The sequence below is a fragment of the Squalius cephalus genome (genome assembly GCF_949319135.1).
Source record: "Squalius cephalus genome assembly, chromosome: 12".
NCBI classification, from domain to species: domain Eukaryota; kingdom Metazoa; phylum Chordata; class Actinopteri; order Cypriniformes; family Leuciscidae; genus Squalius; species Squalius cephalus.
In genome coordinates, this window is record NC_137133.1 from 17,030,666 (window position 1) to 17,102,754 (window position 72,089).

At 38.6% G+C, this 72,089-nt stretch overlaps 3 protein-coding genes across 4 annotated transcripts; all 3 read left to right on the top strand.

Annotated features, from left to right (window-relative positions):
* The first annotated feature begins 25,399 nt into the window (after positions 1-25,399).
* znf770 (zinc finger protein 770) lies at positions 25,400-26,191 on the top strand. Its single transcript, XM_079888676.1, is given in 2 exon segments — positions 25,400-25,733; positions 25,737-26,191. Coding segments are annotated over 2 exon segments (681 nt in total). The 5' UTR covers positions 25,400-25,427; the 3' UTR covers positions 26,112-26,191.
* A 13,387-nt stretch (positions 26,192-39,578) lies between these two features.
* Positions 39,579-42,921, top strand: actc2 (actin, alpha, cardiac muscle 2). Its single transcript, XM_079889475.1, has 8 exons — positions 39,579-39,640; positions 40,250-40,394; positions 40,524-40,763; positions 40,894-40,978; positions 41,067-41,228; positions 41,502-41,693; positions 42,297-42,478; positions 42,563-42,921. Exons 2-8 carry the CDS (start codon positions 40,266-40,268, stop codon positions 42,704-42,706), a joined length of 1,134 nt encoding a protein of 377 aa, XP_079745601.1. The 5' UTR covers positions 39,579-39,640; positions 40,250-40,265; the 3' UTR covers positions 42,707-42,921.
* Positions 42,922-44,282: 1,361 nt separating this feature from the next.
* gjd2b (gap junction protein delta 2b) lies at positions 44,283-48,776 on the top strand. 2 transcript variants are annotated; one of them, XR_013822875.1, is made up of 3 exons: positions 44,579-44,837; positions 45,803-46,782; positions 46,924-48,042. XR_013822875.1 is itself a non-coding variant. In XM_079887217.1 (2 exons), the coding sequence occupies exons 1-2, from the start codon at positions 44,767-44,769 to the stop codon at positions 46,644-46,646; spliced, it is 915 nt and encodes a 304-aa protein (XP_079743343.1). In that variant the 5' UTR covers positions 44,283-44,766; the 3' UTR covers positions 46,647-48,776. The 2 variants fall into 2 exon arrangements, 1 of the variants encoding a protein (XP_079743343.1); XM_079887217.1 differs by having other exon boundaries at positions 44,283-44,837; positions 45,803-48,776.
* The last annotated feature ends 23,313 nt before the right edge of the window (positions 48,777-72,089 follow it).

Here is a 72,089-nt window from a genome sequence, read left to right on the forward strand (position 1 = left end):
CACATGTGTGGGGCTGCTTAGATTGGGCATGTGTTGATAAATTAGATATCGTATATCGGTCGGGAATGAGATGATGAATTGTGGGTGAAAGGGTGAACCGAGATGCATGACTCAAATGTGACTTTGATTATAAAACCAATACGGCTACAGCTCACCCAAACACAATGCAGTCAAAACATGCACTATGATCAACAAAATGAATATTAGATATGTTCACGTTGTGATTAGGAATGTAGTGCCTTGTTGAAACTAAATGGAATGAGAACTAAACAAAAATCAAAACTTTTTTTGTGTGTGTGGCTGTACTGTGAAGTTCTTCTTGTACAGGATCAAACATACAACAAAATACACAATCAGTGCCGAAGCAATAAACACAACCTTCAAAAGTAATCTACACTCACTTAGAGGCCAGGCTAAAGTTTGACCTCCCCCCCCCCTCCACACACACACACACACACACACACACACACACACACACACACGCACACACCTTTCAGGTTAAGATGTCAGTGGGAAGAGAATGTTTCAGGACTCAGCCAGCACATCTGGTTCTGCATTCGGGCCTCAGTGGAGCGGGTTTAGCTGACGGACAGAGGGGCAGGCAGAGGTAAAGTGGGCCCTGGGTGGGGGCTGGGGAGGGGACGACTACGGTTTGGCCAGGGGACATGACTCCAGTTGACACCTGAGTCAGATTTCTTAGTGAGAAGGACCTGTCCTCCAGGAATTGTCTTCCCGCCGGAAAACTCTGCTGTTCCTACCCTTTACACTAACCCCAGAAATCCCAGTGGAAAACATGGAGTAGAAACAGTAGCAATGGATGACATTTTAAGATTACATATTTAATTGCTCTGAAGGGGTATTTGACAAATTAAATATGTAAATTTTCACATTTTTCCCCCACCATTAAGGGTTTAGTTAAAAATGTACATTATATGAAAGTGTAAATTTTAAGTACTGTAACTGGTAACTATTATTTATATTATTTTATTGTTTTATTATTTTATTTTATCTATCTTTTTAGCATATTTCATTTTACTTTTTATTTTATTTTCATCTGTAAATCCTTTAACATGTCACTAATTTTTTATTTATTTATTTATTTTTCTACTTTCTTGTTCACTTAAATAGCCCAGCATTGTGACAAATGCATTTATTTTATTTTATTTTAAGTACTGTAACTGGTCACCATTTGATTACATTTTATTCTATTTTAATTTTATTTAATCTTTTCTTGCAGTTTATTCATACAGCCCAGCGCTGTGACAAATACATTTTTTAAAAGTCCAAATATTCAAAGTATCCTCAAAAATGAGGTCATAATAATAATTACACTATCAGAAATTATAAATAAATTAGATATTGTATCGGTCAGAATGAGATGAATTGTGGGTGAAAGGGTGAACCGAGCTGCATGACACAAATGTGACTTTGATTATAAAACCAATACGGCTACAGCTCACCCAAACACAATCCTCAAAAAAACAGGGCATTATAATAAATCCACATCAGAAAATTATGTTTAAAAACTCTTTAGATGAACTATAGTCTGTCACATTACGTTGCATATAATTTTATGTCAACTAAGACAACCCTCTACATACATTATTACTTATACTAATTAAAAACATCCAAATCATTTTTGTCCCATGGTTCATGGCAAATAATGTTTTTACATCAGCCAACATACAAATGGTATGCCCATGCATCCATATTATGTTAAAGCAGATGAAAGCCTGTGGTGAGAATCTCACACGGATGACAAATGTTTTTGCCCTCTGTCTGCAACCAGATCTGACAAGGCCAGAGAAGGGAGGAAGTGCACACAGACCAGTCTCATCACATAAATCTCACGTGCTGACCCCTACAAAACCAAGAAAAAGAGAGATCTTTTATAGAACCTGCCATGACAAAACAGGCATTTTTTCAGACGGCATGGATCTTCTTCTGAATATTCTGCATGAATTTATCATTGCTCTTTTCATCTTTGGTTTTGGTCAAACGAGAGGCTGCTGATTTACATCTCGAGAGTTTCCCCAGAAAACTTGCAAAGACATTTTTTAGAGAAATGAAAGCTGAAAATGTTACATTGTGAGAAGAAAAAAATGTGACAGTGTCATCAAATGAAGTTTAAAACCAGCCAGTGGCTATGTGAAGTTATTTTAAACAAAACACTTCTGACTGTTTACATAGTAGGCCAAGACAGATATATGAGATACACTTTAAATGTATTAATGATGTAAACAAGTTCTTCTGAAAGTGAGCCATAAGAAGAGTGAACTCTTCACTATATTTGTTTTTACAGTGATGAGTGGTTTTAAAATAACATTACAGATCCAAAGCACTCTGAGATGAATATTTTATTGCTTAGATTTTGCTTAATGCTTATTGCTTTAATTAATTAATAAATTAACTTTGTCTCAGATGCTACTCTTGAAATGTATTGAATATGTATTAAATAAATGAAAAAGAAACAAATTACACAAATATTGACATACATAAAATGTTATAACATTAACTTAGCTGATAGACAGACAGAGATTTTCTGTCCCTCCATTGACAGCCCAAAAAAGTAGTAAAGACATCATTAAAGTAATTCATGTGACTCCAGTGGTTCCAGTGATTAGAGATTGGAGATTAATATTTGGTAAATTATGTTGTTTTTTTTTTTGTTTTTTTCTGGGTCTTGAAAGTGGTAGTAGCATAGGTTGTCAATGGAGGGACAGAAAACTCTCAGATTTCACTAAAAAAAGATCTTCATTTGTGTTCCGAAGATAAAATAAAGTTGTACGGGTATGTTACAACATAAGGGCGAGTAATTAATCACATAGTTTTCATTTTTGGGTGAATAAACCCTTTAATTTGACATTATTGCAATATGCAATAAAAGTTGCATGTGTTAAGATGAAATTTGACTCTATTTAAAGGTGCTCTAAGCGATGTCACACGTTTTTTAGGCCAAAATATTTTTTGTCACATCCAGCAAACATCTCCTCACTATCCGCTAGCTGCATGTCCCCTGAAGAGACTGTAAAAAAACACGGTCTCTGTAGACAGCCCAGGCTCCACAAACGGCAAGAAAAACAAACTGGCCCAGCCTGGACCACGAAACATAACAAACAGTGTTCCAGCCAATAACCGACAAGAATGATTTGGGGGTGGGAGTTGGAGGGTTAGTGCGCGTGCACATGAAGGGGGTTGTGGGGAGTGGAGGAGAGAGAAGCATGAAGAGCGAAGTTAGCTAGAGGAGAGATGTCCTAACAAAGACTAACGTTAAAATTGTATATTCTTGAGAATTTTGATATGGCTGACACACGACCAAAGAGACGACGTTCCGATTAACAAATAACAAAGAATAGGGAAAAGGAGAAGGAACGCAAAGTCCCGAATTTACATCGGAAAAGCGTTCAAAGGGTGGCAAGAACTCCACCGGCAGAAGAGCTCCCAATCTGACATTCAGGTGGCTCTGTTTTTGCTGGACAGGTGGGTAAATCCAGTTTGTTTTTTCTAAATGGTTCATGACTGTTTCAGGAAGCACGGAAGGGAGGGGGAGGGGACAGGATGAGGAGGATGGAGGGTCGAGCTAGCCTCCGTTTTGTTTGACAATACTTCGAACGTCAACAAGAAGTGACATCACCCAACATCGCTTAGAGCACCTTTAATTAATATTATATTATCTGTAAGTACAGTTAAAAAAAATATAGGGATAAGTGTACGATATGTACATAAGTACACTACATCTGCATATTTAATACAATCAAGACCACAACACAAGGTAAATAGATAATTTGGTCTAGGAATAGTCTGACTAGAAATATTCATCATACACTCATGACAACTCACAATAATAACTCAATAAAGTGAAATTGTAAGATCTGGCTCATACAAAAAGGATTTTATGACTTTTTTTTTTTTTCCTATTAAAATTCATGGTTATGTTTAGATGTTGGTTGTATATTTTTGTACCACTCAACTAACACAATTCCTTCAGATTTTAGCGCAGTGTGAGATATTAAGATCTCTACTACAACTCAAGACGAATGGGATCTTTATCTCAGGGGGAAAATCTAATAAGCAAGAGACCTACGCAAAAAGTCTAATTTGTTCTCTATTTAATCTCATTACAGTCTGTGAAAAAAAGAGTAATCATTTTCCTTTCCCATGGGTATCTCTGTAAAACCGTGGTTTTGAGGCCAGCTTCGGCGATGATTTCATCGGACCTCACATCTCGAAACTGTCGGCGGCCATGTTAGCGTTAGCAACAACAAATACGGTCCTCTCAGCAAATCTCTTTTTCAGGCCAAAGCGTGTGCGAAGACCCTCCGCAGTCGCTGAGTGAGGTAAGAAAACAAACCATTGGGAGTTAATGGGCGAGAGCCACAGTCCCCATGACTGTGTATTTACTTATGTCAACTTCAGACACTGGACACTGATTACATCTATCACAAAGATCTGTCGCAATTACTCCGCCTAATAAACACGGTCACGGGTTCACGACTCGCGTCGACCAATCAGAATCGTCAGCCGAAATTGTGAATTTGTTAATGGTGAAAAATCAGCTGACCGATCCCACACACTGCTTTTCCAGTCTTGCCTGAGCAAAGCATTTCTTAATGAAAAAGTAATCTTGAAAAAATCACACTGCCTAATTTTTTCAGTGCCACACAAACAAGTCAGAGGGGGGTGATGAACGAGCGCGCTCTGCGCAGGGTCATCCATCACCTTCGCTGTCCGTTTGCCAGCAGGAACGTGACAGGAACGGTCAAATAACGTTTAGCACACGGGACCCGGTGTTGGGGGGGAGATTACTACTGTCAGGGCCATAATGGATTAGCCTAGGCCAGCCAAGCAGCAGCCAATCAGAAGCCAGCGCCTGCATTAGCATAGCTATCAGAGGGCCAGCCAGTCGGCAACGGGGCAAACTTTGATTGACAGATGGAGGTGGCCGCCCGGCAGACACGGCAAGCCAGACTGAGGCCAAACAGAGAGAAGCCAATTATGGAAGGATGCAAGGACATTCATCATTCAGTTAGACACCTGTCCGGCCCTCACAAAGGAGAGAACCTCCATCCCTGCGCACAGAAGATGCTCATTAGATTGGACTGGAGGAAATAAAGGAAACCGGTGGTTCATTGTCAGAGCACAGTGCAGTAAGACAAATGGAGGGCTGGTCTGAACACTGACGGCTGGCGATCCACAGATGTGAGAATGTATAAATGTAAGACCCTCCCGTTTCACATTTACTCTTCTCACTTTCATTCATCTGCATCCCCTTTCTCTCTCTCTCTCTCTCTCTCTCTCTCTCTTAACATCCTGCTCTCAACAAAAGAGTTCAAACTGTTTTTATCAGGGGAGATATTTTGAGGGTACTCCATGTAGGTCGAACCATCAGCAAGCCCGTCAGTTGTTTGTGGAACGCTGTGAGTTCACACCTAACGTCAAATGCCTCGACACAGGGTGATCATACAATTTAAGCTGAGGTGAGTTTGAATGACGGGTGGAGGTTGCAAAAAAAAACTGCATGTAATTCAACATCCCCACAAATGTGTAGCTCCCTTAGTATGAGCCTCCAAAAAATCTAATAAGCCAGATTAATACAGCTACTTTTCTGTTAGTTTGTGATGAACAATGAAAAGTGATGTTTTTTGTTTTGTTTTGTTTTTTTGGATCTAAAATCATATATGCAATTATTTAATCTGATAATAATGTGTTTACTTTATTAATTTATATTAAAGGTAAGGTAGGCAATTTCGGAGAGGCTAGCAATAGCGAGCTAGCTTTGAAAGCATAAGATCCCACCCTCCCTTCAGAGTGTCTCCAAAGCCACGCCTCCTTCAAAACACATGAACACACACAGTTAACTCATGTCCCAAAGCGCATAACATTACAATAATAATGAACATAAACAACTTAAAGAGCTCTACTTGTACCACCTGACTGCTGCAGATTCATTTCGGCGTTAATTGTGTTGACATAGAAACACATAAATCCGATTCTAAGGACGCTGTTTTGGTTCAGGAGGAACTATAAAAGGTGGTTGCTGTTTGTTTGTGGTGCTCAGTGACTGTCTGTCTATAACTCTGCATAGCCTAATGAAATGAGGATGACTGCGTGAGCTGGTGCGCAGAGGTATGAAAATACACATGTTGACAGGCAGGTAGGACAACCTATCATTGCATTTGGACCGAATGCAATGATTGGACAAACTTTGTTTTTGTCCTGAGACTTCAACAGAAGCATGGGTATATTTGTGGCAATAGCCAAAAATACATTTTATGGGTCAAAATTATCGATTTTTCTTTTATGCCAAAAAACATTAGGATATTAAGTAAAGATCATGTTCCATGAAGATATTTTGTAAATTTCCTACCGTAAATATATAAAACATTTATTTTTGTGAGTGAATGCAGCACAATCGCAAACATAAATTGACAACTTTAGAGGCGATTTTCTCAATGTTTCGATTTATTTGCACCCTCAGATTCCAGATTTTCAATAGTTGTATCTCGGCCAAATATTGTCCTATCCTAACAAACCATACATCAATGGAAATCTTATTTATTCAGCTTTCATGTGATGTATAAATCTCAATTTCAAAAAATTGACCCATGTTTTGTGGTCCAGGGTCACATATGTATATGTATGTTTTAATATTTACACTACTTTTATTATTGATTGCTATCCGGATGTGAAGAGAGTTTCAACCAGTATAACAAAAAGTGTTGCCTACACTACCTTTAATTGTAATATTTATAGCATAAAGTCAAAAATGGTGAAAAAAATAAGAGGGTGATAAAGTAGTTTGCCATGATCTTTTCATTATTGTTATTATTATTATTGTTAGCCTATTTCTTAGAAAAAAAAAGAAAAAAAAAAAAAACAGTGAATGAGTTTTGTTAAAAATATTATTTAAAAAAAAAAATCTTCATAAATTTTCACCACATGGTGCAACCAACAATGTCTTGTGGTGCAACTAAACCTGATAACTACAAATACATGCAAAAACATGATTATTTCATGATGAAAATGTATTTAATTTGGTCTTTGGTTATAATGAAGAAACTAGATTTATTAAAAGAATGACATTCTTCAAGGGAAACTATTGGCAAAATCTTTTATCATTATTTATTAAAAAAAATATTATTCATATTTGAAAAAAAATGTCTGCCAAATCACTGTCATGTACATGTACAAGTATGCAAAAATAAGTCAATAAGTCTAAAATATAATTTTTTTAGATAATTCAACCTTTTAATAATAGGGCAAAGTTAGTTCAGGCTGTAACACTTAAAGATATTTATGATTCATGATATTTGTGTATAAAACTTGAAAATATATATTTAAAACCTTTTTTAAATAATGCTCAATATGTGTACACTCACAGTATATAAAGGTGTAAAGAAAATATGTTTTTACTTTCTACTTGATTGTTACACCACATTACATTTTTAGAGTCGTCATATTTAAACTTTTATTAAAAATGGTTATGAAAAAAAGTGGGGAAAAGTTACCATATAAAACCAAGAATACAAAAAGTACATAAGATTCTATAAGTGATATATAAGAACTTCCCCTTCTCTTTATCTCCCATTTCTCCTTTTCTGGAGAATAGCATAGTTTGTTTAATTTATTATGTATGGACAGCTCATAAGTATTACTCTGCAATTTGGATGAATGTATCTACCAACAACTACTACAAAGAAACACTTACCGCCCGCTGCACATGCGTATACGCCGACAAGAAACATTGTTCTTTCCTCAAAATTGATTCTAGAAGATTGATCTTGTCTAGCTGGCCAATCGGTTTCTCATTGGGGTCATGCCTCATTGGTGTGGGTTCCACCCCCTCCACTGATAAGTCCTCCGCTGCAGAGAAATTAACAAACGTTTGACATTTGTTCCACGTCCCATTGCTCAATAGCCAAGGCTGAGCACATGTTTAATCAACATTCATGTCCCCCAGGGAGCTCTGAGCTGCTTGCATCATCACCCTCTGCCACATTACCAGCCTGTTCCCGGTGCACCCTGGGATTCCGGGGCAGACAGTTGGCACACACGAACCGGCCGAGGGTGAATCCACATGGGATTTCCGTGTGGGGGTAAATATTGTCTTTTCACTCCATACTGTATTGAAGAACAAACTACACCCAGGACCCATGTGGTTTGATTGAAACTCCAATGCTCTGCTGGAGCAAAATGTCACTCACGCATGAGCGCCTTGGTCGGAGCCCCTGCTGAGAACGAGCTAGCATCAGGAGGATGATGGGATATGGTGTCCGGGGCAGTGATGTTCGGAATTGCGAGAGGTGCATAAGCAAACAGGGAAGGGGGTTAGAGCTGTTGTCCCTCGATGCAGACAGACGTGGGCAGGTCGATCCCCAACATTTGGGCGATGCGAGCTTCTGTCATTTCAGAACAGCTCTGAGGATTGAATGACAATGCTAGTTCATAGATGACAGGAGACCTGGCTCAAAGCTGTTCAAATTTAAATAAGCACCAAGGGATGTGCTCATTAAGAACTTAGGGCCCTATCATTCACCCGGCGCAATGCGGCGCGACGCAAGTGTTTTTTGCTAGTTTCAGCCTGACGCAGTTCTCATTTTCACGTCCTGCGCCATGTTGTTTAAATAGCAAATGCATTTGCACTTCCATGGTTGTGCTGGTCTGAAAACGAGGTGTGTTCAGGCGCATTGTTGGCGCGTTGCTATTTTGAGGCAACTGAAATAGACCGCGCCAACTGAAACCTGGTCTAAAGTCAACGGCGCAGTATATATATATATATTGATATTTAGAGGGTGCCTATAGGCGGGTGGCCTATACACTCTGCTATTACATAAACAGGGATGCCAGCAGCACTCAAACTAGTCAAATATTAAAAATGAAATATTACAATGTAAAAGAATAATATTGTGAACATAAAGATATGGTGGAATCCGGCTTGTCCCCTAGATGGTCTTGCTTGTGTGCTTTAACCTCGCACATGACAAGATCCGTTTGCTCTCTGGAGAAGCGTTCAGTTTTTCCGCTTGGATATTCCGCCATGTAAATAGCAATCCGCCATGGCACGAGCACAACTGGCTTTTAAAAGGGAATTGGAGATAAGACTCTGGTTGGTTTATTGCACATTATGCCCAAAACACACACATCACTCTTTAAGAGAATAGGGACAACCCCTTAAGACCATGCGCCGGGCATGCCAACCATTTTTCCGTCATTAAACTAGCAAAAGTGGATTCAGACACGCCCTAAGTGCACTTGCGCCGTGCGCTTTAGACCATGAGCTTAGATCGTTAAAATAGGGCCCTTAGAGTTTCCGGTGGTTGCCTATATACACAAAAATAAAATCATGGCCATTGAATCAATTTACACCACTTGATACACATGGAACAACAAAAAACATTTTTCATATAACTAACAAATGTATGCTCTAAAAATGGTGTGGGAACTGGGATTTGCAGTTTCTAAAACATTGAAATGTCCAGTTTTCTTGTTGTGATTAGAACGTTATTTTAATAATGTTATTACAACATTCTTATTTTTACTCCCAATATAACATTCTTTGAACGTTTATGTAATATTCCAAAGACTAACATTAACATTCATCAATTACAAATAGCATCATATTTGTTCCAAAAATGTGATTCTCTCAAGTAAAAACAACATCATAAAGACCAAGAACGAATCTGCCAACATCAAATCGAATTTTAATAATGTTACAAGTATGTTCTATTAATGTTATTTAATTAACCTTTTATCTTAACCTTTACAAAACATTAGTGAAAGTAGTGGGAACGTTTCATTAGCTGGGTTTATGAGGTGGCGATTGTTTGTTTGTTGTGATTAGTATAGAATTGTACGATTATTAAAAAAAGTAAGCATGAAGCTCCACTCATAAACCTAAACATCAGTTGATCGTAAGCAAATCAAACAAAAACGTATGAATGAGATTAGGGATGCATATATGTTCATTTTTAAAGTTATCGTTATCGGCCTAATAAAAAAAAATTGGCAGATATATTAAAGCCGATAAATAATGGATTATTTCCTTCTGCTGAGACACTTCAGATATGCACCGTTAGCCATGATGGTTTTGAATTGCTTGAAGTATGATTGGAATCACTTCAAAAAAGGAAAATAAAAGTGCAACGTGCAGAGCAAGTCTGTCATATAGGCTACATCAAATTATAATGATTCCATCATTATAATTGTGTGCTTGGGACATGGATTTTAATGGTAAGACTTTGTTTTTGTAATCAGGCTCTCAAACCTTATATAAAACTTGGAATTAGATTTATCGGGCAATATATCGGTTATCAGCTTACAAATATAAAGAATTATCGGGTTTCGTTATCGGCCATATCAGTGCATCTCTAAACGAGATCATATGAATTCATCCAAATTACCCCCCATTTTACCAAAACGTTAAATAATTGCCATTAGAGAGTGTGTTGCTACCGTTTGATGTTCACAGATACATAAAAGCGCACAAGCGCACATCCAGAAAATTGTTCCACGGCACGCTTCACAATAACACATCCTTACACACACATACTGAGGACAGGCTATGGTAATTCAGCTCTCCATGTGGAGAATTACATCAGTATGGGTGTGCGGTGCAGATCCTGTATAAGTGGATGTGCCAGAGGATGATGAATGACTGAGTAAATACCCAGCATCCCAAGAGCCCTGATACAACCAGCCCAAACCCCCATCCATCTGAGCCTGGTCCGCATCACCTCATTTGTCAAGGAAAACCATTTTCTGTGCAGCCGAGCAGCCAGTTTGGGGTTACCGCTCTCTCCCTTATTACAACCGAGGGGATACGTGGAGGTCTCGTACACTTCTTAGGAATTCCTTTCATGATTCGACGCAGCGTTTTTGTAAGAGATTCCAAGAATTGCATTTTTGTTTAATCGGTAGACATCCCTCGGTCCCTATTTATCAGTTTGCTTTTGCCACTTTGAAAATGATATAGGTCTGCAGGTGCTATTATGCTCCTAGTGTATGTGTGTTCAGGTTAGAGAAAAAAAAACAATGTGGAAAAGCTATGCAAATTAATAATAATGATACTATTTTTTGAAGTAAATGTTGTGCAATGTTGAACAATGTTGTGGTGCTTGGAATGGCTGTCAGTACGTTGCTTTGTGGTTAAGGGTGTTCTTGGTGGTTTCTAGTTTGGTTACTGACCCTTCTCAAAGTTTCTATGATATTCAGGTCCTTATCCTGGATCCCTTGGATTATTTTACTCATTTTATTATGGACCATTTTCACATTTTGGTTTGGAACACAGAAGTGATGAGTACACTGTAAACAATTATTTTCATGATTTGTTATCACAACTTTTTAGCTTTAGTCAAATCAACTATTAATTAATGTGGTTAACATAACACAATATTTTCCATTAAATCTCCTTTGTTGTATTAACTCAAATTTTTTAATTTCAATGAACTAAAAATGAAGGCAACAAGGTAGCCTAACTTACTTTTTTTAAGTGAAGCCAGTTTTACAGTGTAGATTTCTAGGTACGTGGCAAAAATATATATTTTTTTATATTCCCATTTGCTCCAACAATGGAAAAAAAATAATACCCTATTACGAAAATTAACCATGATTTTACTACAAATTGAAAAAAGCATGGTTATTGTAGCTAAACCATTAAAACTGTGGTTATGCAAATGGTAATCAGTCTGACAAAAAAAAAAAAAAAAAAAAAAAAAAAAAAAATGGTTACTACACTTTTACCAAAATAAAAACCATGGTTAATTTCCGTGCTTTTTTTCCTCTTTCCAAAAGAGGAAAAAATAGACAGTGTCACAATTCACAAAAGTCACAGAAGCTGCAGTACAATTGCAGCAGTGTTGACTAGTTTTCTGTAATATAATGGCAGAATGATAACATAAATTAGTTGTATAAATGTACATTCAATTAAAAAAGCAAGAATTCACGATAGGCCTATACATTTTTGCAGAAATGCGTCATCGCTGCCTGTGAATAGGGTCCATCTTATAAAAGTAGGCTAGCACACATTTTGAAAAATCCCCAAACGTAAATATGGTGTTGGTTTCCTTAGAGAGCACCACTAATGGCATGGCTGGAATTTGCATTAATAAATGAAATAGGCCTACACTGTATGTTAGTGTAATTACCTGGAGATAGGCCTAATGACGCACGGTTTCAATGGTTCTTGTACAGTATGTCTGTATGTATAAGGTCTTCTCGTGAAGTCCGGGTTTGTTTGAATGGTATTTAGGCTCGAGCTCGACACAAGCACAGAGAGAAACAAAGACTGAGAGCCGTCGTCATTAATCTTAGTCAGTGGCCGGTGCTGGCGCAATCTGCATGACCGGGGCAGTGACAAATGCCACTATGTGACTGCAGCGTCCAATCTCCCCAGCTTCATCTCCCGTTAATGTCACATCCATCAGGCCCGAGCCGCTCGCGCCATGTCGCAGAAAATTAAACTGCTTACAGATAAGGGCTAATTGCATGGACAAGCGCGCGGTGATGGGGTGGTTGCACAAACTGTGCTCCTCTTGCGCGTGACTTCTTTGAAATATGTAGGCCTACTCCCTGTTATTTTGGGGGTGGTTTAAAATAAATAAATAAATAAATAAATATATACACACACACACACACACACACACACACACACACACACACACACACACACACATTAAGCAATATTTCTTTATAAGATTCTGAGCTTTAAAAAAAATACATGCCTTTAGAATTAAGGATTTACATTTAGGGCAAACCACAGAAATTACACAATGCATTGTTGTGCCCACAAATAATCATTTTTACTTAAAAAAATAATAATAATGCTTTAAATTGTATTCCGTTTGAGATGCATATACAACTGTAGCCTATTTATTTAACCAGCTGAACTGAACACATGCTTTCACGTTTGCGCCTTCACCCTGCCATACAGCTTAACACTGCCATCTAGTGCTAAAGCTCTGTTTGTACGAATTAGTTGTCTATAATATTAAGGTTGTAAAATGAAATAGACCTAAACTCACATTTGAGAGCAGTGATGGAAAACACTACCTTAAGACAAAGCCTTCTCGAGCAAAGTGTGGTGTAAACTGCAAATGTAAAAGTTTATTAATATGATATGGGGTACAATAGTGAATCTGATTTTCATATTTAGTTATTAATGTATGCATGTGTTTATATTGATAAAAGAGCCGATAGGAACAAGCGCGAGGACGGAACCATTGCAAATGGATTGTTTCCTGACGTCTGTATTTATGTAACGGAAAGAAGCTTGTGATTTCGAACAGAAACGTGACAGGTGTCAAGATGAGCGGTTTTCTCTCGTTTTAACATCACGAAACCCTTGCAGGTAGGCTACGGTGAAGTTGTTGTTAATTGTTGCTTAGCCTAATTCATAATTCAGTTTTCACCCGTTTCCACTTGTGTGTGTGTGTGTGTGTGTGTGTGTGTGTGTGTGTGTGTGTGTATGCGTCTGTGTCTGTGTGTGTGTGTGTGTATGCGTGTGTGTGTGTGTGTGTGTGTGTGTGTGAGAGAGAAAGAGTGAGTGAGTGTGAGAGAGCACACATACATTATATATTGTTAAAGAAATTTATGTTTACAGTATTGCCGACTAATTTAATCAGTATATAGCTTTTTATCTCATAATTACTGAAGAATAAGACAGTTTCTGAACAATACACTCATTAGTTTCCATGATGTAATGGCTATATAAAGATGTTTATAAATTATTTGAGTATCTGCACTCACAGAATTAATTTCTGAGGCAACCTTGAAAAAAAATGCACACCATGTTTCTTGTCACTAATCGAGAAAAACAAAACCTACATGTGATGCAAAGGCTTTCCTTGTGAACAAGATGTCCCCCGCACCTGGACATCAAAATTGATAAATACAAGGCTGACAAAAAAATACAAATGGCTTTGTACCTTTGAAAACAATTTAGAATAATTATATGTTCTTAAGAAACGGTGCATAACATTGATCTGTCTTTGCAGTGCGTGAAGGGAATGCCTAACTTTCCAAGCCAGATGCCAACTCCAATGCAAGCTTCCCTTCTAAATGAGTGAGGAATGGATCTTCACACTGCAACGAGTTTTGCGTATTCTTCCAAAACTTCAGAGGGTCAATGGATGGAGGAAAACCAAGAATTTGAGGAGAAACAAGAACCCAGTGTCACAACACAAAGTGAGGACAAGGATATAAGTGCAAAGAAAAGAGTTTGCCCCATGTGTCATAAACGATTTGGTGCTCCATCCAAACTAAAAAGGCATTGCCTTATTCACACAGATCAGAGGCCTTTTCAATGCTCCATATGCTGCCATGCCTTCAGGGATCTCTCTCATGTCAAAGCACACATCAGAACTCACACTAACTCACACTGTGAAGCAGAGGTTAAAACACTCAGTGTGTAATGGCCTTGGTGAAATAGTTAGATATTACTCTCCAAAACATCTAACTGCCTAAAGCAATACCAGTTCAACAGAGAAACAAAAGTCAGCCACAGTAGACTTAATCGAAACAAATTCAGGTACCACAGGTGTTGAGATTCGCAAAAATGTTTCCGACAGTAGAAAAGGACATTGGTGCCCTGTATGTTTAAAATACTTTAAAGCCCCATCAAAGCTCAGGCATCAAATTCTGATTCATACAAAGCAAAAGGCTTTCAAATGTTATGTGTGCTTTAAAGATTTCCAACAAAGACACCACTTGAAAGGTCACAAGTGTATGGAAGAATTTAGACTGGAAAGCAACTCTGTTTTGAGTGATATGCAGGTAAGAAAGAAAACAGTCCAGCAGAATGCTGAGGGGGGTGTCGTAACTGCCAGGGTTGATGCCTTGAGTGATATTCAAGGTAGGTGTTTTAAACCACGGTTGAGATCTTCATCACCAGATGTAGTCACAGTATCCAGTATCCACGGCTTCTGATCCCATGTCCAGAGGTGGGTAGAGTATCCAAAAACTGTACTCAAGTAAAAGTACAAGTACTTATAGAAATATTTACTCAAAGTAAAAGTAAAAGTAATAATCTTAATAGTTACTTGAGTAAGAGTAAAAAAGTATCCAATGAAAAAACTACTCAAGTAGCGAGTAACTAGTTACTTCGGATCATATAGGCCTATATATATATATATATATATATATATATATATATATATATATATATATATATATATATATATATATGAAGACTTCATGATGCAAAAGCCTCAGAGTGCCATCTGAAATTTTCTTCTAAAACAATCATTTTTATCAAGCTCGTATATTTAAGTTCAGTAATTTCACTTTAATGACAATTAATAGGTAGGCTACTTTTCATTGCCATTTAAGTGTGAACATAAACATGCAAGCTTGATAAAAATGCTCTTTTAGAAGAAAATTTAAGATGGTACTTAGAGGCTTTTGCCTCTGAAGTCGTCATATATATAAAATGATATTATTTAGATTTTGTTTATTTAAATGACTATTATTATCAGCTATCTTTGCAACAAAAACAGAAGAGAGACGTAAGCATTATTTCTGCCATCTGTATAGCTCGAAAATCATTGCCTGTCCTCTGGTTTGTAGTAACTTATACAACTACATTTGGATTATTAGACAATGTCGAAATAAAGTGAATCTGCAGAGTGTTGCATTCAAAGGCATGTATTGACAGAGAAGAGTTAAAAACTCTTCACATGTGCTCGCGCTCATGACTGCTACTGAACATCTGAACAAAAAACAAACAAACAAAAAAATACATCGACAGATCTTCTTCTGACTGTTCTCCAAAATATAATCAAATGTATATTTCTGCAAGCATGTTTAAACTGATTAACTGTCTACGGCAGGCAAAGGCATTCATTTTCAAGTCGAGTTCGCACGCCACTGCGCAACAGTACACACAATACAGCGGGATGGCGGGTGTTCATAAACTGTGAACAATAGTAGCTTTATTTAATGTAAATTAATGTATATGTCCAAAAAACGGGTAATGTCATACTTTCTAGTATCGTGGCGTAATAATCTGTTTGGTTGTAAAATGTATTAGGCCTACCTGAGTGAAATGAAATCGAATATATCGTCCTGACTCCTGTGGAATCATTCATTCACAGACAGTGTTGGAAAGGCGGAGCTTAGCGGACCTGTCAATCATCGTCCTGAGGTAAAATGAAGCTAAAGAGAGACTCGCACGGGACCGGGAGAAATAACCTTTATTTTGTGTGCTAAAGTGTGCGTCTATGACTGATTGTGAGTATCCGTTTTGGTCAGCAGACAATCATTATTAATCATATAGTATTTCATTTTGAGGCAATTTGGTATTTGTCCGCTGTTATAGAGGTAGTCAGAGTGAACAGTGTGAGAACTAAATCAGCGCATTCACGAGCTGTGTTTACAATATAATAACACAGTTGATGATATCGTCAGCCTGTTCTGTACCTGTTTATTCATGTCATTATAATACTATACTTAATTATTTGTTAGTTCTTTTGGGGAGTTGTGTATAGTGCGCTGTGTGATATTCATTGTCAGTTTATGGGCACTTTCGGTTTCAACGTGCCGATTATGTTTACTTAAACAATAACAGCGCCAAATTACGTTATATTGGTCAACGGAAAGTTATGTATATTATAACATTGTATAAAGTAATGCAATGTGATGTATAGTGTGATTTATTTTGATATAACAGTCAAGTCATGTTATGCTGATTATTTCTTTATTTATGTTTTATTGTAGAACCACACATACATGCCTCACACAGACAAATGAATCCTCATTGTTCAATAAACCACTTTGATCGAATCAGACTGTCCTGATCCATTCCTGTGTTCTGATCGACGCACCAAGAGGAAGGCTAGAGACATTAGAACCACCCCAGAACACAATCCTAATTTAACTATTTAACAAAATTGGTCCTTCGAGCCGGATATTGGCCATTGCTCTTGGATAAAGTGGATCTATCAGCTCTAATATGCAACCAGAAGGGGCAAATGCAGATGGTGGCAGACCTCAACGCCATGTTCGCCCTCCCGCCTATCTCGAGGACTATGATCTCACAGCTGCACGACGTAGACCGATCAGTCAGCCAATGATGCCTTATGCTGCAGAGGAGCTACAGAGAGGTGATACATCAGATGCTGCCAGAATTTCTCCTTCCCTCTCTGACAGAGCCTCTAGTCCCGTGAGTCAGTATTCCTGGAACGTGGTGGACGAGTGGTCACCGGCTGCTTATAACAGAGAGCATTCTTATGGAAGACAACAGGTGAGAGCTCCCATGCCCTTTAATCAACCTCAGTTTTCACCATATCATCGGCCTTGGGAAGAGACTGAGGTTCAGTCATCTCCACAAACTGTCTTTAACACAGCACGTAGGCCTTCGCAACCCATCTTGCGCTCTGAGTCTCTTTCAACACCACTTCCCTACTCATTTACTAACCGGCAGCCAATGCGGTTGGCCAGCACAGTTGCTGCACCAGTAAACTCAGATTCATCTGCCTTTAGAGGGAATTACAGCTCAGTTCCGACCTTAAAGCAGACAGTGGACTATAGAGATCGTTCGGTTCTGTCTAATCACCAAGAGAAGAATGCTGAGGAGCCATTAAGGGAACATGTGATGGTAGATTTCCTGGGTAAGATGCTTAGTGAGCTTCAAGTAATGAGAGATCATATACAAACTGGATTGCCTGCCAAAAAAGAAGTCACACAGTCAGTTAGGCCCTCTAATTATTATGACTTCACTCCTGTCAGCTATCCAGATGAATCGGTCTCACCGACTCCTCGCGGATTACCTCCACCACTTAATGAGTACAGTACCTACCACCATGATCCAAGTTGGTATCCAGAGCAGAGGTTTGAGCCTGTTAGGGCTGCCTACCTGCCTCAACCTAATGAAAGTTACAAGCCAAGGAGACCTAGGTGTCAGACACCTATGCCCAGAGCTTCCACCTTGCATCCAGATGAGAGAGAGAAGACCTACCGTGGGCCTACACCAACCATTCCAGACTTCATTACGGGAGATCCTAGTGAGTTCACCAGACTAAAGCTTGCTCTGGAAAACCTTTTACCTCCTGATGCTACTGAGCTCTTCCGCTATCAGATCTTGATGGATCATTTGAGATTAGATGAAGCCCGCCTGGTAGCAGACTCCTATTTGAACTCACCGTTCCCGTATAGTGATACCATGGCAGCTCTGACTGAGAGGTTCGGACAACCTTACAAGCTAGCCCTCAGAAGGATAGCTAAAGTGATGGACGCTCCTGATATACGGCGAGGTGATACAGGAGCCTTTGACAAGTTCGCCTTGCAAATCAGATCCCTTGTTGGTATGCTGGAGACTTTGGGCTATGAAGGTCAGGCGGAATTGAGGTGTGGTTCGCATGTGGAGAGGCTGCTTAGCAAATTACCTCCTGAAATGAGGTCGGAGTTCAGAAGACACATGTTTCGTCGTCCTGGTGCAGTGTATAACCTCTTAGACTTCTCTGAATGGTTACAGTATGAAGCGTGGTGTCAGGGCAGTGAGAGTCAAACTTCGGACCGCCGACGGAGGGTAGAGCAGAAGATGGACCGGGGGAGAGCGACAAACCCTGCCGGACGTTCAGTTACTGTACTTCATGGATCTGATGATAGCCCTGCCAAATTACCTATCGGACCAGCTCTGGTTCCAATAACCAGTTCAGGGATCACCAAAGCACAGCCCAAAGCCTTCTGTCCGTATTGTGACAAAAATGACCATTACCTCAGTCAGTGTGATACCTTCAAGTCCTTCAACAAACAGCAGATCAAAGATTGGATCCAGACAAATCACCGTTGTTGGCGCTGTGGGCGTGCACACCCAGCGGCTAAATGTACTCTCAAAAAGCCATGTAGTATCTGCAAAGGCAGACATCTACAAATCCTTCATGAAGTGAATTCCAAATCAGTGACTGAAGGATCTTGTCTGGTTAATTCAACGGCTGAGACCCTGTATCTGGATAAACCTACAGGATGTAGGAAAGTTCTCCTCAAGGTTGTTAGAGTTCTACTCCGTCACAACGACAATACTCTGGATACTTATGCCGTCCTGGATGATGGTTCGGAGAGGACGATTCTTCTATCCCCTGCAGCCACCAAACTCGGAATCCATGGTCCCATGGAGAGCTTAGCACTGCGTACTATCCGCCAGGATGTTCAAACTGTCAATGGTGCCGTAGTCTCCTTCCAGATTTCTCCGGTGACTCAGCCACAGAAAGTATTTCGAATCTCAGCTGCCTTCACTGCCGAGTGCCTTGGTCTAGCGGACCATTCTTACCCTCTGAGTGTCCTGGAGAAGTATCAGCATCTGAAGAACCTTCCACTGCAGTCTTTCGATGGAGTACGCCCACTATTACTGATTGGAGCTGATAATACGCACCTCATTACTCCCATATCACCTGTTCGTCTGGGCCCCTCTGATGGACCTGCAGCTGTTCAAACAAGGCTCGGATGGACCTTGCAGGGACCTGCAAGATTCTTGAAGGATCAGCTGTCACCACAACAGTGCTTCTTCTTATCCCTCACCCCTGCTGAATTAGAGTTGAAGAAGGATGTTGAAAGGCTGTGGCAGATTGATGTCTTACCTTACCGCTGTGAGAGGCAGGCCACCCGATCCAAAGAGGACCAAGAGGCTATCAGTCTCTTGGAGACTAAGACGACTCGGGTTGAAGTTAACGGCATCCTCCGCTATGCGACACCTTTATTGCGCAGGAAGGACTTCCCCTTCTTCTGTGCTCCTAAGGAAGCAGTGATGCCTAGTCTCAGAGGCATGGAGCGTCGGCTCGTTCGGTCACCAGAGAAGGCGGAGGTGTATAAGTCTGAGATAAAGAAGCTGGAGTTGACTGGTGCTGCCATCAAACTGCAGAATGAGGTAGAGGAAGCCACAGGAGAGAAGTGGTATATCCCACACCATATGGTCACTCACAATGGTAAGAACCGCCTAGTGTTCAACTGTTCTTTCGAGTATGAGGGGCTAAACCTTAATACCTCCTTACTACCGGGTCCAGTCTTGAGCCCTTCTCTTCTGGGTGTTCTCCTGCGGTTCAGGGAGCATAGTGTGGCCATAAGTGGGGATATACGTGGGATGTTTCATCAGGTCCTGCTACTGCCTGAGGACAGACCGCTCCTACGTTTTTTGTGGCGTGACCTGCGTAAGGATGACCCTCCAGATACCTATGAGTGGTAAGTACTTCCTTTCGGGACTACGTGTAGCCCTTGCTGTGCATCCTTCGCTCTGCAGCGACACGTGGCACTGCACAGTACGCCTGACGAGGATGTAAGATTCTCTGTAGACAGATGCTTCTATGTGGACAATTGTCTACAAAGTTTGAGTTCTGTTCAAGAAGCACGACTGTTAGTGGATAAGTTACGTGCACTCTTATCCTCTGGTGGTTTTGACATCCGGCAGTGGGCCAGTAATGCAGCGGAAGTTGTCAGTCATCTACCTCCAGAAGCCAGGTCCCCTAAGCTGGAGTTGTGGCTTTCTCAAGACAGAGCCGACCCACGAGAGTCAACCTTGGGTCTGAGTTGGCACTGCGAGCTGGACCAGCTTGGGTTTAAACACCGACCTGTCACATACAATGCCTTGACAATGCGGAGCATATACCGGGTGCTGGCGAGTCAGTACGACCCCCTTGGCGTCATCCTTCCCTATACTACCAGAGCCAAGGTGATTGTGCAGCAGCTTTGGCTAAATCACCGGGACTGGGATGATCCACAGCTCCCAGGTGAGCTCAGGCAAGCATGGACAGACTGGGAAGAGGAGCTTAAATTCTTATCGCAGGTAACAGTCCCTAGGTGTTATAACCCCTCTTATATGGATACATCAGATGTACGCCGGGAGATTCACGTCTTCAGTGATGCCTCTGAGAAGGCATATGGGGCTGTTGCTTATCTGCGTTCGGAAGGTTGCCAAGGGGAGCCCCACCTTGCTTTTCTTCTAGCCCGGTCTAAAGTGGCCCCACGAAAGCGGCAGTCAATACCGAGGCTTGAGCTCTGCGCCGCCTTGGTAGGTGCCCAGTTGGCAAAGTTGCTCACAACTGAGCTCACTCTGAAGTGGGACAAGGTCACCTATTGGACTGACTCCACTATTGTCCTCCACTGGCTTCTTTCTGAGTCCTGCCGGTACAAAGTCTTCGTGGGCACCCGGGTGGCGGAGATTCAGGAGTTGACCGACCGGACAGAGTGGCGATACATAAATTCCGAAGGAAACCCTGCTGATGACCTGACTCGGGGCAAGAGACTGCAAGACTTTATCGGCCCCAACAGATGGCTTCAAGGTCCGAAGTTCTTACTGCAAACTCAGGAGGAGTGGCCCTCTCACCCTACCTCACACTTTCCAAACTCTGAAGATGCAGCTGAACTTAAAGGAGGAATCTTCTGTGGGATCACTAACACTGTGCCGTTAACTTTAAATGAGAGGAAATATAACCACTGGGAAGATTTGGTGGACGCAGTTGCACAGGAGCTGCATGGGGCGGCTGCCCAGGATAAATCTCCTCCAGCAAATATCTACAGAGAGGCAGAGACTGCTGCCCTGAGAAAGATACAGATAGATAGTTTCCCTGAGGATTTCCAGCTGCTAAAATCCAACAAGCCAGTTCGATCCAATAGTCGATTACTATGTCTTTCTCCGGAATTTGACTCCGAAAACCAACTTATCAGAGTCGGAGGACGACTGAGGAGAGTGGAAGCCCTTGACCCAGCTACCGTGCACCCTGTCGTACTCGACTCTCATCATCCTAACACTCAGCTACTGATTAAGGATTATGACACTCGACTCCACCACCCAGGACCTGAGCGAGTGTTTGCTGAGCTCCGCAGGAGGGTGTGGATTCTGAGAGGCAGGGAGGCAATTAGGAAGCACCAAAGGGTATGTCTCGACTGTTGCAAGTGGAGGTCAAAGCCAGCAACGCAGCAGATGGCTGATCTCCCTCCGCCAAGACTCAGATTGTTTAAGCCGGCATTTTATTCAGCCGGAATGGACTGTTTTGGGCCATTTGTGGTGAAATTGGGACGCCGGACAGAGAAGAGGTGGGGTCTCTTATTCAAGTGTCTCACCACCCGTGCTGTGCACATAGAAGTGTTGGCCTCAATGAACAGTGATGCCTTCCTAATGGCACTGAGAAGGTTCATTGGTCGACGTGGCCAGCCTGCAGAACTGTATTCTGACCAGGGCACCAACTTCCGAGGTGGAGAGACAGAACTCCGGGAATCTTTCAGCCAACTCCGTCCAGACTTACAACAGCTGTTAGCCAAACAAAGGATCAGTTTCCACTTCAATCCTCCGGCCTCTCCGCACTTTGGAGGTGTATGGGAGAGGGAGATCCGGTCTGTAAAGGCTGCCCTTCGTGCAACCCTAGGTTCAGAAATGGTGTCCGAAGAAGTGCTTCAGACAGTTTTGATCGAGATCGAAGCCATCCTAAATTCTAAGCCTTTAGGGTATGTTTCGGCAGATCTGGCGGATCTGGACGCAGTTACTCCAAATTGCCTGCTGATGGGGCGGCCAGATGGTTCCTTACCCCAAGTGGTGTATCCGGAGTCTGAACTTCTCACGAAGCGGAGATGGAGACACTCCCAGGTATTAGCTGACAGATTCTGGACTGCATTTATAAGGCACTATCTACCGGCAATGCAGACGAGAGGAAAGTGGCAAAGACCATCACCTGACATCGAGCCTGGCACTGTAGCCATGTTAGTTGACCCCCAGCTACCTCGGTCCCTATGGCAAATAGGAAGTATTCTGAAAGTCTTCCCAGGAGCCGATGGCCGTGTCAGAACGGTGGAGATACAGATAAAAGGCAGAACGTATACTCGGCCTATAGCTCGTCTGATAGTGCTTCCTGAAATCCCTGAAGGGGATGAGGATCCTGGAAGTCAAAGCAACCAACAGAAAACCTGAATTAATTTTCAACGGAGCAAATTTCCAAATAAATTTGGGGGCGGCAATGTTGGAAAGGCGGAGCTTAGCGGACCTGTCAATCATCGTCCTGAGGTAAAATGAAGCTAAAGAGAGACTCGCACGGGACCGGGAGAAATAACCTTTATTTTGTGTGCTAAAGTGTGCGTCTATGACTGATTGTGAGTATCCGTTTTGGTCAGCAGACAATCATTATTAATCATATAGTATTTCATTTTGAGGCAATTTGGTATTTGTCCGCTGTTATAGAGGTAGTCAGAGTGAACAGTGTGAGAACTAAATCAGCGCATTCACGAGCTGTGTTTACAATATAATAACACAGTTGATGATATCGTCAGCCTGTTCTGTACCTGTTTATTCATGTCATTATAATACTATACTTAATTATTTGTTAGTTCTTTTGGGGAGTTGTGTATAGTGCGCTGTGTGATATTCATTGTCAGTTTATGGGCACTTTCGGTTTCAACGTGCCGATTATGTTTACTTAAACAATAACAGCGCCAAATTACGTTATATTGGTCAACGGAAAGTTATGTATATTATAACATTGTATAAAGTAATGCAATGTGATGTATAGTGTGATTTATTTTGATATAACAGTCAAGTCATGTTATGCTGATTATTTCTTTATTTATGTTTTATTGTAGAACCACACATACATGCCTCACACAGACAAATGAATCCTCATTGTTCAATAAACCACTTTGATCGAATCAGACTGTCCTGATCCATTCCTGTGTTCTGATCGACGCACCAAGAGGAAGGCTAGAGACATTAGAACCACCCCAGAACACAATCCTAATTTACATGTTCAACTAATGAAGATCTTCATCGCTGGCAAAAATATGATGCATTTGAAGATTTGCTCTCACTTGACTGTACTGTAGGTCCACTGCCACTTCATCTAACGCTCTTGATGTGCTTAAATCTTCCTGTTACGACTCCGAGTCCAGTGTGAATTGAAATCGCTTCAGATGATTCAGTGCGTGCGGAACTGAACAGAATCAGGAACTGAATCATTCAAACTGATTCGCGAACCGACTTAGACAGATCTGCCAACTTGTTTGATTAAGTCTTTGAACAGAATCGACTCAAAAGAGTGATTCATTTGTGAATTGAGCATCGCTCAAGTCCAGAAAAAAAAGATACAGCGCGCTTGGAATAAACTACGCATTTAACAACACATTGCATTAAAATAAAGTAACGAGAGGAACGTCGCCCAATGTAACTAAGTAAAAGTACAGTTTCATTTCATTAGAAATGTACTCGAGTTAAAGTAAAAAAGTCCACATTCAAATCTACTCTTAAAAGTAGGCTACAATTTTTCTAAAAAAGTACTCAAGTAAATGTAACGAAGTAAATGTACTTCGTTACTACCCACCTCTGCCCATGTCTCCAATTCCACTCAAAAAGGGAAGTGGATGTCAGTGTAAAATATGCTTGAAGATATTCAGTTTCCCCTCTAAACTAACTCGACATCTGTCCGTTCATTTGGACGGCAAGCCTTATACTTGCACGATATGCAGAAAGTCATTCAAGCAGGCCTGTGATCTCAATAAACACCTCAAGATATATGCAGAAAAAAGAAACAACCCTTTTAGGTTGCATGGAGTCCTGCAGAAGCACAGGACCAAATCTTCAGCACATGGAGCTTTAACACCAGATGGCGGTAATGTGTCTTTAACTCAGATATTAGAATCTGTGGACACCAAAAAGAATGAAATGCTTGAATGTAAAAGTAAGCTTAACCAAAACGTCCCCTTGACAGAGTCAAAGTCAAGTACTGTAGAGATTGAGAGCTCTGACACATTGATAAATAATTATAATAATAATTTGTTATATTTATATAGCACTTTTCTAGGTACTCAAAGCGCTTTACATGGAAGGGGGGAATCTCCTCAACCACCACCTATGTACAGCATCCACCTGGATGATGCGACGGCAGCCATATTGCGCCAGAACGCCCACCACACACCAGCTTATTGGTGGAGAGGATACAGCGATGAAGCCAATCAGTATATGGGGATGATTAGGAGGCCATGATGGACAGAGGCCAAGGGGCATCCTGGGATTTTTAATGACCACAGAGAGTCAGGACCTCGGTTTAACGTCTCATCCGAAGGACGGATGGCGCTGAGGCGCAGACCGCATCCTCCAGCGTACCTTAAGCGCCAACATAAAGATGTGCATCAGTGCTGCATCTGTCAGAAAACTTTCCGTATCCTTCTAAGCTCTCCAGACATAAGTTGAGCCACACAGATTTCAGATGTTTAATTGCCAAGTGTGCTCGAAATCATTTAGAGAGATGTCTTATTTGGAGTGCCACCAGAGGATCCACAAAAAAAAAAAAAAAGTAAGGGCAAAATTGCTGGTCATTTGGAACAAGACCATATGCTTTCTTTTGGTAATACTCCAATATTTAAAGCTCAAGATGTGCAAAATCTCCTCACAAGTTGGAGCTGAAGACTTTGCTCCAGCACACAAACATCAAAATATGGTCACAAAAAATATGCCATCTCAAACAATGAATGGTGACTGTAGGGATTCAGGTGTGTTTTTCTCAAACGGTACTAGTCTTCTAGAGGATGTTCAGATTAAGTCTGAGGTTGTTTTCCAGTGCAACAACAAATCAGTTTGGGATCTGACACATAAAACGGACATCTCAGTGCTTGTTGAGAAAAAAGCATCTGACATTGTGCCTTTCGGCAGGGTGAGTGACTGTCCACCCAAAACTGACTCATCTCTCTGTCATTATGCTACCGAATCAAGAACTGAGGAAACTGAGGATGATTTTGAAGATTGTGCCTTTGTGGACTTGGACGCTGTTAAATAAGTCCCTGATTCTTACGTGCTCCGTTCCCATGAGTATCGACAGAGAGCCGATGTTCCCAGACTGAAAGAAGAAGTTGTTGTGGGGCATTTGGACTTTCAGGATCCAGGTAAACGCTTTACCAAACGCTGTAGTCAGTGCTTCTCCACGTTAACCAAATTAAATGAGCATAAATGTGCAAACAGATGCCCTGAAGAGAAAATAAAGAAATCCCACCAGTGTGACATATGCTTCAAAGTCTTTAATGCGCCATCCAAACTGAAGAGACACAGTGTTACACACACCGTCCAGAGGCCGTTCCAGTGCACACAGTGTCAGAAGACCTTCATGCTGCCCCATCATCTGAAAACACATGCTGACCCACAGGTAGAAGGGTAACCTCAAGGTATGCCCCAAGATATGACCCAACCTATAGGGAATTCACTGTGAATCAGTTTTGTTCTGCGTAGTTTCTTGCAGTACCGTTGTTTTGATGTGTCTTTACAGAGACCAAGAATTATTGTTAACAATGTTCAATGACATGTTATGTTCTTTATTTTATTTCATTGCTAAATTCATTTTACAGCTTGTCATGAAACCATATAATTTATATAATGATAATGTGTTAAAAAAGTTTAAATAAGGAAGAAATTAAAATAAAACATTGAAATTTAGATAATTTTGTGCCAACTCATTGTATGGCTGTTCCATTTGCCTTTTTTTAATTTAACAATAAATAGAGTGAATGCCATTTGCAAACACAACACGCCAAAGCATTATGACATTTCACCATCTATTTTTATTCAGTAATTGCAGAATGGTGATCATAGTGTGAGGTTATTTCAGTAGTTCCATCTTTATCCACTAGATGGTGTAGTGTGCTTTCTCACTCTTAACAATTTATAAAAACTAATTGGCATGTAATGGTGGCCCGCAAATGCCTATAGCAGGGAAATTATACCGTACGTCCTTGTGGCTTTTTCTTAGCATAGTATGGCTAAAATTAATGTATATCCTATATAATAGCCATAGGCCTATAATCACATTTTATACATGACTTATAATGAATCATTTATTTGTTTGTAAACTTTTCTTGAGTCCATAGTTTCCTTCAGTAGCCTACAGGTCATATGAGTTTAGAGTTCCAAGTAGGAAACTGGGTGGAAAAAAATATCCTATGATTCATTAAATTTTCGCAATCTAACCAAATATTTCCTGGAATGAGGGATGTTTATTTATTTATTTGACCTCCGCAACCCAAAGTCCAATCAAAAAAATAATGTCTGGTTGGTAACAGGAAATCACTCCGTGTACCGGTTGGCTTTATTCAAGTTTAATATGTGTCTGCTCTACCTGGGAACAATTTCCCCTTACTGGACACACTGACCTCTCTGTAATGCCACGTTTTAATGGTAGGCCTATACAAATCTCTGATTGGTTTTGCCATGCTTTTTTTTCTAATAATATTAAATAATTGTATTTCTGTAAGGGTTGAGATGAGGGTCTGAGATGAGTTTTTGCATAGCCAGAATTTTTGTGTTGTTCTTTGTCTGTTTTCCCCGCTCACTCATGATGAGACATTAGTTTCTTCATTCAACAATCACCCAACCTAATCCTTCTCAAGATACTTTCTATATCACATGACATGTCATAAATCTGTTGTGGGCTAGTTCACACTTATCAGTATTCAAGTTACATTCTAGGTCACCCTCAGATTAAGCTTTGTTCTCATCATTTACATTTCTCTTTAACACAAAGTCTAATCCAATGAAAAGTCATATCTGCCATGACTACTCTGATAGGATCATCGAGTCATTTAGGTCAAATACATTGTTAAATGTCGGCTAATGATGTTTTGTGGCGAGACAAAGGGATTTTGTTTATACAGTCAAATATATCCACAAATGCTAGTCAAGCGACATCATTTCAGTTATATTGCTTTTCTGCTCTTTAATGCATGACCCAGGCCAACGAGTGGATATTGTCCTGCCAAGCGGATGAACATTTAACATGCAACTCCCAACTGGCAGGTCATTAGTGCAACAACAAATGGCTTCACTAATACCCACTATGCTGATTCAGAATTTGGTATTTCCCATGTGTTTTTGTTTTTAAACCTAAAGGTCATTCTTGTAACAATTTTCGTGTTCAACTCCACTGTAAAAAATGATAAGTTGACTTAACTTAAAAAAGTGAGGAAACCCGTAAAAGGTTTATGAAGTAAAAAAAACTTGCATAACTTAATTTTTTCAATTATGCATGAAGTGTATTACTTAATCATTTTAAGGGAATGGATTTCCTCACTTTTTTTAAGTTACAATAAGTCCACTGATCACTTTTAATAGTATCTGAACAGTTTTGTGCATGTCTGATATAGCCTTATACACTGTAAAAAGTGAACAGTTGGATCAACTTAAAAAAATTACTTCAATTGGTAACACCTAAAGAAATTAAGTTTTCTCAACTTAAATTATCACGTTTTTCATGATAAAACATGATAATTTAAGTTGAGAAAACTTAATTTCTTTAGGTGTTACCAATTGAAGTAATTTTTTTTAAGTTGATCCAACTATTCACTTTTTACAGTGTATGTTAAAGCTAAAATGTGTAAATTAAAATATCTTCTTGTATCCCACTTGAATAGGTGAAGGCAACCAAAAGTAAACCATTTCTCCGTTTGATTGTAGCAATGTCCAATTCGTGAATTACTCTTTTACTCCAAACCGTATGGAATCAGCCTGAATCCAAGCAGTTCTGGAATTAACAACTATCATTTTAATGTAAATGCAAATTATGTAGGTTTTAAAAGGCTTTTTATTTTGTGAGCTACAACAAACTGAACTAGGACTCATAAACACCCTTATTATTAATAATAAACAAAACAGAATCCCAGCCAGGGACAACATGATGACAAAAGAATCATTGAATCGATTTCTGAAACTTTTCTTTAAGTAAGAAATTAATCGGTTTGAAAGAACCGATTCACAGAAATTAGTCACTTTAGTTGATTCTGCCAACAGAGCAACAATATAGCTTAACCAATTGTGAGAGTTTGGGGTGTGGCTATCTGTTTATCTGACCAATGATGAAGCAGATGAAGAGAGAGCTTAAGAAACCTGTTAGAAACAGTCTGGTAGGTGTGTTCATCTTCATGCTCCACTGCACAGATGATATGACTTGAAGCAGTGTAAAAAATGTTGTCTGACTTGAGACACCGTCAACAAAGTGACACTGTAACATATGCAACACATTCTCATACCCAAGACGTCACTTTTTGTCACTTTCAACCATGCTTCAATATCTGACGCTCAAAGCACCCTTTAGCGTCCATATGTGACGCTTCGGTTATGGGTAGGTTTAGGCGTCATGTAACTGACGCTTTCGAAAGCGTCAATATCTGACGCACAAAGCACCCTTAGCGTCAATATGAGACGCTTCGGTTGGGTAGGTTTAGGTCTGTGGTAGGGTTATGCGTCTCATATGGACGCTAAAGGGTGCTTTGAGCGTCAGATATTGAAGCATGGTTGAAAGTGACGTCTTGGGTATGAGAAAAATAGTTCTGTGTATTACAGGGTATAACCTATTCAGTGAAAACTGTTTCTTATTGCTATACATCTAAAATTCAAACATCTGTTTATCTGACAAATATTACATCTTTACTCTTCATCTAAAGAAATCAAACACAATGGGAAGCAGAAAGTGTCCCATTTGACAGCTCCGTTTTTTTTTTAGCTTGTCCCCCGACTGCAAGAGGCAAATCTCAGTAAAACAAAAAAACTATTCCAAGACCATTTTGCTAATGTTCAAATTAAGTTATGAAAACGTTATTTCTAAATGTTCCCTGAACGTTCAAAACGTCCAGTTTTTAAAAGTGTTTTTTCTTGGTTACACAAACAGTAAGGGGACATTCCATTTCAGGTTTTTTTTTTTTTTTTTTTTTTCATATACATAATGGGAATGTAACTTTTGAATGTTCTCTGAACATTCTAATACAATTTGTAACCTTTAAAAAAGGGCAGACAAACATCCAAATAAAATGTTTAAGATAAAAATGTTTCTTGATTGATGTATAAATTATGTTTTTTGTGCTAATGTTTTTGAAAACATTATTATATACCAGATAACTGAATAAACATTCTACTAATGTTACTGGAAGAACGTTTGTTTATAATTTTGAGAGAACGTTCCTTGTTAGCTGAGATCTTGTCGATTAGTAACGTGAGGCACAGTCGAAGTCAAACGTGTGTTATTTTTGCAATTCACGTTGACACCTATTGGGTGTCTTGTCTCATATGACCATTTGTGCATGAGTGAAAGGTTAGGATCCATTTAAGATGAAACAACAAGTGATAGCCAACGGGGTCTTTTGTGCTCTTCTGTGATTGAAGTCAGCAGCTGAATATGGTGAACCTCTTTTGTTGAGAGCAGTTGGTACCCTGCTAACTTGACCAAGCACTGCCTGTGGTATGGACTAAAAAAAACATTAAATTCAGAGTTAATGTCTTCAGCAGTATCACATCAAATCATGAGGACTGAGACTCTATTAAGTGGTTTGAACTAATGTCTGTAACATAGTACTATATCTGAGCACTGTGGACGGGCTGTCCAAAACCTTAAAAATGTGACCTTAGGCAGTGTCTGGAGGTATGATGCTTTGATGCAGATCCCTATGTCTGCAGTGAAAGATGAACAAGCTGTACATTTTGAACCTTTTCAAAGAAAGTTTTTAGACAAGGTTCAATGTTGATAACTTCAGAGCTTCTTAATTCAAGAAAAAGAGAAAAAAATTCCTTGCGTTAAATCTGAGTTTTGTTAAATTCTCTATTCAGCTAAAATCCCTTGAGCTCAGACGTTCTCGTTTTCCTGTAGTGTTTGCCCATTTGTGCTTGCAAGTTCAACCGCTCTCTCCGTGATATGAGGATCTCCTTTCAAATCCCTCTATCCCTTTTTTCATTCCAACAATGGCAGCTCAGTGTCAATAGACTGTTCCAAAATAACCTCAGACGGTGAGGCAGAGTGCTGTGTGTTTTTATTATGAGCCTGTAAAAGATGTCAGCCGAGCACACCTCTCAGCAGGGCTCTGCCACACTCGGTTTAAGAAGCAGTGACGATGTCAAACTCCCTGCAGGCGACAGGATTCCAGCGGTTTAATTTTCTTTAAGTAGGCCCAGTCATGCAAGGACGCTCACAGATCAGAGGCTCTTCTTTGATATAAAAAAAAAAAAAAAAAAAAAAAAAAAAATTGTCTGTAAATTGTGCTACCACAAAGCTAAGATATTGTGGGTAGTTTTCATGTTTTGAGTTGTTGTTTTTTTTTAGAATGTTACTAGCATGTTCGGTGTGATTGCTATAGGGTGTTGCTATACCCTATGGATTTGCTAATGTGTTCTAAATGTATTTAAAATGTGTGTTTAGAATATAGTAAGCAACTGGGCCAAGTCAAAAAATCCAACCCAATCTCACGGCAATTCGTACGAATTTTACGAGGTGGCTAATTCGTACAAATTTATACGACCTCACACGTTGAATTGAATTTGTACGAATGACCTACCCCTGACCCCACCCCTAAACCTACCCATCACATGGGGTTTAGAGAAATCGTACAAATTCGTACGAGTGAGGTTGTACGAATTAGCCACCTTTTACTCACCCTTACGAATTTGTACGAATTGGTTGTGAGATTAGGTTAGAAAAATCCCACCCCTTATTTATGATTCTATGACCCCTAGAATGGCTCAGATCTTCTATTATCTGCCATTTGAAAACCATTAGAGAAGATGTAATAACAAACTACTTTTGAGGCAATTTGAGGCATCAATCATGTCCATGGCGCTATTGGTGCAAATCTTTATTTGTCAATTCCTGATCCAGTTATTACGAAGCCAGTAAGAAATGAGTGACAAGCATCCCATTAGTCATGTTTTAATACCTTCATTGTGCTGCCAGCCAAAGAGACTTATCTCCGCTCTAGATTGGCACCATATAAAGGTGTTCTTCCCATAACCCCACTCCACATCCTGTGACCTTGTCCCTATCCTGAAGATTCCCCCATCAGCCAAGCCTGGGATGAAGTTACACTCATAGGCATTCCAGTGGTCTGAAGCCACAAGGGTCTCTCTCAGCTGTAGCCCCCCCTCCAGGGTCTGTCTGCTGGCACTCAGCTGTGTGTTTGTGTTAGTGGTAATAATAGAAGGTTGAGTGTGTGATGATGCGGGATCCCATCTTTGGAGCTGAGGTGAGAATGAGAGGCATCTCTGAGGGTAGGAAGCCAAGATATTTTGGACAGGCCAGGCCACGGTCTTTCACTTCAGAAGCAGAGTTTCTGGTTTCAAGGCCGCCCCCTCCTCATACACAGAAACCTTACACCACAAGAATGGCTTAATGTGACTCAGCTCCTCAACTTCACGGACGACCATAGTGGGTCAGGTATTCAAGACTGGGAGGTCATTCTGTTGTTTGGATCTATGAGCGTTGTTGTTAGGTTGGTTGTTTTATTAATGGATCTCATATAGTACTTGAGGCATTTGATATTAAAGGAGAACTCCGGTCAATTTTAACATTGAGCTCATTTTTTTGTACATTTGGAGTGCTGTCAATAGAGAGAACAACGACAAAAATCGGTGTTGCCTATACCGTGTTATCCTCTTTTTAAAATTTGCACCCTGTTGACTTCAATGGGGCAAGTTTTAAACCTGCTTTTAGCCTCTTAACATCCTTGATGTGTCATTACAAGTGCACAGGTCATGTGAGTGATTCCTTCGGAGTGAACGCGGGTCAATCTGACTGCAGTAGATGTGAAAGATATGAATAAAAATGATGTTTATTCAGCCAGCGCACATACCTGTATTTACATCCTGTTTTCGGTCGAAGTCCATAGTAATCGATTGTCGAGTTCACGCGCATGATCATAGGTACTAAACCAATCAAGGATGTTAAGAGGCTAAAAGCAGGTTTAAAACTTGCCCCATTGAAGTCAACAGGGTGCAAATTTTAAAAAGAGGATAACACGGTGTAGGCAACACCGATTTTTGTCGTTGTTCTCTGTATTGACAGCACTCCAAATGTACAAAAAAATGAGCTCAATGTTAAAATTGACCAGAGTTCTCCTTTAACTGCTGCTTGCTAAAGGAAGCACTATTACTATTGTTTATATGGAATAAATAATGAATACACATTGCTAAATCAATAACTATTTGGCAAATGTTGGCCCAAACTGTTGGTGATATGGACATGAATAAGCCATATTTCAAATAATAGGCTTGATGAGAGCTATTATTATTTTTTCTGAATGACCATATGTTTGCCTTGTGGATGATAAAATGAGTAACAAATGTCCATTGACTTACTTAAAGACTAATGTCATAGAGACGTTGTGGTGGCTTTGTACTTTAAATACAGATATAACAACCACACAGAATGCCCTGAAGCCACTAAGCAATGCCATAGCAACTACCCAGAACATTCTAAGGACCACAGACCAATGTACTCACTGTACAACCACTCAGAACATGACAGAAACGTCACTGAAACCACCCAGAACAACCTAACAATCATTCAGAATATGTTAGGTGGAGATAGTTATGTCTATAGACCTTATACGCCAGAGAAACAAGAATGCAGTCATCTTTCGAATTTTGTCTTTGAACATCTGTTTTTGCAGTAGCTCTGTATATTTCTACAGTATGACATCAATGTTGAAGAGTAATCAGCTGCTAGCTGTTGTAGAGTTAACAAAAGTTATAATGGCCATTGTAATGTTTAATGCGAATGTCAAAACAAATGTCAGTAGACCAGGAAGATTTTAAAACGAGTGGTCATTCATAAATCTGTAAGATCTTACCTTCATGCTGTGGAAAAACAAACCAGAAGACAGAACACAACAAGCGCATGACAAGCTACATGCTACATGCTAACAACAACTGAATATTTGAGCAAAACGGTTATACCCTTATGAAAAGGAAATATATTTCCCATGTATTAATGGTCAATATATCAAATATTTTAACAGTATATTTGAAAACATACAGAATAAAATATTGTGTTAATACATTATAATATATTGAATAATACATAAGGAATTGCCGCTTTTCATATATTAAAACATATGTGACAATATATTTACTAATATATCATAATGTATGTAATTTTATATTCAGTAATACACTTCACAATATGTGATCAGATATGGTACTGCATGCATATAAAAATATTTCAGATATATTTACTCCTGCAACATTAACACACATAATATAGTGAAATATATAAGGTTGTATTCTTATATTTTTTAATTATTTACTTATAAATGTTTCATATTTTCAAGCTAGTTAACAAAAGCACAAACATACATGCATGCATTAAAGTATTTAGCCAAGAGACTGTCACTGTGCTGAAGAAGGAACAGCCATTACTTTTAAAAAATAGTAATTATAGTATTGATGATCAACTGAACCACAGGCTTTACTCTTCAACACAATGGTGACCCCAAAAACTCACACATACCAGAAAACCTTTTACATTCCAAAATAATAGAACATTATAACAGTTTCCCATATATGGAAATGTATTATGTTATATATTGCATTATATTTTGCAGTATATTCCCATATATTTTTGTTCCATAAGGGTAACCATCAAGAACACCCTAAGAAGTGCATTGAAATCACTCAGAACATGTTAGCTAATGTGTCACAACCCCTTGTAACTTCACTGAAACATGCTCATAAGCACTCAATGTTTGCAAACCACATGCTTAGGACTAAAGGTCATTTATTAACATTGATGGTTCTTCACACTAACAACAAAAAATGGTTATTTTAAGAACTGTTTATTGAAAGGTTCTTTGAAAAAACAAAAATTGTTCTTCTATGGCATCACTGCAAAAAACTCTTTTGAAACCTTTATTTTTAGGAACAACTAACAACTACTCAAAATGATAGCAAGTTACTTCAACCAGAACACCCAACTGCAGAGCAACGTGCTAACAAATTAGCAAAGTCGTTGCAACAACATAATGTGTCAGCGATCATTTTAGATGAATCAAACACTGTTCACATTTACTTCAGAAAATGTAAAAATCTAGTTTATCGTGTTATCTTCAGTCATATGCAAAGGTTGGCATGGTTGTGAATTAACTGCCTTTCAAGGGGGCACAACACAACCATTGTCTGTGTGGTCTAAACACTTCCTATAGGGAAAATGTGTCACCATTTTGCTGACCTGTAAACAAACAGTAATCTTGAGACCTCTTAAGTCTTAGGTTGTACAGTGCATGGTACTCTATGCTCTAGTGTGTGTGTGTGTGTGTGTGTGTGTGTGTGTGTGTGTGTGTGTGTGTGTGTGTGTGTGTGTGTGTGTGTTAAGGAGGGGAGTGTGAGCTGTCAAACACCCAAGCAGCTGTTCCACAAGCGATTCCCCCCCTAAACACACACATACAAACCTTCTCAAACTGAAAGCAACAGGAAGCACCAGGGAGCCAATGTCTACAAAACAGTTGTTCCATCCTTTTTTTAAGTCCTTCACAAATGACAGCAGATGAATCAACAAGAAAAGATTTTATTCACAAGGGTTTTTTTCAAAACAATCCACTGGACCACACACAAAAAAGAAAACTGGAGACTCCAAACCTACAAGGACAAGCATATAGTGTAGATCTTCCATGCATTGATATGTTTATTCTCATAAGGTGCGTTCATACTAGTGACATTTTGGCAAAATGTCATGGGCATAAAGGCCCACAGCTCACACAGAAGTCACTTTCAAATCAAGAAGATGTAGCACTTTATTTTACAGTCCTGTTCCCCATGTACATACTGTGTACTTATTATAGCATTTACAATAACTGGGTGATAAGGTACTAACCCTGAACTTATCCCTAAACCTAACCTTAAAGGGATAGTTCACCCAAAAATGAAAATTCTGTCATCATTTACTCCCCCTCAAGTTGTTCCAAACCTGTATGACTTTCTTTCTTCTGCTGAACACAAAAGAAGATATTTTGAAGAAAGTCGGTAACCAAACGATGGATGGACCCCATTGACTTCCATAGTAGGAAAAAAAAATACTATGGATGTCAATGGGGACCAGCAACTGTTTAATTACCAACCTTCTTTAAAATATCTTCCTTTGTGTTTAGCAGAAGACAGGAAATCATACAGGTTTGGAACAACTTGAGGGAGAGCAAATGATGACAGAATTTTCATTTTTGGGTGAACTATCCCTTTAAGCCATGTATCTTACATTTACCCAGTGCTTTCTTGTGTAAGTACACTGTAAGTACACATACTGTAAAATAAAGTGTTACCCAAGCAGCTTTCCGATGGTGAACACAGCGAATCTTCATGATCAACTTGATCCTGTTTTCTTTTATTTTTTTTGATTTTCTGATTTTCTTGAAAATCTGTGTGATGAAATCTTTCACTATTATCAAGGAACGGTCACACTAACGTGGAATCCTATTGAAATGACTGCATTTCACCCCAAAAAAACAACAGTAAATGTGACCGCACCTTTGAGGCCCTGATATACTTCAAGTGAAATCGAAGCATAAACTGTTTGTCATTTCGAACAAAATCAGTCCAAAAACAAAGTTTGTTTGGAGTTTGTTCCTGGAGTTTGACTGGTTCGCTCTGACTTCGACACCTTCAAACTACCAGTGGTCCGTGGCGATTACGTAACTTTACGATTACGATTTACATATTCATCAGCAGTGTTGAGATAACATCATACCGCTGCTCTGGTAACTTATTTTGAATGAAAAACAATTTTGCCGTGAGTATATTGATGCCTTTATTGTTCGAGGTTCTGAAGAATTCATAAATGTCATGTTCTGTTTACCAACTGAAAAGACACCTTCAGAGTGAATGTTTACATGAGGAAAACACAGTAAGTGTATCTATGCCAAACAAGAGAGAAGTAGAAGAGAGAGAGAGAGGGTGGTGACAGGTTATTCCTGTGAAGCTGGCATGAGTTCAGCTCTGCGCACATAGAACGAGATCACTGGGAAGGCGTGGATTCAGCATTCCAGACTCCACTATGAAATGTCTGGCTCTCACTCAGACTTTATTCGTGATTGCGTTTGACACAGACCGCTCAATCACCCATCCATCAAATTACACTTATGGCCTTTATGTATTGTCACTGGTTATTGATTGCTGATTGAACCAATACTATTTGAAGGTCTTATTTTGAGTACTATAACTGGCAACAAATGTATTTTATTTAGTTGGGGTTGTTCCTTTGAATGTCTAACACATAGAAATACATATTACTGAATGTCAGTTCTGTAAGTCATTCAGAGCATAATGATGAACGATGAGAGCGGTTAGTAGGACACAACATGGCTCACATCATAATTATGTAATCAGCTATTTATAAAATGTGAGTGACAGTGTCAAAACATTGCTTAGTATTGGATATCTGATTAAGCCTTTTCTGAAATCATGAGTGTGCTCTGTGATGAATGCATTCAACAAATCAGAGGATGAAATGCATTGAGTTTCAGAGGGCCACAGAAAGATCTAGCTGGCAACAAGCAACAGATATCCTGTGACAGGACCAGACGGCATTACCATCCAGAGAATGTGACCCTAGAATAATAATGTTTCTCCGCTCAACGGAAACATTCGCTCTTCGGCTCATCTGAAGACTTATGACCTTCAGCTTTCCTTTTTAAGTATCTAATAAGCACAAGAGGTCCTTAAAGGGCAAAGGAGACGCATCTACATTTCAAAAGAAAGATGTCACGGAAACCATTTGCATAAGATTAGCAAAGGAACATTGTGAACAAAAGATTACTGTAATTTTGGAACATTTTGGAGATGCCCTCAACGTGAATGTTAAACAAACTTTTTGAAGTGTGAGTGGATTATTGGAAGGAAGAGCTGCGAGAGAAACAGCAAGTAGATTAAGCACAACTGCTCGCCCCTTACAGGCTGTTTTGCTTCTAAAAGGGATTAAAGTTTACTGTAAGTTCAAAGTGAGTGTATTGCAGAGGAAAGCGAGCTGTGAAGACTGAATTTTTGCAATTCACTTACATTGCAACAAAAATATGAAGAATATTCTTGATGATTATGAACCTATTCGGAAGCTTGACCAGTATTTGCAGACGTGCGGTTCGAGCAAATATGAAGGTTATTTTGGTAGCAGCCAAATCACCTTAAACACAATCACGAGTTCAAATAGAGGAAACATTAAGCCCCTGCCGGCTGACAGATGCTCAGACAGAGAATGTTGGGGATTATGCAAAAAACAGCACGTTACATCACTCAGTAGTCACATGAATTTAACATTATGAGAGGGAACATCCATTACTGATTTGGACACTGTAGCGCAAACGAACATTGAACAATGGAAATCCAGACACAGCATCATACTTTCTTTTGACCCCTATAAATCCAGAAATGGGATGAAATGCTGATACAGGAGAGAGGAGGTGAACTCAGATAATGCCGCAACTTTGGGTTAAACACTTTAATATGGTGAACACCGGCAATGGTCGTTGACGTGAGTTCCACAATCCCCATTTTAAAATCCTCTATTCATCAATTTAGCTCTGCTAACCAAAGGGTGTGGGTCTTTAACAAAGATTTTCAAAGTTGCTTATGTGGTACCACAGGTTTGTAAAATGTTATTTGAACCTCTTCTATGAAACCGGCCTATCAGAAACAGAGCAGCTCCCTATAATAAAATTCATCTTAATCATTGCCTCTAAAAGGGTGATGACTCTCAAGCCAAATAAAGTCTCATTAAGTGTCTTTGATATACAGTGCCAGTTCTATTCACGTAATAAAGCAGACAGATAAAGCTACATGAGTTTTGCTATCCCCCTTTTATCTTGCTAAAGCTCAAACACTTCAGCTATGATATAAATGGAGACAAATGGCAGGGACACGTCAGATGAAAGGGTTGGCCTGAATGGGGGATGGATGACAAAACAGCACAATTGCATTTTGGGCATCCTGTCTTGTCTATTGTGATTTCAGGATTTCACTCAAATTGAATTTGCTCAAATGATCATTCTCCCTAATACATTTCTATTGTCAGTCCCCCTTATATAGATATACTGTTATTCTTCAAATTCCTTTCAAAGACTAACAAATGATTTAATTTCAAAGTAAAGTCATTCAAGTTACTTATCCTAATGCAGTGATATTAAACTGTATTATATAAAGATTATGATAGATAGATAGATAGATAGATAGATAGATAGATAGATAGATAGATAGATAGATAGATAGATAGATTGATAGACAGAAATTTTTACTAGACACTCTTCTGATATGTATTGAGAATTATACAATTCAAATACCTTATAAAAGTATTTACACACACAAAAATGTCTATAGGCACAGACAGAAACGTTACAGCAAAGACAACATAGTTTTGTTTTTTCAATCAAATGTGTTATTTTTCTCCCTGTTTATTCCCTGTTTCAGAACTCTCGTTTTCCTCAGAAACACCGACACATTCGTATTTCGTATCTTAAATTAAAATCCTCAATCATCATTAGGTGCAAACGGTTGATTATCTGTCCTTAAAATGAAAAAAAAAAAAAAAAAAAAAAAAAAAAATCTCTTATTGCCATATCAGTTTTATTTAGCGCGTAACATGCAGATTTAAGGGATGACATCTTAACAAATGTGATTAATAATGACGTGCTGAAAATCGTGGAATACCATCACTCGCCCCCCCTCCCGCGACGCCTCCCCGCGTCTCTTCCCATACATGGGCTTGGGACCGAATGCCTCACGGGGGTCTCTCCTCTCCGCGCCCTTCCATTCATGGCCACTCCACCCTCAATGGCGCTCGGGATACCAAATAAGGAGAGGGAAGTCCAACGGGCGCCGGGCCATTCGTGGAGTATAAATTGGCTCCTTCTCAAGGCGGTGTCTATTCACTCTCCAAGGGAACCAGCTCCTGGTGCTGATCTGGTAAGTACAGCTAAAGCTTTCAAAAATGCCAGACTTCATTTAATGGGATGATCTTCTGAACGCCAGGATTTAAACGAGGCCAGTTCTGCTGGAATTATAATGAAAATAATTGACTCTTGAGCTAAACAAACATTTCCGAGGCTTAAGAGTTGCCAGTTAAGAATACTTTGCTGACTTTGAGTTTCAGAAATGTTATTAGGCCTAATGTTCTTATTTTTGAAACTTTGTCATGAGGATAAGTCAATCAAAGATGAACATGTCTGCATCTCATGAGGTACTGAACTACACTCTTTAAAAAAAAAAAAAAAAAAGTTGCTAAGTACTGTTTTCACAGTGATGCCATAGAAGAACCATTTGGGGTTCAGAGTGAATAAATAACCTTTTTCTACTATAAAGAACATTTTGTGCAATGGAAAGATTCAATGGATGTAAACAGTTCTTCATGGAACCATATGCCAACAAAGAATGTTTATTTATAAGAGTGTATTAGAAGAATTTAGATGGGATGGTAGTCTATTTGTCAATTCAAGAGAACGCTTCACCCTGGCAGGAATGCAAATGACTTCGATGTTCGCAGCATGTTCAGATATGTTTCTGATCCTCATATAGAATCCTAGCTGACACCATGTGTGACGACGATGAGACTACCGCTCTTGTGTGTGATAATGGCTCCGGCCTGGTGAAGGCTGGCTTTGCCGGAGATGATGCACCTCGCGCTGTCTTCCCCTCCATCGTTGGTCGCCCTCGCCACCAGGTACAATCACGATATTTAGCATACTATGGCATACTGTAAGTTAAATGTTGGAAAAAAAAGCATCTGCCAAATGCATAAATGTAAATATAATACAGTACTGAACTATTGCTATCTTCTCTTCCCTAACAGGGTGTCATGGTAGGCATGGGACAGAAAGATTCCTACGTGGGTGATGAGGCCCAGAGCAAGAGAGGTATCCTGACCTTGAAGTACCCAATCGAGCACGGTATTATCACCAACTGGGATGATATGGAGAAGATCTGGCACCACACCTTTTACAATGAGCTGCGTGTGGCCCCTGAGGAACATCCCACCCTTCTCACTGAGGCTCCTCTTAACCCCAAGGCCAACAGAGAGAAGATGACACAGGTAAACTTGCTTGAACATTCCCAAACATGTGCACATTCAATGACTCCAGACAGTTCACCCTAAATATGAACTCATTTACTCACCCTGTTGTCACAAATATTATAAATGTCTGGCTGCCATTCGTTTGCAGATCATGTTTGAGACCTTCAACGTTCCTGCCATGTATGTGGCCATCCAGGCTGTGCTGTCACTGTACGCCTCTGGCCGTACCACTGGTGAGTGTTGTTTGTGAATACATGCATTGAAATACTTAACTCCTTTTAGGTTTGTCTAGAACTGTAAAACAAAATGTGTCGTTTGTAGGTATTGTGCTGGACTCTGGAGATGGCGTGACCCACAATGTCCCTATCTACGAGGGTTACGCTCTTCCCCACGCCATTATGCGTCTGGATCTGGCCGGTCGCGACCTGACCGACTACCTGATGAAGATCCTGACTGAGCGTGGCTACTCTTTTGTGACCACTGGTATGAATAAACTATGCCGTCTCATTAAGTTGCTGCCTTAAATTTTTAAATACAATCAACTTGGATGTTTAAATCATTTCAACTTAAATTACATTAAACTGACTTTTAGTTGAATCTTGAATGAAAAAGTTGAAAATTGCTTAACTTATTTTTTATGAGTTAAAGCAATGTAAAACCATGTTGTTACAAATTATTGATCATATACTTTTTTACAATGTGAGTGATCAAATTATATATTAATATACTGTTAAAACTGGAATTTCATTATCACAGCTGAGCGTGAGATTGTGCGAGACATCAAGGAGAAGCTGTGCTACGTCGCTCTGGACTTTGAGAATGAAATGGCCACTGCTGCTTCCTCCTCTTCTCTGGAGAAATCCTACGAGTTGCCTGATGGCCAGGTCATCACTATTGGAAATGAACGTTTCCGTTGTCCCGAGACCCTCTTCCAGCCTTCTTTCATTGGTGGGTGATATAATATTAATTTTACCAGTGTCTAAGGGGCCGTTTACACAACATCATTTTCAGCTAAAAACACATACTTTTTATGCGTTTTGGCCGTTCATTTACACGACAACAGCGTTTTGGGGGCCTGAACATGCAAACTTTTGAAAACTCATTTCAAAGTGCACGTGTTCAGTCTGTAGGCACGTAGTATTTCTTTACAAAGTGACATCGCCAACTACTGGCCTGGGATGATAATACAGCGTTTTTAGTCATTTTCAGGGATCTGTGTGAACAGGGATCAATGTTATCATCGGTACGCGAAAAACGCGAAGGAAAAACGTTTCCGTTTATAATTGTCCTACATAGTTGCCCAGACAGCAACATAGTGTCAGCCCAGATCCGGGCCACATCTGGTACATGTTGATTCGACGCGTACCAGATGTGGGCTGGATCTGGCCCGACACTTTGTTGCTGTATGGGTATCATGTAGTCACTTCCAAAGATTTGAATACTTCCAAAGATTTGAATATAATATATAGCATATATTAAGCTACAAACATATTTTCTTTTATTTATAGCTTTATTTTTCCTAGTTTTCACTGCTTCTTTTGCTTACCAAAGGTATGGAGTCTGCTGGTATCCATGAGACCACATACAACAGCATCATGAAGTGCGACATCGACATCCGTAAGGACTTGTACGCCAACAATGTCCTGTCTGGTGGCACCACCATGTACCCAGGTATTGCTGATCGTATGCAGAAAGAGATCACAGCTCTGGCCCCCAGCACCATGAAGATCAAGGTTGAATATTTATTCAGTCATTAAGCTTTCCAGTCTTATTTTATTGTTGTTGGATTTGTAATAATCACGTCTTCTTTCTCATAGATCATCGCTCCCCCTGAGCGCAAATACTCCGTCTGGATCGGTGGCTCCATTCTGGCTTCCCTGTCCACCTTTCAGCAAATGTGGATCAGCAAGCAGGAATATGATGAGGCTGGCCCATCCATCGTCCACAGGAAGTGCTTCTAAGTGCCAGGAGACCCATATTACACTGATTATGGATGCAAAAAACTGAACTCCTCAACATTACCTCCACCTCTTATGCATGCAGGCCGATATTGCCTGTATTTTTCCTTGTACAGTATGTTTACACAAAAGTGCAATTTGTTTGTAGTTATTTACTGGTTCAAAACAAAATTTGTATGTGAATATTTATTGGTTTTTAAATAAACAAGACCCGGGAATTTGTGAAGAAATCATCTTTTTCCTCCAGAAGCATTTTGAATTTAGTACAAGACATGCATTGTTCGTTAAAACAGCACAGGTCTGCATAAAAGCTAGCTGTGATGGATTCATATTTGCGACTTCAATTAGCACCCAGTTTAAAATAGCTGCCGCTCTCTAGGAGGCGAAGTGAGATCAGAGGAGAACGCAGATCATTGTCAAGATGCCCTCTTCAGGCTTATGAGAATATTTATTTTTATCTTACCTGCACTATAAATATATGCAAACATTGCTTGCCCATCAGTTTTACAGTCTCAACTCCTAGTTGAGGGATACCCCATGCTTGTCATGCATTGTTTTTATCTCTCCATCATCCTAGTGGGTTGTCCTAAAGCGATTACTCACCACTGTAAGTTCACCAACAGGCCTTTACCAAAAATAGATGTTTGATTACCTTTCATCACCTGCAGGAGGGTGCAAGTGAGGGTTATGGAACTGTGCTTGATGTGAAGAGTTCAGATTAACCAACTCGATCAGCTGTTGTAAAATATGTGCTTGTAATCTTGTTTTGCAGAACAGAAAACCTATAGCACTGTAATTGTAAACAGTGTGTGCGAAAATACAATGAATTTAAGGGCGGTCTACAATATTAAATTGAAATATTTGCTAAAATAAATATAAAGATACCTTTCGGGGCGCAATCGGTCTCGCGCAACAACCGTTGCAATATGACGCCTCTGGCTAAATGTTGTCAAAACACATTTTAAAGTTCTTATTTTGTGATATCGTCACCTAAAAATAATTGCCCTAGTCATTTTTTTTCAGGTTTTTCAGAAAACACAAAAAACTGAACCTAACTTCAGAGCTTAAGTAGATTTTCGTTCTTCTTGATAGCTGTCATCTTGAAAAACTTGTAAAATTGCCATTGTCTGTTGACAAAATAAAACAAGTCACACTCTTGACATAGACCATTATACTACAGGGGTATAATTGCATGATCTTTTCAACTGAGGATGTGGGCGATTTTAGCAGAGGTGGCCAGCATCATGAGGAGATGACTTATGCAAAAAATAAATAAATAAATAAATAAATAAAAAATGACTTAAGCAATTATTTTAGGAAGGTGGCGATATGTAAATATATTATAAATATATAATTAGTATAATTATATTAATTATAAAATAAATATAATTGCAGTGCTTGTCGTGCTTGTGAAGCTATAATCGCTATGTGAAGCGCGCGTGCGGAAACCTCTTACATTTAGACTTTCTTTCTTTGCGGGGTTTCAAGCCTTATAATTATCCCCCACGATTTGCGCCCTGTTTATTATCGAGCGCGCGCGCACACTAAACTCTAATCTGCTTCGGACTCCCATCCTGTCACGCTGGTGGGTGTGTGTGAGCCGGAGACAGACATCCCCAGTGATTTGAGTTTATCACCAATGATTTTATTACGGATTAATCAGTGCATCTCTGGCATATTCGGAGAATAATGAAACGGATAAATCCTGCTGTTCTGATTTCTCTCCGACAACCTGTCTGCGCGTGACGCAGGGGGGAGGGGGAGTGGGAAGTCTACTTAAAGCGGGATTAGCACGAGCCAAACATTATACTCCCCTCCGTTTAGGCTCAGAGCGACCTATCGTCCTGCTCGCGAGACAGAAAATAGGAAGGCTTTAGACTAATCAGGACCTCAGACGAGGGCGCGCGCTCCGGAGCGAGGCGTGGACGACAAGGTGGACAGCAGCGACTAATCAATGCATTCACCCGATACTACATTCGCTTTTAAAGCGATAGACGCGGAACACTAGCTCGCATTTGATTTCACACGGTCCACTGTGTTATAGCGTCTCCGAATGAACAGCCATGGGGGAATGGACAATTCTCGAGCGTCTCCTGGAGGCGGCTGTCCAACAGCACTCTACTATGATCGGGAGGTGAGGGAAAAAAGTGGAAAAATGTTTATTGATTGCTTAGTACATTAAAAATAAAAACATTGAGGTCATTACGCAGTGACCCTTCTGAATAAGGGCGATTGGCCACTGGAACTTAATGATCTCTGCACTGCCAAGGACAGAAAAGCGCTCGAATAATTGCGATAATGCTTTTTGTTGCTGTTGATACTGCACATTTTGATAAACAAAGCTTTTGTGCCATCGGTAAGATTACTGTTACATGTCAGATCGTATATGCTTTCAAAGAAATGTTGTGCGCGCCCTGACTGGATGCGCGCGTTTGCCTGTGGAGAGAGTTTCAGAACTGGACAGCTCCCCGCGTCAATCTGCACAGCCAATGAATGTACAATGATACAGTAACAAAAAACCTGTTAACTGGTTAGCTGTAAGTTACCATATTATATACAATAAAAAATTAACAGACATTACATGGTAATTTTACTGTGAAATACTATAAGTGACGGTTTTAACGGTGACAATCTGTGTTATATTCGACTCGATAATAAATGTGTCGAAATCAGTAAAAAGGTGGTTGCCAGATGTCAATTTTGAGTGTTTTATGTTACATTTGATGCTAATTGGTTATTGTACATAGCCTATTTCAGTACCTTGATTATGTTTTGTGTATGTAAATGTACACTATATGCTGAACGCTACTGTTTGTGTCCGTTTAATGAAATGTAATGCATTATGTGCTCATCTGTTTAACAATTTGTACTACATATCAGTATAGGCAAAGAACAAAGCATTGTACAAATTTAATTTAGTTACTGAAATATTGTATCATTATCAGATAACAAGCAAATCAGTAGCATTCATGAAATAGGACTGCCAGTTTTTAATAGTAAATTTAACAGGATGTTTTTAATTACATATTTGTTTTCTCTTTTTTTTTTTTTTACTTGATACACTATGAACTTAAAATATATCTTTCTTTGTCTCTTAAGGATCCTACTGACAGTGGTGGTGATCTTCCGGATTCTAATCGTGGCAATAGTCGGAGAGACCGTGTACGACGACGAGCAGTCCATGTTCGTGTGTAACACTTTACAGCCAGGCTGTAACCAAGCTTGCTATGACAAAGCGTTCCCTATATCTCACATCAGATACTGGGTGTTCCAGATCATCATGGTATGCACTCCCAGTCTGTGCTTCATCACATACTCGGTGCATCAGTCGGCCAAACAGAAGGAGCGCAGATACTCCATGGTCTACCTGTCCCTCGACAAAGATCCCGATTCAATGAGACGAGACGACAGCAAAAAGATCAAAAACACCATCGTGAACGGAGTACTCCAGAACACCGAAAACTCCACCAAAGAATCCGAGCCCGACTGTATGGAAGTGAAAGAGATCCCTCATTCGGCCATGAGAACTACCAAATCTAAAATGAGACGACAAGAGGGCATCTCGAGGTTTTACATCATTCAGGTGGTTTTCAGGAACGCGCTGGAGATCGGCTTCTTGGTGGGGCAATACTTCTTGTACGGATTCAACGTGCCCGCCGTGTACGAGTGCGACCGGTACCCTTGCATCAAAGACGTCGAGTGCTACGTCTCGAGACCCACGGAGAAAACCGTGTTCCTCGTCTTCATGTTCGCGGTCAGCGGGATTTGCGTGGTGCTCAACCTGGCGGAACTCAATCACCTGGGCTGGAGGAAAATTAAAGCGGCGGTGAGGGGGGTGCAGGCCAGGAGGAAGTCCATATATGAGATCAGAAACAAGGACTTGCCCCGGATGAGCATGCCTAATTTCGGCCGCACCCAGTCGAGTGACTCTGCCTACGTCTAATGCTATCTTCATGTGGTGCTCAATCCAGGTCCAGGAAGACCCCAGGTTGCACGTTTTGGATGTTTCCCTAATCCGAAACACCCATTTCAATTCTCGGAGCCTGATCGTTTACTGACCCTCATGTCGTTCCAAGCCAGTATGACTTTCTTTTTTTTTCTGTGGAACACAAAAGAAGATGTTTGCTTTGTCCATGCAATGAAAGTCGACAACACTGGACCCCATTAAAGCCACTGAGATTTTTATTTTTTTTCATAATATCTTCTTTTGTGTTCCACAGAGCGACATCAGGGTGAGTTAAATGATGACCCAATTTTCACTTTTGGCTCCATTTGGCATCTAAAATGTGCAAAAAACTGAAGAACCACGGCGTTAGATTATATACAAGAGAAGTTATTGTGAACTGTTCATCTCGCCTGTTTCATGGTGGGGTTGATGGATATTATTTGTCTGTTATGGACAACCAGAACAAATGGACCAATCTGTTCCTTATCAGTTACTCAAGGGCACTGATGCAACTTTTTTATCGGTCAGAATGGAACGCTTATGACAATGTTTTTTTTATTTCTTCATTCACATGATCAGTTGAACCCTAAATATGTTTTGCACTAAATATGGATTTTAAAGAAGCCAAAACGAACCCGAATCGTGCTGTGAAGGTCTTTTTTGTTTTATTATATTGTATTCTCATTCTGGTTTTAGATTGCACATATGATAGTTTCAGTTTACTCACCGCAACTAGGTAGACCACAGTTCATATATGTTTATCCATACTATATAAATCATATCACTCTTAGATAGACTGGCATCTTAAATGATTTGGTTGCCTGTGCTTGCACCACTGACCTTAACATAAGTTATTGTTCCGTTATATTTAAGCTGACTTGCAGACCGGTAGCCGGTGAACTGGCCAATGCTGCAGAACACTTAACTGTCTATCTTTTTTTTGTATTTATTTATTTATTTATTTATTGACACCAAAGCGCCCGTTGCTTTCATTTGTGTGAAACAGATATATTGCTTTTATGTATTCAAGTGCCATATATGTACATAGATATATACATATTATAGTATATTGTAATCCTTATCGTGAGATATGAATTCCACAAACTCTTTGTGTGGACTGCTTTCAAAAGGACGTCCTATCCCTTTAATGTGAGATGTTGGGGAATGGAAAAAAGAAACCATCCATACATATTTTGCATTCCTGAAAAGTATATTACATTTGAAGTACATAGAAAACACAGTTGATCGGAAATCAGTGAATACGGGGTTGAGATTCATTTCCCCTGGTGCTCTATTTCTCAAAAAAAAAAAAAAATAATAATGATGATGTTAGCAACAATGTGAGATTAAAAAAATTCTAATAATAAATGATGGAATCCATCACTAAAAAGGCTGTGTGATTTGCATTGCTTTTTTGGGGGATTTTTATTCTAAAGCATCAGCAAAAAGTGCCATTTTCCTAAGGGATTGACATCCCAGTCATCTTCCCCATGAATCAACTTCCTGTCAGATGAAATGCTTGCATGTATTATTATCTTTTTTTTTTGACTGGTTCAGCAACACTGTGCTTAAATTTGATCCGGGCGCCATGATTCTACCTGTCCAGCTTCAGTCATGCTGACACATTGACAGAGGCTTCCTCCCGGTCCGGTGCCCTGAACACAACATCACTATACAGCAGAGGTCTGGTCCCTGCAGATGTCACGGTTACCCCTGTGCCAAGGTCACAGAGAAACTGCTGAACACTGCAGCCGGTGGCCTCAAACTGGGATTTCTCTCCGCTGACAGACTGGGAGAGGCCTGAGACTCTCAAAAGTGCCAACTCTCCAGCAGAGGGGGGGATCTTGGCCCGAACATCCTGACAGATCAATTTGGAATTCAGCAGGGACCTGAGATTCCTCTTTGACACAACACAAACCGCAAAGGTCCAACCTGACAGGACATCAGTGGAGGCTGTTGCTGTGTGTGTGTGTGTGTCTTGTACAGTTTCACTTTGTCCCCTCCTACCCTGCTTCTCTCATTAGTTCCTTCCCCTCTCTGAAAAAGTCAGAAAAAGACCTACAAATCTTCTTCTTTGATGAATCAATCATGCTGTATGGCAGAAATAAAAATATGATAAAAGAACTCAATTTACATTGTTTTTAAAACTTTGCTCAGCTAAATAATAATATATTTTTATAAAGGCAATTTCAAAAAGTATATTAACACTCCAGTGCATCGGATAACAAAATATCAAACTAAGTGGAATTCATTTTAAAAGAACAATAGCACAAACACACTTTAAGCAAAAACATTTGCAGAAAAAAGTTTGTCAGGGTCAAAAATATAAAAAAAATATGTTATTATAATATTTAAATCTTTAGAATATAAATTAAAAGAATAAAATAAAATAAACATAATTAAACAGCTTGCCCTATATTGGGTTGCAGGTAATTATAATATATGAATTATAATATAATATACATTATATCAACTACAATAATATAATATAATATAATATAATATAATATAATATAATATAATATAATATAATATAATATATTTTAATATATTTTAATATATTTTAATATAATATGATATAGTATAATATTTAACTTTGTGGACATGTTCATAGTTAATGTAAAGATCTGTGATTTTTCAAAATGTACCTAAAATGTAATTGTTATCAAATGTTGTAGAACTTCATCATAGTTAATTTAATTATTTAATAACTTGAAGCTTGAATATAATATAATATAATATAATATAATATAATATAATATAATATAATATAATATAATATAATATAATTTAATATAATTTAATATAATATAATATAACGTGTGGGTATGTTGATAGTTAATGTAAAGATCACTAAACTTACCAAGAAAACAGTTGGAAACGACTGCAAAATTGTCCTTTCAAAATGGCTAATAATAAAACGTTTGTAGAAAAGCACTATCATGTTTTGTTTGACGCCATTTGGTTTGATCATTTGAATCTAACACACACACACAAAAAAAAAAAAAAAAAAAAAAATAATTAATTAAGAGTGCCTTAATACAATTCATAAATTCTATAAATATTTTATGCGTTGTTCTGTTAGACTATACATACATCGTGTCCCAAAACAAATAAATTAGCTACATATTACCATTTCAAATGTGGAACCTTTAAGCAATTCAAAGGATTGTGTGTTGGTTTATTTTTAGCTCTCAGTCAGATTCAGTACTGTGAGATGCTTAGAAAGCATTTCGAATAATTCAAGCTCAATATACTGGCACAAGCTATAATTCTCTAAAGCAGGTTAGGGAATGCTGATGCTTAGAACCCCCGAACACCCCTCCACCCCTCATCTATGAAGCTTAATAAAAGATTAAGGCAAAAGTGCGCCAATGCAAACCTTGATGGAAGCGTCTTTGAGCTTCAGTATTATGGAGAAATACATGATTACTGTATATCAGTTTATATACTGCTAGACTCTCGCAAAAAGAAACTCTACTAACTCATGCAAAGTGCTGTGTAATTGTTAAAACCCACAGTCATATGTCTATAAGGTTCTGTGTATAAGGTGATTTAGGCAACAAACCAATTGGATGTCCACTTAAGATCCAGGCGCCGTGATTGGCCATCAGGGTCTCATTAGACTGGGAGACATGAGCCCGTGCAAGTATTATATTATAACCAAAACACTTCACGGTATCTGCAATAGAGTTCAAACGTGTCAATGTGCCCAAACCATCGACTGAGGCATCCGAAAAGCCTGTCTGGTCTGAGATCCTGTCATCAGCCTTCAGTCACAGGGATTTCCGGCAAAGTCATCGGAATCACAAAGTCACAGTCAGCAAGAACAGCTGACGAAACACAACAGCGAGAACAACGCAGACATTTTTGTCCATGTATGAAGTCCCCACAAGAAACAATGTGCTCAAAATAATACACTGCAACACACTTGCAGACACAGAGAAAAAGAAAGGCATTTTCTTTCAATTTTCTTTCCTATGTGGTAAAAATAGCTCCGAAGTGGCTTAGTGGTTAAAGAGCTGGACTAAAAACCCAAAGGTTGTGGATTCTAAGGCCAGACGGGGCAAATCATAAGCTCCCCATTGTGTCCTTGAACAGGACACTTAATCCCAGGTTGCCCCAGGTGAAGCCTTCTAAGATAGACTGCTCTGTTGTTTCTTCCTACTCTGAAGAAAGAGTGTCATTTGATGTTGTTAAGATTGGGTGTCCAGTCCAGCTCCTGGAGGGCCACTGTCCTGCAGAGTTCATCTCCAACCCCAATTCAACAAATCAAGTCACCTTTGTTTATACAGCACAGTTTCAAAGCAGCTTTACAGGGATAAACAGGAAAATAATGAGTCAATGATGCAAACAGAATTTAATTCTGCTGTAAAGCAGCTCTAAAAAGACAATAATAAACAGTCATTATTTCGGTTCACTATGTAAAGTACATCAATTATGAAATGAGTTAATTTCATCTATAAAGCAGTTCTGCAGAAAACAGTGATCATCCAGCTCAGTTCAGTTCTCATCCAATGGTGTAAATGTCAAATCAGCCATTGTTGAATATTAAGTATCCACAACTAAGCAGGCCAAAGGCAACAGTTGTGAGGAACCCAAACTCAATCATGTGACAGAATGGAGAAAAAAAACCTTGGGAGAAACAGTCAGGGGACCAGTTCTCCTCTGGCCAACGAACGAACACGGTGTGATTCAGATTCAGGCTACATCACAAGTCAGAATTCAGATCAGGATCGGTAGCATTCAAACATTCATCCAGAATTCAGTCAGAATTCTATGGAAGCTTGTTTCCACCACAGAATAGAACATTCAAACAGATAATTGCGACTTTTCTCTCAGAAAATATCCAAAAGTCATAATTCCGTGATATAAAGTCGCAATTGCGTGTTATAAAGTCGGAATTGAACTTTAATAGTTAAAATAAAATAAACTTTTTTGCAATTGCAACTTTATATCACGCAATTCTGACTTTATAACACGCAGTTGAGAGTTTATATCTAGCAATTCTGACATCTTTTGTTTTGTCAGAATTGTGAGATATAAATTTTTTAAAAAAACTTTTTTTTCTCAGAATTCTGACTTTATAACCCGCAATTGCGGCTTTATATCATGCAATTCTGACCTTATATCTCCCAATTGCGTGTTATAAAGTCAGAATTGCTAGATATGAACATGCAATTCTGAGAAAAAAAGTCAGAATTGTGAGATAAAAAGTCGCAATTACCTTTTTTATTTTTCATTCTGTGGCAGAAACAAGCTTCCATAGAGTTCAGATCGGGATTGGTAGCATTCAAAATATTTCATCCAGTTCCTTCTGCTTGAAGATCGATTGACCATGCTGGTATGGTCTTGTGGTCTCTGCTGAGGGTCTGTGTTGTGGTCGTGTCTTGGTGCAGGTCCACCATCTGATCTGGATAGGGACCAGATCCGAACGACTACGGTAACCTCGGGATAAGGATGAGTCAGACAAACTAATATTAGCGTAGATGCCATTCTTCTAACGATGTAACAAGTACATCTGGTGTGTCGCTTTTCAGAGAATGACAGGACAGAGATCTGTTTGGGTTCACACCAACCTCCAACGCAGACATAAATACAAGGAATACCACTGGCTTGTTCTCGAGCTAAAGCTAGTTGCCATTAAATAAAACAGTTGCTATGCCAATTTGCTGCTGTAAACAAAAGCTTACAATGCTTGTCCCACCTCCGGGTCTTCTGATTGGTCCACTGTTTTGGAATTGACGTTGATGAGTGGCGCTCCATGTAAAAGTTCAAGTTCTTTTAAATTGACACGGCATCTTAAAAACATAGCGCTCATGTGAGACGCTGCAAAAGACGCGAGACGTGAACGCAAAAGTCATAAACATTCGTCTAGAGCGTTTACATAGAAAAACAATGCACAAGCGGAGCACTGGAATGGAAAAACGTGTTCTGTGTGAACAGCCTCTAACAGTGGTTGCTAAGGTGTTCTGAGTGGTTTGTTGAGTGTTGTTAGGGTGTTTTTGGACATCGCTTTATACTGTTGCCAGGTGGTTGCTAAGGTGTTCTGAGTGGTTTGTAGAGTTTTTTTAGGGTGTTTTTGGATATTGCTATAGTGTTGCTAGATTGTTGCTCGGGTGCTCTGAGTGGTTTTAGGGAATTGTTATGGTGTTTTGTTTCACTAGGTGGTTGCTCAGGCGTTCTGAGTGGTTTCTTGGGTGTTGCTAGGCTGTTCTGGTTGGTGCTATAGTGTTGCTAGGTGATTACCAAGGTCTTCTGAAAGGTTGTTTTGGTATTGCCAGTTGGTTGCTAGGGTGTTCTGCTGGGTGTTACTTGGTGGTTGAAACAGTGTTTTAGAGAGGTTGCTATGATGTTGCTAGGGTACTCTGGAGGTGGCTGTAGTGTTGCTAGGTGGTTGTGAGTGGTTCGTAAAGTGTTGTCAGGGTGTTTTGGGCATTGCTATTATAGTGTTGCTAGATGGTTTCTCTGAGTGGTTTACAGTGTGTCCTTTGGTGTGGCTATAAGGTGTTTCTTGGATGTTGCTAGACTGTTCTGGTTGGTGCTATAGTGTTGCTTGGTGATTACCAAGATCTTCTGAAATGTTGTTTTGGTATTGCTAGTTGGTTGCTAGGGTGTTATATTGCTTGAGTGTTTTGGTCATTGTTATAGTGCTACCAGGTGTTCTGTAATATTGTTATGATATTGCTAGGGTAGAATGGTTGTAGCTGTAGGGTTGCTAGGTAGTTGCTAAAGTCTTATGGCTGCTTAGCCATTGCTTATTGACCTGAGTTAAAAAAAAATTCTAAACTCAAATGTTGGGATGTGAAGTTCTGATCCCTTGATATGTGTGTGGTCATTTAAGTGTGGTCAAACTCAGCAGAAGAAAGAGAACAAATGCTAAAGAAGGTGAGATGTCAGTTAAGTGAATCAGACAGCGCCATTTGCCACTTATTAAAAATTGTTTAAAGACTCACTTCATCTGTTTTAGATCATTTCCTTTGACAACTGGCTTTTGTTCCAACAGATAGTTGCCAACTCTTCCTAGTGAAATCTCATTAGAATCGCACAAATCTCGTTGGAGCACAATGCTCCTTAAGTCACCTGCCAAAACACTGGTACAAGCCCAAGGGGATTAGAATGTCTTGGAGAAGCTTAAGCCTGTGGGACTTTTCCAGCCCACACCATCCTCCAACACCAGGGCCTTCATTCAAAGTACATCCTTTATAGGCTCCATCTTTTCACAGTAGGGTAACATAATCTTCTGTGTAAGATGTAGGGATCAAAGGAATTACCTCTTTTAGAAGACTTTGAGATGACATTCAAGCCTCAGTATTGTAAGACGCGATTGGTTGGCGGTTGTTGTTTTGCCAAACCAATCAAAAAGGAAATCCTACATATTGTTCAGGATTGTGCTCATTAGACAACATGCACCTGAGCCTCTTACGAGTGCTGAAGATCTCTAGCAAATCTGGATTTACTGCACAACTGTAAAGCAGTTAAAGACACCTACTATGTCTCAAAATTGCATAATGTCAGTTTTCCGCTGGAAGGTAAGGATAATCCAGCAGGCACATTTAATATCTAACAGAAACCAAGAGAGTAAGATGTGCAATTTTTAAAAGTATAGGAATGATTATGACTAAAATGTAAAAAAAAAAAAAAAAAAAAAATTAACCTTTGGGTTTTTTACTGTTTGGACTTTATCTCAAACAGTCACTTTGGTTGCTAACCAGTGAGCTACTTATGTAATTATCTGTTATCAAATTAGATAAACCTAAGGCTGCTCTAAGTAAAGGCTGATTTGTAGGCTGATTCATTAATATTAATACGGTATATCATTTATCCCAGATATATCTTTCTGAGAATGGATCAGAGTCTGGATCAGAATGTGACTAACTTAGTTATATATCACTTCCCTTATTATTGTTTCATTGAACTATCCATGCTTCTTTGGACAAATTTAAATGCCTAAAGATGTTTCGGTCACACTTTAGTTTGGGGGACACATATTCACTAGAGTTTTCTCCCAATAAACTCATAATTACTGGTTATTGATAGTAAGGTAGTTGTTGTAGTGGTTAAGTTTAGGTATGGGATAGGATTAAGGGATGTAGAATATGGTCTTGCAGAAGTTCCCTGTTTTCTGGGAGGGTGTTCTATATGAGAGGATGAATAACAGGAGGAGATTGTTGTAGTGGTTTCTTCAGCATTACTAGGGTGTTGGTGTTTGCTAGGTGGTTTCTAGGAAGTTCAGAGAGGTGTTGGGGTTGTGAGGTGGTAGCTAAGATGATATGAGTGTTTTCTGGGATGTTGCTAGGGTGTTTAGCTGGTTGCTAGGAAATTCAGAGGTCCTGTTTTTTGCTATATAGTTTCTAAAATTATCTGAGTGGTTTCTAGGGCATTGCTAGTCTAATGTGGTTGGTGCTATAATGTTGATAGGTGGTGTTCTGAGTGGTTTTAGAGTGTTGCTATTTTGTTCTATATGTTACTACATGGTTACTAAGTGGTTGATAAAGACATCTGATTGCTTTCTTGGACATTTAAAGGGTGGGTGCTGTTGAGTTACTATGTGAAAAGCAACAGTCCTAGTACTGAGCCTTGTGGTACTCCATATTGAAATTCTGATTGATATAACACATCTTCATTTACTGCTACAAATTGATAACGGTGTATGATTTGAACCATGCCAATGCAATTCCACTAATGCCAACATAATTTCCATTGTTTATTCAAAAGAATGTTGTGGTCGATTGTATAAAATGCAGCACTAAGATCCAGTAACACTAATAGAGAGATACAACCTTGATCGGATGATAAGAGCAAATAATTTGTGACTCTATATCTCACACTGCTACTGTCAGAGTTAGGACTTTTAGTTGGAGCTATAGTGTTACTAGGTGGTTGCTAAGGTATTTTCTGTTTCTTTTTTAAACTCTTTCAAATCCACAACCTACTAAGTGGTGTACAAACTACTAGGGTTTGGGTACTTCCATGTGTTTTGGACATGAAAACATGTTCTGTGAATTTTTGGACATGGTTCCATCCTATACGTATAATTATGTTTGTTTGCTATTGTTACCACACTGTTTTAAACTTTAACATGAATTGTCTCCGAAATAATGCATCAATTATTAGCTACACTTTTAAAAATACATTTAAATAGTGAATAGTTTAATTCTATGTTGACATGAAATGACTAAACTGCACCTGCTTATATATTAAAATTGTGCTTTATTGTGACAAATTTGAAGCTACTGTCTTTTTTTGCTCATTTCCCTGTGTAATTTTTACTCTGAATATTGCTTTTCCACCAAACATGCACGTCACAGGAATGTACAACAGAATTACCCCTCTCGAGAAACCATTGTGAAAGGCGGGTTAATTTCCATAAAGCCTGACACATTAAATCCCCTCAAGTTTCTGCAAGTCCCTTGTGTCAGCAATTCTCTTCAGAGACTTCCTGTTTTTGTTGTAATTACATTGCAGTGGATAGCTGGAATATCATAGTGACTGAGTGTCTGAACAAATGAATAACTGCACTAATGGAAGTACGGCACAGCGAGAGCTTCCTTTTTGCTCTGTATCTCCCAGCATCTCTAAAGGGAGACCTGGAGGAGCGGTCGTCATTCAGTCCCACCGCAGCTGTTCAAGCCTGTCTTCCAGCTCTAATCCTCTGCACATGCCGTCATAATACAACTGGTCACATGATTCGCTCTCACTCTCACTCTCACTCTGTCGGCTTTATCTACAATAAAAGGGAATTGAAATGGACTCATCTGCATTAGAACATCATACACTCATTAAAAACCGCTTATCACACTCCTAATACTATCAGAGGTTTCATGGTGCTCATTCATTTGTAATTGCTTTAATCAAAATATCCGTAACCATGACCTGAAATATTCATAATTGATCTGTTCTTCTGCATGTCTTTATTTAAAGGGAATAGTTCACCCTAAAATAGAAATTATGTCTTCATTTACTCAACCTCACATCATTGCAAAACTCTTTCTTCCAAGAAACTTCAACTAATTTAAGATATTTTGTACAACCAAGCCTTGTCCCTGACTCTAGATTGAGATGTATGGCAGGAGCTCTCAGAATAAGGTCTGCTTTGGTTTCCGCACTAGTGTCTGATTACCATGTTCCTGTGCGTTATTGTTATCCTCTATGACCTTTCTGACCTCTGTGCGTAAAGATAAGAGAGAGAGGTTACATGGTTTAGAAACAATCCTTGCAGAAACACTGTAAAGAAAGCCCTTAAGAAGTCAACAAAGAGACCGACCTTAATGAGTTACTCAGTGTTGTTGCTGTTATGTTACCCAATCGTATTAGCCCTTGAGCTGTCTCGTGCACAAGCACACTTTACTATCACTGCCGCACCTGGGCATGTAAGGACAGGTAGTCAATATCTGTGGTGCCAAGAAAAGACTCAGCACGGGTTAATCCCGACTGAGCCGTGCTTCTTAGTGGATTATTAATTAAGACGTCACAACTTGATACGTCACGATTCACAACCACTCACTTGTTCTCTCGCCTGCATGGTTTGCTCTTTCTTTCTTAATGTAAGACTACAGGCTCTACAAGATTTCCCAGATTAACTTTCAGGCAAGTTTGGGTGCATGGACGTGTGTGTTTTCGTTTGTGTGTGTGTGTATATGTGTATGAGATTTTCTGCACCTTACCGTCAGAAGCCTTCAGAACAAGTCAAACACATTTGATTGGACAGAATGTAAACACTTAGGGTCCTATTTTAACTAAGCTCATGGTCTAAAGTGCATGGCGCAAGAGCACTTGGGGCATGTCTGAATACACTTTTGCTAGTTTTACGATGGGAAAAATGGTCGGCACACCCGGCGCATGGTCTAAATGGGCGCAAATGCATTTGCTATTTAAACAATGTGGCGGAGGACGTGAAAATGATAACTGAATTGGGCTGAGACTAGCAAAAAAACACTTGTTTCGTGCCTGGCGCTGCATTGCACCGGGGGCCGGTTTCACAAAGCTCTTTTTGACCGGTCTATAGTGTTAGACAAGTCTAAAATTTGCTCATAGACTAGTCTATTGCAAGTTAGACTGTTTCACAAAAATAAAGACGGACTTAATTTAGACCAAAAAAATTAGACACCTTACCCCGAGGCTAACTTAGGTCTAAGACTCTATGTTACCTTGGCAATCAGCAGTAACAATCAGTTACATTACAAACTGCCAAAAGAAAAGGGAAAATGGCTCATAATTTAAACATTTCTTCTTGTTACTACATTCCCAAGTAAAATGTCCTTGTAACTGTTGGTGGACGCAAGCAGACGCAAGCGTCACGGGCGATGCGTGAAATGCATGCACCGCTCAGGGGGTAGTAGAGTCATAGTGGAGTCATAGCTCTGAACGCCCGTCTATTTCGCTTCAAACGCTCGCTTTATACGCGCGTCCTATTCGCCTTGGACGCAGTAGCACCTCAATGGATTCAAAATGTTCAAGCGTCGAACTAGACGCGATAGACGCGAATTTGACGCTCTATTCGCGTTTGATGTGAATGCTGCATAATAACAGGCTGCAATGTCAAGATTGCAATGCTGGAATGTGTGTGTGTGTGTGTGTGTGTGTGTGTCAGAGAGAGAGAGGCACGGGCGCGATCGAACAGTGGAAACATAAAAACATACTCCGTCATTTATACTCCTCCAACAAACACATTTTCCGCTGGGGTAAACTGCACTGAGCGGTTGAATGCGCTTACTCGATCCGCCATGTTTTTTGTTTTGAAAAGTGTCTTATTTTACCCAGAATGCATTGCAGTGTAGTCCTACTTAAGATAGTCAGAGTCTTAAGTGCTTTGTGTAACGGTCTGATTTAGATGTCTATCTGAAGTCTGACTATCTACTATATCTAAGCCATAGTCAAAGTCTATCTTTGTGAAACCGGCCCCGGGTGTATGATAGGGCCTAAGGGGGCGTTCTCACAGAAAGCGCTTTTGTATTCCACTGCTTTGCTTTTCAAATGTTGTTTTTTTCTATGTAAACATGATGTGTTTGACTCATATATGTTGCAGACGTGGTACTCAAATTCAATACTTTTGCTTTTTTTTCGTTTCACTGACCTCCGTCTCACGTCTGTGAAAATGCGTTCTGTGTGAATGGTCCCTTAAGGCCTGATTGTACTTCATTTTCCGCATTACGCTTTGTCTCATGCACACAGCTTTCAAAAGTATACTCATGAGCGCGGATGGACTCGTTTCGACACATTCACAGTGCAATTGCTTTTTTATACACTATACCAGACCTCAGAGGGCAGCACTGAGTCGTTTTCATTTACAAGACATTCGTTCTGAAGGATAGAAGAAGAAAGTAGAGGATCCGCCATTGCATGCATAGCTTAGAACAAGAACCAAAACAATAACAATGAAGAAGGATTTGCTGCTTTGTTTACCATTTTTCTTTACGTACCCTTTTTCGACTACTGTACTGCACATCACAACTTAGAGTATTGCCACCTAGTGGATTCTTCTGTCACAACATTCACCTAGTGCATGCGCTGTTGTACGCAGACTGTCTGCACAGTCATATAAATTGGGTTTAATCCAAATTGGCATGACATCCACGCACATCGTCAAGCTGATAACAAAAATCTTGTTTATTCATGTAATAAAAAAAAACCTGCTGAATCAGTTATAGTTATGGTAAACAAAAATGATAATTAGGAAAGGTTTTTGAATTGAAATATACTTCATTATCATCATCACCAAAACATTATTTAAACAACATCAAGTGAAAAAAAACAACAACAAAAACATAATATAACACTACTGCAAGTCATCATAACAATAGCAGAATAACTCAATAACAGATAGCATAACAAATATGAATACTAAATAATAATAATAATAATAATACAATAACATTAATAAACTGCTTGTCTTACAGAGAGCCTACCCCAGCTTCTCAGGCAAGATTGATTGATTGGTTGATTGACTGATGTCACATTTAGCTATTTTCATACCAAATGCTATTTTAAAAACACTACCTTAAAAAGGAGCAAGCGAAACTGTTGAACATATCAGTGATGTAGTTGTCAGAGCCTCTCCATCTCTGAGGATGGATGGTTGGGGTTAAAGCAGCCGCTGTAGATCACGTTTTATTGGGTTACATTTCCAATCCAAGGTGAGATTCAATGAGGTGATAGATTTGTGAGTTGTTGTTTTTTTTTTTTTTTTTTTTTTGTGAGCTTAAACAAGAAACATCTTGTGATGGCAGCTTAAACCCAAGCAAGTGAACTGACCAAATATCCTTGTTGCTCTCTGGAGCAGACCTCAGGTAACAGCTGGCCTTTCGGATGGTGGAGGGGCTGCGAAGCCTTGAATTACAACTTATGCAAGGATTTATGGGTGATTTCTTGGTCCCCTCCCTGACCAAGCCCTAATGAAAATAAGCAATCAATAAGATAATAGCCCCCGACCAGCACACAAGACTGGATTTATGAAGGCACAGTAACTCCTGAGTCTCTGTGTGACAGCTCACTCCAAACAGGAGTGTTTGAGACAGCTCCATATTATCAGCACGTATCTCAACATCAAATTCATTTTCTTATGCTGAGAAGTGAGAGATAGAGTAACAACAGAGCAAACTAATGGTGAGATTCTCTTTATTAAGATAAAATAATACAGTTCCCAGAAATATTACTTTTATGTCATTATAAAAGGAAACAAGTACTTAAAATAATTTAATTTTTTTATTTTTTAGGCCTATTTTTATGTTACTTACCTTTTTCCACTCAATCTCTGAACTTTAAATATAAGCAGACTGTATATTGCTACTGTTTCTTTAAGAAAAACCCATTGCAAAGCGATTAAAATAATAGTTCACTCAAAAGTAAAATCTAAATTATTTTATCATTTGCTCAACTTTATGTCATTCCAAATCTGTTTTGTTTTGTTTTGTTTTGTTTTGTTTTGTTTTGTTTTGTTTTGTTTTGTTTTGTTTTGTTTTGTTTTGTTTTGTTTTGTTTTGTCCATAAATTAAAAATCAGTAAGGTCCGGGGTTTTTTTTTGCCAACACAATGAAAGTCAGTATAGGTCCACTGTTGATTTGGACCACATTTACTAACATAACATAAACAAAACAAATCTTCAAAACATTTTAATTATCTGTTCCTCGGTAGAAAGAAATTCTTACAGGTTTGTAACATTTTGTTTTGTTTAGTTTAGTTTTTTTTTTAAGTTTTTTTTTATTGTTTGTCCATATAAAAGTCAGTAAGGTCCTGTATTTTTTGTTTGGTTTGGTTTGCCCATACAATATTCACGGTCACGTTTAGTTTCTCTGTCTTGTTTAGTGTCTAGTCTTAGTTTTCATTGTCTGTATTTGCCTGTGTTGGAGTCATTCATTCAGTTGTCATGGTTTTAGATTAGTTCTCACCTGCTCCCTGTTCTGTTGATGATCTTCCTTGTATTTAAGCCCTCACTGTAAAAAATATAGTTGGTTTAACTTAAAAAAGTGTGTTACCTGGTTTGTTTAATTCCATAAATATTATTATTGTCCATATAAATGGGTCTTTCACACACGCACCCCTGGCAACAATGAAAGTCAGTATGTTCCTGTGTTGTTTTGGACCCCATTCACTTGCATAATTTGAACAAAACATCTTCAACACATCCTCATGTTCTTCTAAACCTGCACTAATTTCTTCCTTCTCAGGAACAGAAAAGAAAGATGAGTAAATGATGACAGAATTTTAATTTGGGGCAAACTATCCTTTCAATCTTGGCTAATGATAATTTATAATACATTTTTAATTAAATTTAATTACATTTAAAGTTATGTTGCATTAGTTATTGCTAACATAAACTAAGAATGAACAGTAATATAGTCATTAAAGTAACATTAACCAAGATTAATCAGCTGAAGAAAAAAGTTATTTAATGATTACTAATGCCTTCACTCATGTTAACAAATATGATTGTTACCTAAATATATTAATAATCACTAATGCAGAGCTAATCTGGATTTAGACTTTCATCTACTGTCTGAAATATTACTGTAGACCATGAATCTACAATGGTTTTGATGGTGCTCAAACACCCAAAGGCTACACTTATGCCAATCAATGTTAGAGATGCACATCACGTGTGTGAGAATGTGTTTGTGTGTGCTGTATCCATCTGTGGCCGTGTCGATCATCTCGTTCTGTGAGAGGAGAAGAAGCCCAGCGCTGGTTTGTTATGCCAGAAGACTAGTGCAGTGACACAAGGGTAATCCATCAGCTACCACATACATTAAACACACATGCCAGACCCTCCCCCGCTTGTCTGATTGACACCTAACAGAGACATCAGTGTGACAAGGACTCGCCACAAATGTTGTTACATGTTCCCAAACCTAAATGGCCAGAGTCATGCATGTAAATGGGTTTACCAAAGACCCCTAGAGGCATGGCGGTCTCAGTGGTGTATATATATATATATATATATATATAGGTCTATACACACTACCGGTCAAAAGTGATTCCTGAAGGATCGATCATGTGACACTGATGGGAGCAATGATGCTGAAAATTCAGCTTTACCATCACAGAAATATATATATATATCAGAAATCATTCTAATATGATGATTTGATGCTCAAGAAACTTTGATTATTAGAAACTTTGATTATTAAAAAAACAGCATTTATTTGAAATAGAATATTTTGTAACATTCTAAATGTCTTTACTTTAATGTATCCTTGCTGAATAAAATAATTAATTAGAAATGTTTTTTTGCAGCCTTGGTGAGCAAAACATTAAACTTTTCCAGAAGTATATATATATATATATATATAATGTTTGATATACTCTACTCGCGTGTTCATTGTTTAAAGAGAATATGGAAAATAGTCTTATTTGACATTAAAGTAATTCAATTAAAAATATTCTTCAATGGTATAAAAAAGCATAGTATAAAATCAACATGAATACAAAAAGTACATTTATATGAATTGGCACATGTGTTTTAAATTCAATTTTAAAAAGATTAGTACTTTTCTTTATTGTGGACACTCATTACCCAACAAATAAATTCAATTTTAAAGTGATGGACATAAATGGTTTCAGAATGTCTCCCAGAAACTGCAGAACATATCTTGTCATTTAGCAGAGGCTTTTAATCCAAAGCCATTTACAGTACACTTCGCTATAGCGCTTCTCCTGGAGCGACCTCACTTTTAAGTGCCCCGCTCAAGGGTACGGCGATGACAGCGTTCTCTTACTAACTCTCAGTCAACATGCCTAACGCAGATTAAAGCTGCTACATTTGAACTACCAGCCCAAAGCCTCAACAACCAGCAGCCAACAACCGCATCCCAATGGAAATGATCCTGCCAACGACAGGACATCTGAGCTGAAATGCTCTCTTGTCAACCTCGGCTTTGACTGACGCATCAATCAAACGATCACACTGTAGACTTCCAGCCTGACCACGGGGTTTATCGTCTCTGCGTGCCCTGAAAACATTATGATGCAGGCTTTGTCCCCGTCTCCAGACTGTGCTGGTCATGCGGTGTGACACATCTCGTCATGTCCAGCTGACGTCGGCCTTTGGAGGTTGCTGTGTGAAGGGACACGCTGTCACGCCATGAAATATCGGCACTGACGTCCAACAACAGAGATCTGCTGACACCTGAATGTGCCCAAAACTGTTACCCAGCATGCACTGGGAGGGAGATAACCCTGTCTCTATAGGGGGGTGAATCCATTCAGTCCCTCGATTGTTTGTTCAAACGCATGGATGTTTTTTTATTCTGTTGTAAGATCTGGGCATTGCGATTTCGCCCTGATTTCTGTGAAAAGGTCACACGGATAACGTGGGACTCAAAGCACTGGAATATAAAAGATAATTTAAAGTCATTCTTATGTTAAATGAGAAAAGCATCAAGTAGACATTACAAGAAAAATTGCTTTAAAGATTTTATTTGATTCAACAGAATTTATTGAACATAAACATTTAGTCTACAACGGTCATGATATTTTTTTTCAGAGGCTGCATCTGAATTGGTAGGCTATTTTTTTTTTTTTTTGATTTTTTTTTTTTGTGTGATTCTTTAATTATTAAACATTTTGTGTGTATAACTATTTACAATAGATCCGCCCATAACCATAAGACTAAATAAAAATAAATAAAATAGATAAATAAGACAAGAAATTAAAATAAAATGTTGGTATTTATTATTTATAGTCCGTTTATTGTATTTATGCTGCAATTGCATCAAAATTGTCATAAGATTAATGGGTTTTGAATGGGTATTAAAGAGTTAGTTCAACCAAAGATTAAAATTCTGTCATCATTTACTCGTCTCCGTGTTGTTTCAAACCTGTATGATTTTTTTTCGTCTGTGGAAAATAAAAATAAAAGAAATTAGTACTTTAATTCAGCACTGAATGCGTTAAATTGATCAAAAGTGACAGTAGAGACATTTATGTTAAAAAATGTTACAAAATATTTATATTTCATATAATGTTTTACTTTCTATTCATCATAATATAAGAAATGTTTCTTGAGCACCAAATCAGTTTATTAAAATTATTTTTGATGGATCAGTTGTTTGCTCAAAGGCATGTATTGTCTTATTCTTATTCAATTCTTAAAGTCCCAAATATGCACATGATTTAAACTCCAAAAATGTCCTACTTCACCATATCTCTCTCTCTCTCTCTCTCTCTCTCTCTCTCTCTCTCTCTCTCTCTCTCTCTCTCTCTCTCTCTCTCTCTCTCTCTCTCTCTCTCTCTCTCTCTCTCTCTCTCTCTCTCTCTCTCTCTCTCTCTCTCTCTCTCTCTCTCTCTCTCTCTCTCTCTCTCTCTCTGGGATCAGAGAGGCACATATTAATGCAAAGGTCTGTTATTCAGCGTTAAGCTGATTTCTGTTCCACAGAGCGGCACATACCAGGCATTCTTTGTAATCATAACTCTCAAGGGCACTAAGACTTATCACCAACATGTCTTTAAGCCTCAAGAATGAAGGGTGCAGAGCTACTAATTCAAAAATATCACCTGACATGACAGATAAGGCGCCACAGACACTCGGGCTTCAGAGACTAGCTCCCAAAATAGTGAATGCTATCACAGCTTATTTTGTGGGAGATTTGAAGTAAAATGAGAACACAGAGAGAGGATGACTCTTTCAAATATAAGATCATTTGACCTCTTTGACATTGGAAGGTTCCCAGACAGGAACACAGAGTCGGCCCAGATCAGGCCCACATCTGGTACTCGTGGATTCCACACGGCCCAGATGTGGGCCGGATCTGGGCCGACACTATATTGCTGTCTGAGTCAAAGGTCAACCCATTTGTGCCCAAATTTTTCTGAATGGTTTCGTGCATATAATCGTGTTAATAGTGTCCAATGTGACAACACATTCTCATACCTAAGGCGTCACTTTTTGTCACTTTCAACCATGCTTCAATATCTGACGCTCAAAGCACCCTTTAGCGTCCATATGTGACGCTTCGGTTATGGGTAGGTTGTGACGCTTCGGTTGGGTAGGTTTAGGTCTGTGGTAGGGTTATGCGTCTCATATGGACGCTAAAGGGTGCTTTGAGCGTCAGATATTGAAGCATGGTTGAAAGTGACGCCTTGGGTATGAGAACGGGTTGTATGTGAACATGTTCTGCATTTATTTTCCCCAGGTTTTTTTTTTTCTTTCTTTAAAATAATATTTGAACGTGCGGCAAATATGCTGTATGCACCCCCTCAATGTAAAATATGAATAGGAGGAGAACATTTGGCATTTATTTCAAAATAACTGCTTTCAACAGATCAATCTTTATTCATAAACAAATTTATTATGTATAAAAGTCGAAGAACATTTGATGCAAACCCAAAAAAACTGCATCTACAGTAGCCTATAATCTCTTGAATATGAAAACACAACAAACAACAAATCCATTTGCCTTAACCATTATGCGCTGTTCAGGGTCTTTTTGACCCACATTTCTAACTTTCATTCATGGGGATAACATGGATAATTTGACATGGTTTAGTGTAAGATTTTTGCCCATCTTTTGGAAAATGCTGTTTTAAAAGTAACAAATTATCACTTTAACCAGTAGATGGCTGCAGAATTTGCTATTTGACTAACTGAAAGACATCTTTTCACAAGTTTTTCCAGTTGTTTTTCCAGTACTTTTTGTCAAAGTTTAGGCACTTTTTGTACTGAAAAAAAAAATCTGTTTTTCAATAATGTTATATTATGATTAGAATCAAATGAATTTTATCAATGGACAAAACGCATCCTCAAAATCAGAAACACAGAACACACAGACAGAAATGAAATGGCACACTTTAAATTTTAGAATTATATGAAAAACAGATGTTTGAAATAAATGATAAACTCTAAAAACTCTAAAAACTCCAACTTTTCTCTTTGTAACATCCTGATCAGGTTTGATTCTAATCATAATGTAACATTATTGAAAAACTGATTTTTTCAGTACAAAAACTGCTAAACTTTGACAAAAAGTAACTTTTATTATTCATTATATGTAGATATGAATCTAACTGGAAAAACTTGTGAAAAGATGTCTTTTAGTTTGAAACTTTTAGTACTTTTGGAGCTCTGCAGCCATCTAATGGTTAAAGTGATTTTTTTTTTTTTTTTTTTTTTTTTTTTAAACTGCATTTTCCAAAATTTGGGCAAAAATCTTACACTAAATCATGTCAAATTATCCATGTTATCCCCATGAATGAAAGTTAGAAATGTGGGTATTTTATAAGGCGAATTTTACATTTTTTTTTTTTTCTTTTTGGAGAATTTTTCTTTTCTTTTTTTTTTTTAACATTTTGTGGAGTAAAAATGTCCAAATGTGGAGTAAAAACATTAATAAACTGAGTAAAATTACATTTGTTTAAAATATATATATTGTTACAAAATTATATTCTCACAGACCCCAAACAGCCTGACTGTAAACCGCAAACAAACAGCGCACAAGGGTTAAAGTTGTGGAACATAGTGCAGAACAATGTGTAGCCATAACAGGGCATTGTGTATCAAAAAGTTCAATGAAAATAAATAAATACAAATAAATAGAATGAAGAAAAAAATATATCTATATAACAAAACAAAAAAAAGGCAAATAACAAAAATAACAGTACATACATACAATTTATGAACAGTAGAGATGTAATTTAAAGGGTTAAGTTATGTTTATGCACTAAACAAGACCAATAACCTTGATTTATTAACCTATTAACACAGTATACCCCATTTTCCCATGATATATGTACTTACAAGGCATTTGCCCACCGGCAACTATAATTGCCACTTGGACTTTTGACTAAGTATACAAAAAACTATAGATCTCTTGTAAGATTTGTTTTGTTTGGATGATTCTAGAGACCTTCATGATTATGTAGATATATGTCAACAAAAAATACTTATTAGTAACATGAAAATGACCTTTCTTTGGGAGGGTTTGCCTTTGCCATGCTTCCTGGAAATAGGGGTAGGAAGTTGACAGCCTCATGTGACAGGAAGGAAGTGAATACCTTTTTTTTTTGTTCTTGAAATCCTTTATTTGGTTGTTTGCTTGCATGTCATTGAGAAATAAAACATGGACTACATCTAGAAAAATACTTACAAAAGGAAAATGACAACTATGCACTGCGGTAACTATAGTTGCCGGTGGGCTTAAAGTTGTTTGGGGTAAGATTTTTTAATGTTCATGAAATATGTCTCTAATGCTTCCCAAGGCTGCAATTAATTGATCAAATACACAAACAGTAATATTGTCAAATATTATTACAATTTAAAACAACTGTTTCTATTCTAATATGTTTTAAATGTAATTTATTCCTGTGATGGCAAAGCTGAATTTCAGTATCATTACTCCAGTCTTCAGTGTCACATGATCCTTCAGAAATCAGTCTAAAATGCTGATTTGCTGCTCAAGAAACATTTATTATTTGTATCAATGTTGAAAACAGTTATATTTGTGTGGAAGCTTAGATCTTTTATGAACAGAAAGTTCTGCTATACAGTGGAAACTCTATTTCATCTTTATGACCTTTTATAGTCATGAAAATAAGTGGTATAAAGATTTTTCTTTTTTATTAATTTTGGATATTCTTATTTGTCATTGACCTATATGTTTGTGCAAGTATGTGTTTGTGTGTCTATACAGGAATCACCATTATAATCATGTTATCTCACCAGTCATCGTGATTCTCATATGTCGCAGCATATGAGAATAAATAAAGTGATGTTCAAAAACAAAGTTGCTCGGTTCTGTCCTTCTATATCCACCCTGAGCAGATTTAGCTCTGCCAAAATGTTTGCTCCACTTTCATGTCTTCTGTTTTTTTCATCGCTGCCCCTCTGGTGAGCCCATTAGGAGTATTTGGGTTGTGATTGTATATTTAAAGCAGAGTGCATTATTCAGGCTTGGTTTTTTAATCATCCCAGGTTCAGAGTCATGGTGGATTATGAGATTTGTGGCCTCTTCCCTCTCTCCCCGTTGTTGTCAGGTGAAGTAGGCCAACAACCGACATGTAGCCTCACATCAACTCAACTACCCAAAATGCTCTGCTAGAAAAACAAAACAGAGGGGAAATGTAGCAGGGGGTAATGAGTCTATGGCTATGTTTGGAGTGAAAAAAGACTGCATACTGTGCAGTATACAATGTATATGGTGTACCGTTTCAAAGAAAGCATATGTTGCAACAATAGGGGCTGTTTACACGTCACCGTTTTCAACTAAAAACATAAACCTTCTATGCGTTTTGGCCATTCGTTAACACGACAACTTGATTTTGGGTGCCTGAAAATGCTAACTTTTGAAAACGGGTTTCAAAGTGTACGTTTTTGAAAACGGTCTCCGTGTAAACAACAAAAACGTGAATCTCTGAAGGACGACGATGTCACACACATGCGTATTACGTGTTCAGTCCATAGTGTTTCATCGCCATCTAATGGCCTGGCAGCAGAATACAAAGTTTTTAGTCGTTTTCACGGATCAGCGTGTATGGGGATCTTTTTGTTATGGTTTGTGGAGAGATGAACCCAATCACAGACAGTATGCAATTAACACGGTTTTATTCAGACAAAACAGGGAAAACAAAACCCACGATGGGGCAAAACAAGGCTGGTGGGCAAAAACAAAGACTAACTACACTAGACTAAGACTTGACAGATAACTAGACAAATAACTAACAACAGCAACAAGATCAGGACTTTACAAGACAGAGTTCTTTACAAGGTACTCAGCGGGAAGGTTTACACACAGGTAATGTATCACAGGATACACACACTGAGAATCACACAATGAACCGGCACAAGACAGCAAACACAAGGGGATTAAATAGAGAGACTAATGATAAAACAACAGGTGACACAGGTAAAGCAATAATGACAAAATGAGGATAACAAGGGGGCGGGGCAAGAGAACAAGACAACACAAGCACATGGCCCAAACAAAAGGCACGGGTCTGTCATGATCCTGCCTCAAGAATTAAAGAACGACAAGGACTAGATGGCAGAATCATGACACTTTTGACAATGGTGTCGTCTGTACGTGGAAAACTCAAAGGAAAAACTAGTTTTGTCGTGTAAACCGTAAAAAAAAGAAGTGTGCTTAATTGTATTGAATCTGCAATTGTAGTGTACTTCAAAGTTTAAAAGTATATATATTTTTAGAAACTGTACTTGTAGTAATAACATTAATAAAATATAAGGCCTAAACACTTAACCCTAGAATGAATGCATGAAAAACCTACACTTATGCATAAAGGCAGTCAATACCCGTATTGGACTTTTCTTTACAGAAATGACCAAGTAATTATGAAAAACATAGTGATGGTGATAGTGTAAGAAACAAGTTTTTTTGGAATTCATGGAAGATCAAATAAATAAATGTTTTTAACTAATATATATATATGCTCTATTTTATTTATTTGATCATTAATGTGAGATCTTAAATATATTATGAGTCTATTGTTTGCTTTTTTGTGTGTATTGCATTTGATCGTTTGGATCCTTTCAAGATTAACGTTTGGATAATATATGTTTTGCATGATTCCGTGAAAGCTCAACTCTTGTCGAGGGAAACACCGGAACCGAGTCATCTGCTCCGGCCAGGAATTCGTTCTCATCATGTAGATCAAGGCTGCAGATTGCAGCTGGTTGCCATGGATATCTCTGTTGAATAGAGCTGAGTTTGAAAAGCAGCTCTGCTTTGCTCCACAGTCATGTGAACATGAGCTATTTATCGTTTATCAGAGAGTCTTTCTCCTTATTTCTATATATATATATATATATATATATATAATAGCCTATATATTCTTGCACTAAAAACAGCAAATTTTGGTCCACATGATAGTTTTCCACCTTGTCATTGACCGTTACAATTAATCTGCCAGTTTTCTGTTTTTAAAGAGGACCTATTATGCCTATTAAGTCTTGATTTTGTTTTTCGGGATCTACTAGAATAGATTTGGGTGCTATAATGTTCAAAACACATTATTTTTCACATAATTTGCATTGTTGCGGCACTTCTCTTCTCTGTCTCTCTGTAACGCTCTGTTTAGTTCCTGTCTCTTGAAGCCCCCCCTGTGAGAAATAGTACTTGGGTTAGTAACAAGCTTTCTCATTGGTCATTTTGTGTGCGTATGTTCGTATGAGGAAGTGTTCAGTAAACAGTCTGAGTGAGCTTCTCAATACTGAAGTTGATGCTTCCTCGTTTCCTCGCTCCTCCGTCCTCCAGTCCAATTGAACTCAGCCATCTTGCAGGACATCTCAATGCTGTAATTGCACCGTGAGGAGTTGAGGAACGAGGATTGAGGAAGTCATGAGCGAGGATGCACAGGTGTATCCTTCCCTCACATCCGAAGTGGAGCTAAGAAGTGAGGAAAGAAAACGAGGATGCACAAATAAGAAATGAGAAGCACCCAAGACATGCAAGTCTAGCGATGCTTATGAAACCTCCTTCTGAAAAGCGCAATGTGCCCTGATTGGTCGGCTAGACCAGTGTGTTGTGATTGGTTAACCATTTCAAGCATGTTTTGGAAATGTGGCGCCCTTACCATAATGCCTCAACCAGGCCTGCCCCTTTTTTGCGAATGCCTTGGGTGGGAATTATTTAAAGCGGTCCTATTATGTCCTTTTACGAAGTCTTGATTATGTTTTTTTTTTCTTTTTTTCTTTCTTTTTTTATAGATATGATCATCCACCATTTAATCATATTTGTCAGAAAACTATGGTAATTGAAACAGTAATCGATCACAAAATCATGTATAATTTTCCTAAAGGGCGGTGAAAACAGTCTTCCAAAAGCAAGAGCTTAGTAAGCTAGTAAGTAAGGCTAGCAGAGGCAAAGCTTTGCCATTCGTTTATATCATAGCTATCATAGCAACTACATAAAGCTTATCATTGGAACTGTTAATAGAAAACACAACTACAAGAAAAAGACATATACTTACAAATTGTGATCCATAAACAACACGTTGTCACGACAAAAACGTCTTTCAGGAGAAGCTTTTGTGCTTATGGCCTGCATTGTACTCTCTTCTGGAAGCTGTTCTCCATTAAATGTTCAGTGCACAGACAAACGTTGAGGTTATAATCTTCAGGAACAGTGTTAAAAATAAATTTGAACAAACTTTTTCAGGGGTGTAAACCCATACACAAAAGAAATATATTTGAAATATATTTTCAGAATATATGCAAATATTCAAAATTGGCCCAATAAATATATTTTAGTTAAATATATGTAAATATATTTTTTATTTTTTTGAAAATATATTTTAGTTAAATATGTGAATATATTTATATGTCAATATATTTGCTTACAACATATATGTTCATATATGTTTTAACTTTTGCAACTTGTTTCATTTGAAATATATTTTGAAATTTAAGAAGTTATCATTTTCACAAACAAACAACACATTTTCAATTTATTTTTTACATTTTTATTTATGAAATACTATTATTTGAATTATTTTTACAGAATTGAATACAGTTATTTAATAGTGTGTGTATGCAGTGTTAGACACTGAGTTCTATCTATTGTTTAAGTGTACTTCACTATTGGAGTGTCACTGTTATACTTGCATCATAAATATTATTTTAAATATTATTTAAATATATTTTCAATATTTAAATGACTTCAGGAAAGATGTCAATAAAACACAACAATAAATCTAATAATTGCACTTAGTGTTAGGTACGTGCCACCTAATATGGCCTAATAGTCCTAGGAAAGCAACTGTCATTTTACATTGCAGTCATTTAAATGTAAGTACAGTATTTATTATAGCTGTGTGTCATAATACAGTAGTGAAATATGGTAGCCTACTGTTGTGTATAGGGGAAAAGGTAGAGGAATTACTATGATCAAAATACATTTTCGACCCTTCTTTAGCAAGCTAAACATTTTATGACCATATATTTTGTCATATATTTTACATTACATGTTATAAATGTAAATATATTTCACACTTAAC

Bases quoted from the DNA above. Each gene is read 5' to 3' on its own strand.
- actc2 (XM_079889475.1), top strand. From the start codon at position 40,266: ATGTGTGACGACGATGAGACTACCGCTCTTGTGTGTGATAATGGCTCC. The intron at 40,395-40,523 runs GTACAATCACGA...CTTCCCTAACAG, and splicing joins TTGGTCGCCCTCGCCACCAG to GGTGTCATGGTAGGCATGGG. The intron at 41,694-42,296 runs GTGGGTGATATA...TGCTTACCAAAG, and splicing joins CTTCCAGCCTTCTTTCATTG to GTATGGAGTCTGCTGGTATC.
- gjd2b (XM_079887217.1), top strand. From the start codon at position 44,767: ATGGGGGAATGGACAATTCTCGAGCGTCTCCTGGAGGCGGCTGTCCAA. The intron at 44,838-45,802 runs GTGAGGGAAAAA...TTGTCTCTTAAG, and splicing joins CACTCTACTATGATCGGGAG to GATCCTACTGACAGTGGTGG.